Genomic DNA, 72,089 nt, shown 5'->3' with positions numbered 1-72,089 from the left:
CGCAAACTTAATATAGCCTCGTGCCACAAGCGATGAAAAGATAGAGGAAAAAATGCCAAGAAAACAAATAGATAGGCAGAGCAAAACCGACTTAGGTTTGAACCTTAGGATGAATAAATAACTAGTTTATCATTTCGAAAAAATGCCTTAAATGCTCCTTCAACGAAGAATTAAGGAAAGTACCAGCAAAGCGTCACACAAAATAAAAGAGATTTTTAGTTCTAAAGGTCATACTCATTATTAAATATTTATTTAATCTCTAGTGAATTCTACTTGAAGGGTACTAAGTGATCAAACATGCCCTATAATTTCTTTGGGACACCGGCGAAGGTTAAAAGCCTTGCTTGCTATTATCACTTTTCGACCGATATGGGGACGAGTGCCCAGTAAAAGTAGACATAGAAACTTTCCTCTGGAGTTAACAAATATCATATCGATCATCAAATAGAATTTTATAATTCCAATCTAAAATCTTCTATTGAACATCAAGAATTATGAAGACAAGCTCAGGAGATTTAAAACCATAATTGATAAACTACGATTTGAACGATTTATATAAGGCCTACGAACGATTATTTAAAGCCTTAACACTTTGGACTTTGAATATTTAGTAATATTAAATAGTCCAAGAAGTTAATGTTGACGAACTCGGGGATGGCTGTCGAAGACGGAAAAGTTCTTTAAAAAGTTGAAATGCTAAGCAAATCTTAAAATCGATCTAGAATTTTTCTGATCCACCTAATCGTATAACAGAGTTATGTTAAAGACTTAAACTACTAGCGTTCAACAAGCCCAACGAACATAGTTCGATTAATTTTTACCAGCGACGCGACGGCACTTCTCACGTAATCGAGACTTGAAGCGTCTCGTTACTAAAGATACTCATGTGTGGTAACCGCACAGACCTAGAAGACAAGGCATGTCTGGAACAAGTCTTTAGTTCATCGGTTGAAAGGACCCTCACACTTTCTCCTGGGCAACATAATCCCGTAGGGAATTAGGGAAGAGTACGCTTGATATTTTCACTGATTACCTTATCGCGCACGTATAACTCATATTCGTGTAATTCTATTTCTAATATCTATTTTTTGCCTTTCTTATCCACAAATCTCTCCAAGTGATCCTTCTTCAATTTTCTTTTCGGTCTTTTTCTTCACACATGTTCGCATATTTTATACAACTCAAGGTAAAAAAAGGTAAAAAGAAATTCGAAGTAAGCTTTTAATTCATATCAAAGAAGACAAACAGGATCAAGCAAGCATCCTTTTTTGCTCTTCCGATATTATATTGTATTCCGCGTTAAAATCTTTATGGAAGATTAGAAACGATTCCATTAAAATAATATTTGAAGCATTATCCCTTCTTAGGCTTGCGCGCCACTGCTCAATACTGAAGATATCTCTTTACATTCAAAGTATTCCTAATAGTTTATTTCACTGAAAGTACTGTCATTGTGGTGTTGGAAGTTTTCTAAAATTACTCGGACTGGATGTCGAAGAAGGAGGCATCTTCTGATTTTTAATTCATAAGCTTTTTTTTTTCTTGTTTAACATGACCAGTCACACAGACAACATTTATTATTCCTGTAGGAAAGGGACAGAAAGTTGGGCGCACCTTAGTGGGAATGTTCCCTTATCGGGCAAATGCCTAATGAGCAACCTCTCAGGATAGCTACGAGCAAAGTAAATGAGACCACGCTGAGATTGGAACCAGCGTAGAATGACTGAGTAGTCGCGTCTCGTCTAGTTAATTCATGACTTGCACGCTCCCTACAACCTTAGTAGAGAGCTAAATATTTCATATAAGATAAGTATTTCATTCTCAAACTATATTATCTATGCAAACCTACTAATCATATTAAACTCCTGGCAAAACATCTTTTAATTATATAAAAATAAATTCAAAGACTAAAGTGTTAAAGCACTAAGCATCTAAGGCTAACGACTTTATTGAGAAAAAACTATGACGGACTTGAGAACTGGACCCGCGACTATTATGTTGTTAGTCGAGACCCTTTGCCCCTAGAAATTAAATCGTCTTAAATATGTGGTAATGTTGAAATAGAATCTATTGATTATTTAATTCAATATCAGTTAACGTGTTCCACACTAATCATTTTATATATTTTTCTTAGAAAATTAAAATGATATAACATACACTCACAGATGCTTGCACACAACGTATTCCTTACGATTCTTGATTTATTAAATGTTAAGCATGTCTTTTAATTATACCCTAAACAACTTAAGGTAAAAGGTATATTAGCTTTATGTGGATGTGTGTAACACGCAGAAAGTCTTAAGATAGACCCACACGGCGAACGATTGAGAAAATGATTCTAGGCCTGTTCGTTCGTCTTGTTTGCCCTTTTGATGTCTGTCCGTGCAATTTGTGTTCAAGCTATAACTATGTGTTTCACCCCAAGCACAGCTGGTGGTAACGATTCTGACTGGATTACTTTTTGACCGGCTTCACCATGTAACGCCTCATTTTGATAAGGCGTTATCCGAGTAAGTGTATTAAGGGAAAAGTTGTAGAGTATTTAATGGCGAACCACGGCCAGCTATAATGCTGGTATTCGTTTCATTATGAGATCGACATGAATTTGCAAAAGTTAAATTACTAAGTTATAGAGAATAATTTGCAAAAAATTAAAATTACAATTATATATATGATCATTATAGTCCCCTACATTTCAATTAATCAAGTGTTTCGGGAGAAATTGCTTCCTAATGCTTATTGATTTACTTATTATATTTACACGTGAAATTCAGCCAAAACAAATTAACCGTATTACACTGATTCTTATAAAATTCATGTGTGAATAAGGAAGGAAAAAATGAGTCAGAACATTATAGTCGGGCAAGGCGAAGCAATACATACCCTACATCACTTCGACTAGGACAGTTGTTCGTCGCATTATTTTGAAAGAAACACTTTTCATGAAAGCCCTAATAGTACAAGAATCCTTATATGTGCTAGCATCCAAAAAATAGATCTACATGGTCCAAATTCGATAAGATCGATTTCTATGTCAATTTACTGTTGCGTACTCACTTTCACCATAACATATTAAAAACTGGTACTTTTTTACTATATAAAGATTCAGGTTCCACAGGAGCGATTATATAGAGAGAGGATTTAAAAAATTGCCCCAGCCAAGCTAAGTTTTTCAAATAGAGTTGAATGTTCAAATACTATTACAGAGTGAGTTCTGTCGGAAAATTTTGAAATTGACCATTTTTTTCGTATACTGGTTTTACAAAATATTGCGTTATGTGGCGAGTGCTCAAAAAAGTGAATCGATCTAAATTATTTTCTATATCGTTCATGCCTAATCCAAAACACGCTTGCAGTTTGAATATAAATTTGTATGGACCGATCGCAGACACACAGACAGACAGGCGGACAAACGGACAGACATGCTCTTTTAAGCTCTTCTGTTTGTTACATACATCCGCACAATTTTAACTTAAGTGGCGTAGAGTACGAAAGGAAAAAAAACCAGGTTGATATTTAGCGCAGAGGCAGACTCGCAGGCGATATAGATGCGAATGTCAGTGAACCCCTAAACCGTTGCTTTACAAGAATAGAGACCGTTGTGTGATTTTCGATATCAAGTAGATTCCTTCGAAATTTGAATATATTACCCGGCACGAATTTTACGATGGCAAAAATTTTCTTTGTCTCCATTCGTTACATTAAGAATGCAATGCATAATCGATCGAAAACCATTTGCAAACCAGATCTTTGTGCACAAAACGGCTAGCAACACTATTCATAACTAAAAGCCGAATGGACTCATGAGATCTCTTAACAACCAGGGTCATCTTTATTAAGCTTAAATAACAATTTTTCACCATATTGTACCGCAGACAGTCTTCGACTTTAAAACTTTAGCTGAACCTATTAAAATGCTACCCATCTACGTCAAGGCCGAATAAACGGAATTCTTGAAAATATGCAATTACCGGTCCTTAGTAAAAATAATGTATGCATATATTAAACAATACATTATAGATATAAAATGCAATATACTTTACATTATACCGTTATAGATATAAATATATATAATAATAGGTTAACGTATTACAATTTTACAACCTACTAATTAAAAATTTCATTATTTCCGACAACATTTTGTAACATCGTCCGCATAAAACACACACACACACACGCATGCACACACAATTTAATAAATTCAATCGCATGCCGAAAATAACAGTCACGCGAAAAAAAAAGTTTCTTTTATTGTTCAGATAATTTTTTCAATAAACTTTCGCCCATTTATCCACACAACCATATATGTATATGTATGTATCATGAATCATAATATTTGATTTAATTCATCTCCATTGGGTATTTGGAAAAACTATTTCAATATCAAGAATAAATTGAAAGGCTCGATGATGAAAGTGTTTAGTGTTTTGTTGTTATATTAATTCAATGGCTCTGCCTTCATGTCATGTCAGCTAAATGAAAATGTTTTGAGTGAAATGTTAATTGAAAAAGTAAACAACCAAACAAATCAATTTAAGTCACACACACACACATACACACATATAGTTGATATCTTTAAACAACAACGAAGAGATTTTTCAAAGCGGAAATCTTAACCGGTTCATAATCAAATTTAGAGTGAACTTGTTTTGCCTATTTTCAGATTTTAAATAATTATCTCTTCCAAAACTATTAGCAAAATGAATAAGCAAATTGATGATTTTGTGAGTTCATTCCCCATACAGTGTCGTAACACATTGTGTAATGCTTGTAATGACGACATATAATTAAATGAACATTACCTACATACTGTTAGTTTACTTGTTTAACAAAAATTCCTAATTGAATTGTGTTTAAAAACCAAGTAAGGGAGTGGTAAAAAGGATGGAACAGACCAATAAGAAGCCATTGACAAAAAGTATAATCGACTTAATTAAACAATAAAGCGAAAGGTGATAAGATTCTGATTTATGTTTGCAGAAAAGATCCCAAGAAACCGCAGCCTATTTTTGATCCAGAAATCTTCAGCTATTCACCTACTCATTAACCTAAAATGTGAACGTCATTAAAGCGATCGATTAGAAATACTATTTAATAGATAGCACTTAGGAATACCTTTGAGTAAATGTAATATTGAAAAAAAATATTGTGCTATTGTGTACAGCTATGGATGGGGAGACTATTTAAGTCTTTTTGGTTTCTCTTGACCCAAATTGGCATATGCGGAAAAATGAATTAAAGATCATACACTTTTGATCGGTGTAAAACTCCATAATTGTTCTGAAATAGATGGCCGACCACACTTCTATCTTTCTTTGAATTTTATGTCTTTCAGGATAATATAGTCAGCAGGAAGTAGACTCTTATGCTAATAATTGATTGCTAGAGCCAGTCTTTACAAATGTAATTTGAGTATCCAATATTGCCTTAAAAGCCTTTTGAGTGCACTGAAAACACTCAGAGATGCATACCAAAGACCTAATGACAATCTCTTAGCACGAATGTGACGAAATTAGCTAAGAAGTTTACTTTCAATGCTTAGATTTGTAAACATTCTCGTGACACGTATAAATATGCTTACAAGATTCTGTATCCTTCTAGTGGGCCATTGTCCAATATTAAATACCCTACATCACTTCGCTTGATACGATTAATCATATAACTTATTTGCAAAATAATGCGTTATATGGGAAGTGATCGAAAAAGTGATCAGATCTAAATTATTTTCAAGTACATTTGTCCTTGGGCCGAAATCCATCTGTATATCAAATTTGTTTAAAATATATCAAAACTTGTGAACCCTCGGTTGAAAGCCAGAAAACGAAAGGATGGGTGGACGGACAGACAGACAAGCTTAAGTCGATTCAGAAAGATGTAATAATAGGTGAATGCATCCGCACTAGCTTAATATGAGCTAGTACCATAAGTAGCGCAGGGTATAAAAATAGGGATGAAAGGCCATCCGTCAAAAGAGACGTTCTAGTTGGGTAAAAAACTGTCATCTGAAATTTAGAGCATGTTACACTTAAACATACCCATCGAAGATTTCGTATTCTCGCGCAGCATAAGATTTTGACTATCGCTGCAGCTAAGATAGCCGCCTATCAGGGTCCTTCAGAAACTAAAGAGGAGCAACCTTTAGCTTATAATGTATGGCACGTAATAATACCTATCAAAGGTACCGTATTTCCGATCAGTATAAGACATTGTATCGCGCTTGCGCGGCTCAATATACGAAGAAGAGCTAGAAGTAAGACGTTGCAGTTTGGCACAAATCAATCGTACGTCGAGATTTCTAACTTAACGCAAGACACATTTGAGAGATCGATGCGAAAACGGTTAAACCCGACAATTAAGTCGTCCTTCATAAGTAAAATTATATAATTTGCCAGAGCTACCTACGAATGAAACGCTATTAAGAATTCCCTCTGAAAGAATAATTATGTTGTCTTCTTTTCCTACTTGTTTACCAAGATTCAATACGAACTTGCTCGTGGGTAATTTTTTTACCCCATTCTACTTATAGTACAAGGGTATATTAAGTTAATGCGGATGTATATGACGCCCAGAGGAACTTGAGAGAGACTGACCTTTTATTTTACTGATGAATTGAGAATTACTTTCTGAAGCTATCTAGGCTTGTCTATCCGTTTGTCCATCATGTTTTCTCTCGTCCAACCTACACGTTGAAATTTTAGAGATTTTTTGACGATATTCGGAACACTTTGACGTGTTTTGGAGCAAGCACGAATGTCATTAAAGGTGAATTTGCTCGGGCCGCATTCCGTGTCATGCCTTATTTTGGAAAGTTGTAACACGAATAAGTGTAGAGTGATGTAGGGTAATTGACATGGAGTCGTGGCTCGCGGTAATGTTTTATTTGTTTCGCTTAAGACATTTCGTAACGAAATAGACAGCCAGCTAGCTTAGAAAGCCTACAACAAACAAGACTTTACTTGATCGAGCAATTTTAATGCTCCAAGTATTTCGTTTTTGCAGCCATTCCTTTAAAATGGAATAAATGAAGAGCATGAAATACTATCACCCTTTCTTTATATCCCAGCCTCTAGGTAACCACATTCTTTGTTTTATTGTGATGGCCCCATCCTAGTGCATGTCTGATCATTTCTCTAGAATAAATAAGTTAACCAGTGCGACTAAATGTATGTTCAGTCAGTTTAACAGATTCTAAGCGGTACGTGGGGCATTCCGTAATCATCTTTCTTATCTAACGTAAACACTTATTACTTTTAACTTTGAATATTAATTAGACACGATTCAAAACCCATTTGAAATGCAAACGTATTCACTTTGTCATTGCGCTTGTAACAAACAACGAATATTCAGATGAGACTTTAATAACGAAATAATGAGACTAAAAAAAAAAAAAAAAAAAAAAAAAAAAAAAAATTTAAATACTTTTGCTTTTCCTTAAACAAAGGTAAAATTATAAATAGCGTGAAATTTTTAAGTTTTCCGAATATCGAATGAAATCTATTGCTGTGAAAATGCGTTACACTGCATTAATTAGTAAACCAAATTCAAGAACGCAAATGCTTAATGAACTTAATCTGCACAATGTATTGACGACAGGTACTTAAGCCGTGTCCTAATGCGCATTATTATTTCTTATTTGTTAGTCGCGGATTTTGTAAACACCTCGTAAGAATGATTTCATCATTCTGCCAAGATTACATTAGAGATTTTCCTTTGAAAATTGTTTTGAACATCTATCAAAAAATAAACAAGTCATATTTTAAATAATAAAAAGTTACGAACACTAGGAAATAATATCAAGTAACTAACAGACAATTCATTATGTTAACTAATAAGAAGAAAAAAAGTTATTTTACTATGTGTAGATTGAATGACAGTTGTGTGTGTGTGTGTGTGTGTGCGTGCACCGCCTACAGGGGAAAATATTATTATAACTAAACAAGGGTGTTCTCGAACAACTTTGTTTATCTCATTCTTGTGCAGATACTTGCAAGTGAACACCTGCATTAGGTCAAAACATTTATTAAAAAAATGGGTAAATGGGTAAAGTCGTGTCATTAATCACTTTTCCCATTACCTGGACAATAACTTAATGAGAATGGCCTGCAAACTAAATACCGACATACGATAGTGAAAGTCAACATTCATTCATAAAACTATCTCCAAATGGCATTTTTACTTCAACTAAAGTAGATGTCCTCTCAGGGCAGTTGAAAGAAGGACAACGTCCAAATAGGATTACCCAAAGGTTATTGAGAGCTATTGGGGAGTGGAGGCCTGGGGAAGAATTCCAAAACGTCCTTTAGACTAATATGCCAGACAGCGTTAGTATTTGTTTGACTTGAGAAAGACCTCGGCATAACCGGCTTCGCCCATGCAACCATGGACAAAAAAGAAGAAAAGTTATGCTGATTCTTTATCGATTGTAGGCAAGTACAAGGCTACAGCTGCTCTCTATCTCTTTCTTGTTTACCTCTTCTTCTTTCGAACCACGATCACGTTGTATGTCCCTATCATATGCAAGAAAGAAAGAAAAATACAGCGGAAGCTCGAATAATTTTCCGGAGAAATGTTTCTACCATTTCACCGCTAATTCCTGCCGGGGATCCTTAACTCCACATTGCTCGATGCTACACTGTATGAGCTTACGTTTGTCACCAACACCGGGATTTATCAGTTCCCAAGTACCAGATGGACGTACATTATATGAAGGCGTCCCGAATGTTCTGGTAAAGGAAAGGTCTATCTAACGCCTTCGCTTTTCTCCAAGTTAAACATCCAACTGCTAAGCATCTCCACATGGAGCAAGACCTTTTCCAAGATAAGCATAGCTACAACGAAAATTCCTTTGTACAAGTGTCCATAAAACTTGAATCTTCTGCAAATCAGGCCGATTTCGAAAGACAACCTTCGGGAACTTCCTGGCTCTGACCGGCCGTACGCTGTACGTCTTAACAAAATCCTAAATAAGGCTTTGAAATTTGACCTAGGATAACTATTTTAGACTTAACTTTATGCTGACAAAAATCAGAAATTTTCTTAATCGCTCTAAAAGAATTAAAGTAACGAATTATATAACTTAGATTTAGCATAAGAATACCATAAAACAATGCAGTCTTAACTAGAGTGAAATTCTAAATCAATTTAATCATGTCCATCCATTTATCCATTATATTAGGTCATAGGTCGCTGATTTTTCCGTGACATGTCGTTAATGCCTACATATTGGGTAACACTAAACCGATTATCTCAAGCGAGCATGTGCTCAAAGAGTAACATGCCCGCTAACATTTTTTGTGGAGGTAGTTATCCAATTCTTTGCTCGTGTAAAAAGTTATATTGATTTGAAAATGAGTGAAACTTCTAAAGAAATACGCTATGAGGTACTTTTTTACTATAAAAAAGGTAAAAACGGTGCAAAAAACAAAAAAAAAAATTTGTGAAGTGTACGGTGAAAATGCTTTGAGTGGACCAAGGACCCAGGAGTGATGGTGGTCTACGTCGCAGTCACTGGAAAATTCGACAAAATTTTGCAACTGGTGGAGAAAATCTGACTCCCAAACTGTCAGGAAATATCGCAAGCACTGGAATCATTTAAAAAAAAGCAGACTACAAAAAGAAAAAGCTCGAAACTGACCCAATATATTGTTCGCACTAGAGTTGCAAAAGTGGAAATAAATAGTTAAAAGTTGATGTATCAATGTTGGAATGAACGCAATTCACCCACCATACCCAACCCAACACTAATTACTCTACCACCACACGTTTATTCATATAACAACTTTCCAATATAAGCCGTTACAGAAGAAGCGGTCGCAAAAGTGGCTATAACCGAAACGTTTGCCATATGTCCTTGAGCTAAAAGACGTCAGTGCAACAAATGTAGTGAAAATATCTCAAAAATTACAACTTGAAGATTGAACAAAAGAAAACAATGCGAACAAAAGGACACACAATAAATATATAATAAAAGGAAGATATATCTCAGTTCCTATTCCTAATACGAGTACAAATTTAATATGCTCAAGTGCATGGCATGGCTTAAGAGCACGATATACAACAAACACATTGTAGCGAATTTGAAGAAACAAATTGCGCTAAATAGTTTCGATTAACTAAGTTACATGCCTATAATTGACAGAATGCTTGGCAATTTTTATTTATTGATTTGATGTATCGGGCATCAAAGATTTCTACCAGTTTCTTACATTATTTGTTATGCATGGAAAAAAGACTTTCGCATTCCAAGCAAAATATTGCTAAGGAAAATTAGTTCCGTTTTCCTTATTTAATTAGTTGCATCTTATTAATGACTTTTAAGAAATCATAGCTAAAAGCGATTTACAAAAACCACAAAATATTTTGCAAATAAGATAAGAAACTTAAATAGTAAAACATTCTATCTATCACGCTACGTTACACTATTATCAATAGTGTTGATTTCTGTAAATTATACCAGCTAGTCAAGTGTCGCTTTAAGTCGTAAATTTCATAGGTATAGTTAATATAAACTATTACGAGTAATTATTTCAATCTATTTGTAACATCGCACCACCACGTAGGTATTTAAATTCAAAAGCATAAGCAAAACAGTAGCGTGTTACAATTTATCAGCGTATTTGATTAAATGGCGTATATATTGGTTGAAGGTCGGTTATGGCTAACCTATAAGGAAAAACATTTTAATTGTCACGCTGTTAAAATTTCATAGTTTACAATAAACAATATGCCGCAAAATTAACGGAAATTTTTTTTTAAATTAAAAAAAAAAAAAAACAAAAACAATTAGTTATTTAGTTAAGAGCAATACTTTTTATTTAAAACACACACCTTTTTAGGAAAGGAAAAAAACAAACAAACCACAACAACAACAACACTAAAAGAATTGAGGAAAACAAAAAACAAATTTGTTTATTTTCAAGTATATTCGATGTTATTAACTTTTAAATAGCCTGTGCTGCTAGTGCTCAACGTCTTCTTTTTTTTTTTAGTCTAAGAATTTATTTCGTTAGTCTAAAATTGTAATAATAATAATAATAATAACTTCTAAATATAACATCATTCGAACTGACACCGCGACTGCTCCGAGCTGCTTCGAGCACTTCCAGTAAATCTGCTCTAGTTGGACCAATAACGTGAATACGTGAATAATTCGTTAAATTCACGACTTTAAGGAGTAATTCAATGCTGTTCAATTACACCTTCTCATGAGCCATTTGGTAATATTACACCAGACACCCTGATAAACGTGATAAACAAATTGTTGAACATGTTGAGTTGCACCTAGTCCCGCCTCCTTACAACCAGATGTTAGATTTAGATCATAAAAAAATTCTTTAACATCAATCTCTGGGGCTCTCCATTCACGCTAGCGGGATGACCCACTCTCATTCCGAAAAAGATAAGAGCCAATGATGGCACGATTTCAAAAAGCTCGCGAAAATATCGCTTACACGAAACATAAAATTTTCTCATGAATAATTTGGGATGAAAATGAACTTCCCCTAAGAACGTGAGCTACCTAAGAAACTGCCGGAAAACTTAAAAAACGACAACAATTATTTTCTAAAAAAATTTGAATAATTTTCCAACGCTTTTAAAGCGTACACCTTTTCACGATAAAATTGCAAACTTTACTGAAACACAGCTAACGAGAGAAAAATGAATTTTATATACAAGATATGCCCGCAATGTCAAAAGACTTAAAACATGTCAGCTGAAAAACCCTATACATATTTTGTGAAGCTGCATGCGGCAGGCTGCATTCAATCAATGCTGCTATAAATTTTGTTATATCATCTTTGGAAATCGCCTCAGTAGAGCTCTTCAGGAAGCGTTCTCATCAGAAACTCCTTTTACAGCAAGTTCGAGGCATGCAGACAAGAAACACTAATGCGGAGATAAATCAAATGAATACGGAGGACATTGAAGCGCCCAATTTGACATTTGCAGCCTTAGGAGGTTCATTACGAATAAATTGTTGGTCGGTAGGTCGATATCAGTTTGTTTCAATACTTTGGCCATGTTTAATACCGTCGCTATCTAGCTGGCATCGTATAAGCAATCGTTTCCAAAAATCATTTTGGGTCGTTTGGCGTTTATTATTTTTTGGTCCGCTTTCTACAAAAGAATTCTTTTGGTGACTGCAATAACAGTTTGGAAAATTAAAACACAAATTAAGCAATTTTGATATTAAAACAAGTAAAACGACTATAGCAGGCCGCAGCCCAACTTTAGATTTCGTACCACACTCTACCGTTACTCATGTGACGACTTTTCAAAGTAAGGCGTTGTATCCGATCCGAACTATTTTCTTTAGACCAAAACTCATTTCATCAAAACACATCGAAAATTGCGGTTTGTGGGTTGAAGAAAACAAACCGGACAGACGGACGGACATGCTGAAACCAACTCAGAAAGTGCTTCTGACTCGATCGATATAATAACAATGGTATGCCTATCTCAAACGTTCTCGATATTGCATACATCCGAACAAACCTAATATACCACATTTAATGTAGTGTATAAAAGAAATTAAGTTTACACTCAACTTATACGTTGACCGTTAGCTCCTTGCAAGTGATCAATAATTCAACCTTTCGATATAAACATATTTTCATGCTTTATTAATACGTAATCGAATTTCTTATATAAGAAAAAGCGCTAAATTGAAAAAAAATAAAAGAAAAAATTTTTTTAATTAAACCTTTTAAACACATATATAAAAAGAGAAAAAAAACGTAAAAAACATTTAAAATAAATATTTACACAAATTCATGATGAGGCGCTATTAAGAATGTAATAAAAAGCGCCATAAACTTTAAGTATATGTACTATAACGTACTATAAAACTACTACGAAATAAAAGTATTCGTATTGCAAAGCAATTAACGGGAGAGACAAGGATAGCTTATAAAAATTCTAATCAATAACAATAAAAGCAAAGCTACGCTTAAGACAATTAACGGACAGAAGATGAAAAACAGGTTTTTCGGTTAAAAAAGATTTCCTCTTCCTCTTCTAGCTATAAACAAAAAAAAAAAAACAATTACAAAATTCAAGAAAATTGAGAATATTGCATGAGATAAAAAAAGCAGGCAAACTGAAACAGAGAGAGAGAGTGAGAGAAAAATGCAATTAGTTGTTGAGATATTAAGCTATTGGATAACAAGTAGCAACAAGATCAGTAGAAAATTACTTGCGACCTCTTCACTAAAATGCAATCAAAAGTTATCAGTTTTCGATAAAAAATCTTTCCGAAAAACTGTAAGCCAAGATACGATAATATTTGTTTTCATTATCATTGCATTGATTGAAGGTTATGAAGTGTGTTGAACAATTTTACAATAATATGTAACGCATTTACTGATAGAACGTTCGTAAGACGTCTGTCATATAGTTGTCGAGAAGGTTCTCATGAACTTTGTTACATATATTGAAGTTTTTTTTTTTTTAATTTTTATAAACATTGATAGTCCTTTGGAGAGATGTTAGGATACTGGACTTATTCCTTCGTTTGTAAGCGTTACGAGTCCACATTTGTAAAATTTTTAGTAGACTTGACTATGATCCATGTGTTCGTCCCCCTGTTTAACTGCTCGCATTATTGAAATTCCAATGTCAAGATGACAAGTTAAAATTTATCATTTTTACACCTATTAAATGGCCACAGGTGGACATAAAAGAGTCAGTGTTATTCGTTCGCAATTTCGCTCATAAAAAAATATGAAGTAAAATTTTTAGGAAAAATTAGTCATATCGGCCAGGTAAAAATTTAAATAGAAGAATATGAATCGTTCTCCTACAAATAGATCCACAGAGAGAGTAAAGTTATCAAGCTGGACATTTATATCCTAAGTCCTGCTAATAGGCCGGCTAGAAATACTCCCCATCGATCTGAATAGCATGGCCACATTTAAAAACCATTTCTTTCTTGTATGGCAATGCATTGGTCTTTTCTAATCTAATAAAAGAATTTTTCTGAAAGCTATGCGTTCCTTTGTTGTAAACTTTTAATCAATTTATAACCTCCGTTTAAAGTAATTTTACATACAACATAATAGGATACTGAAAACTACTCGTAAGCCCTGTCCATACAGAAAAAAAGAAAGGAAGATGCCGAAAGTGTCTCTAGGGGGGCTATTAAATATTCATCATCCTGCTGAGGACAGATTATGTTAATTTTATGTACCATTTTCCAGATTTTATTTCAACTCCTTAGCTGGCTTTATGGCTGCATTGAAGGATGGACATACATTATTTTATTCGAAACACCAGGAATACGAATCAAGAATCCTCTACTGACCTTTTGAATCGATTCTGTTATGCTCATCTGTCGACGAGCGTCTCCACTCTCTTCTATTAACCAAAAAAATTTTCTTCATTAACAAAAACTCTATTCTATGCCTATACAAATGAGAGAATATTCGAACTTTCAGTTTGCAAAAGATATTAACTTATAATGCATTATGTACTTTCTCCTAAGACATTGGAAAATATCAATTTAGAAATAAATGTACCTGATCGAATAAGTGCTACGACTAAGATTAACGAAACATACTTCGAAGTTTACACATTGGCTTAAAGGGATTGGCAACGAGACTATTCAAAAAGTCCTGGTCATTTATAGAAAATAGATAAGCGACTGCACGGAACGACTATCTCATCTAATTTCCAAGACCCAGCAATCTGCAAAATTTCATAGATCCGTGGGCGACGACCTCCATCACTTTAGTTGATGATATTTTAATAAATCGGTGACTATCGTTTACAGTAGACATCTAGATTTAAAAACTTTTAGATATAAAGTTACGTTTCTTTTTGATATTTAAAATTAACGATTTTATTTTTAAATATTTAAAATTTGTTTTTTTGTTTTTTTTTGTAAAAAGCTGTGGAAACCCTATCCACTTATTAATACTTGATTAATGAAGAGCTTACAAAAACTTGATTAATAAAAAGCATGAAACAAAAAAAAAAGATAGCGAGAGAGAGAGAGAGAGAGAGAGAGAAAGAAGGAGAGAGTATCTTGGGAGAAATGACGATCGTTACTTATTGTTATTTTCTTGGGATTTTTTAAAGCTCAACCGTTGCAGTAAAACAGGCTCAGTTTTTAATTGCTAATCATCTAAAGCACATGTCACTCGGTAGTGAAATTTTTTAAATGAAAAAAAAGCGCTTCATTTTTCTATACTTTTTATATTAAATGACAAAAAAAAGCAAAAAAAAAAACAAAAAAAGGAAACAAAATAAATTAAACGTATTCACAAGTACTCAAAAGGCTGGTTCAATAACAGTGAAAAAAAAAGAAGAAAAAAATTACTTTTTATTTATTTATATACTTATATTGATCACAATAACAATAACTACAAACAATCGGGGAGACAATCATTTTAAAAAGTGAGTATTTTTATTTTAAAAAAGGCAAACAGCCAATAGTAAAAATAAAAAATAAAAAAATTCATGCAAACACATCATGGAAGGGGCGATCGATCATGAATGAAGAAAGTTTGTTAAACAAAAATTATGTTGGAAAAAAAAAAAGACAAAAAAGTCAATAAACAAATATAATAAAAAATTAAAATATTTAGAGAAACCGTGATTATTTAGCAAATACGCGTATAAATTGCATGTACGTACATGCATGTGTATAGCATTTTTTCACTTTTTGTGCATATTTGCATTTATAAATATATATATATATATATATAAAGCTTTTTGCATTTAAATTTTTATTTTTTTTTTTTTTTTTTTGTTTGTTTCTTTTTTTTCCTGCCGTTATTATCATCATCATTCAATACAATATTGAATTGAAGCGCGCGCGTAAAGAAATTGTTGTCAAGGCCAACAAACGGTGAAGCACAACAAATCACATTAATAAAATACATAAACGTACGACTAAAATGCACATATGAACAATTCCTTTTAAAATGAAAAGAAGTTTTTTTTTTCTTTTTTTCTCAAATTCCTATTCCTATTAGGAAAATAAATGCTTCATTTCAATCATGAAATTTTCAAAAGTCTATCGCATTCCATCAATATTGCAAGAAAATGAGGAAAACTTTACCCAAACTTGGAGGACGAACTTGGACGTGTGTATGTGTTGTTTTCTGTTTTTATAATAAGAGGGGGTGGGGGGCAAGCAGTAGATCAGTATTAGACTTTCACCCCCTGCACATCTAACGGAAATCAACGTACGTATCTGTACATATACGCACTGGGTCCAAAAAGTTTTTCATCTTTTCAATCTTCTCCGGCCTGCTTTTTGCGAATAACTTCACACAAATAAGGCAAGACACTTAAATAATTTTCCTTCTAACGTGTATGCGTGCGTGTGTGTGTGTGCGCGTTTGTTTGTACGCAGACAGATAATTATATGTAAGTGTCTATATCTACTTTATATGATCGTCGTTTTTCAAAATGTATCCATCTCCCGCACGTGAGAGCGTACTACGTTGTCGAAAAAGTAAGGCCATCTCAAAGTAATACTCAAACTTGCTTGTGAACAGTTTAAGCAGGCAGAAGAAATTCATTGTGCGCAACACTATGATAAAGACTTTGGAGTCGCAGTTCTTTCACTCTTAGCTCGCCTTTTACCCGATGTTCCACTGATTGATCAGTTGTTGACGGGTCGTATGCTTGTCATTTGCAGTAATAAACCGTTTCATAATGCATTGATAGTCAGAAATCATCTCTTTACACATATTGTAAAAATCGGAAAAAATACTTTTTATATCGTACAAAACGAAGCGCAGCTGAAATACTAATTAACGCGTGTGACGTGAAATTTGACGCTAATGTCTGTTACAATGCTATCAATTTCAACACAAAATATTTCTAATATTCGATATTCGGTTTTACTTTTTGGGCATAGTATTAGTATGTTTCTGTGTGTGCGTGTGGGTGTATGCGCACTTACCTCTTGATACCTCGAATTGACGAGAATACTTGTTTTGCTTAAATCTCCTTTAAAAGCTGAACGGCAAAGGTCTCAAGGCTACCAGGTTACTTAAATTCTAGTCCAATGTCAGTTGGCGTTGGTTTTCCAGCTAAGCCTTGCTTGCAGGTGGATCAAGTTCATTTAAAAGATCTATCTCTGAAATGGACTAAGAAATCTGCTAAATTCTAAGCCAAAACGATTGGAAAAAAACTGATAGGGAGAGGGTAACGAGTATAAATTTCTAAAACGATAGAGAGATTACATCAATCGAGAACATACACAGCCGTGGACACATGAATACGTAGTGCACTCAACAATAAGTATATTTTTATTATTATTCAAGTTTCTATCATCTATGTGTCTATGATTGTGTACGCACACACTGTAGATACTATGTTGATAAGTACTTTTTTGTAAGTATTTTAGGAATTACAAGCGAGAGGTGAGAAAGGTGATTGATCGTTGAATGCGAAACTTTGCTACACTATTGATAGTAGACTTATTCGCCTACACAGACTAAAGTAGAAGCTTTCAGATGTGAGTGTAGGACGTAACTCAAGTAAATAAAATAGAAAATGTTCAACAAAAAGCAGAAGCACTTTAAGTTTCATCTGAGTATGAGAAAACATAGAATTTGGCAACATAAGTTAAAAGAAGTATATACATAATATACGAAAGTTATATAACGGGTAACCCGACTCTTTTGTAAGCTTGTTAATATTTCTAAGAGTAGTTTAGTTAAGCCCTTTAAGATCATCAAAGAATTCTTTCTATACTGGCCTAGTCGGTTGCTATCAGTAGTTTTCCCTAATGGCTTTACAAGGTATTCGAAGCAAATTTAGCTTTTCGTAGCTTCTTCTCTCTCTCGCTCTCTCTCTCCGTGATTTAAAGTCAATATGTAGACATTGTTTGAAACTGGTTCCCTATATTTAACAGTTCTTAACAATAAACAAAAGTATAGATCTTTTTACTGTTGTAATTGCCATCAAATGGAATCACTTATGTCATATCATGTCGCCAAGTTTGTTTCGTCGACCTCTACGACGTCTTCCAAGTGTCGCTGCAATCGCTGAAAAAAAGGGAAGAACTTCAACTATAAATACCTCGTGCAATCTTGTTGAAAGTTCAGCTTTCCCGCACCTTTACCGATAGCGTAAGAGCAGTTCACAATTCGCACTTTCGATCTTATTATAAGCCTGAAAAGATATTTTATGTTATATTAGCTTTGTTTGAGTTGACCTTGATAAATAGCTCACGCAAAGTTTACTTGGCTAGAAAACCTCCCTTTCCTCGATACATTAAAACTAAGCATTTAGTATTGTACGCCAAATTTCTTACGTTGTTTTTTTTTTTTAAAAATTAATTTTAAAATTATATTAAAGTACTTTATATTTGCTCCTAAAATCAGCAAAAAGTCTGTGTGTCAATGTGTCACCGTAAATACTTTTTATTTAAATAATATTAAAATTTTTATATAAAATCATTAAATTTTTAAATACAATCTCCGTTTTAAAAAATGATTCGCCAAGCATTCAATCTAAAAAAGCTTAAGTAAACATTTCAATAAAAAATTGAAACAAAAACGTAAATCGATTTGAAAATAATTTACATTTAATTTCAAATATTTTTTTTCAATTTATCATCTCCATGCTATTACAGAGCATATAAAATTGCATTAAAAAATTTTTTCACAAAAATAAAAGAAAACAAGTAAGAAGTAGCCGGGTAACACCGATCATTACACCACTTCGCGTGGTACACCAACAAGTCCACATTATTGTCATGCAAAGCCATAATTTTCATGAAAGCCCGCATATGGGAAGGTTAGATTTTACCCTCCTTCTAAGAGTTTGCGTTTCGTGATAACGCCTATATAAGGGGGGGCCAAAAAGATAGACATTTGTGATCCAAATTCCCTAGTAATAATTTTTTTTACTGAAACACTTCTGTGAATTATTAAGGTATCATGAGATATTTTTTATGGAGCAAGGGGAGAAATAGACCCATGTGGTTCAAATTAGATACACTTCATTGCTTTATTTATTTTTTTTGACATAAAAGTTTTTACGTTTCATGAGAATCCTGATATGCGGTGGCATCCAACTTATAGACCTACTTGGTCCAAATTCCGTAAGGTATATTTCTTTGGCAATTTACTATTACGAGCCAATTTTCATCATTAAATATTGGAAATTCGACCTTTTTACCATATAAAGCTTTAGTTTCCACAGGAATGTATGTATGAGAGGAGGTGCAACAACTTGCCCTAGCCGGTCCAAAGTTTTCACACCAATTTAGAATGGCGAAGAATTTTGAAAATTGCAATTTTTTTCCACATTACGGGTTTTCAGAATAGGGCGTTAAGTGAGGAGTGGTCGAAAAAGTGGACCGATCCGAAACATTTTCAATAGCGCTACATCTTCAGTCAAGCCACATCAGTGTATCAAAATTCATCAAAATATTTCAAAAATGGCGGTTTGCAACTTAAACACAAATTTACATGGCCCGACATCAGACGGACAGACAGGCTTAGATTGATTTAGAAAGTGATTCTAAATCGATCGGTATAATAAAAGGTGGGTCCATCTAAAAACCTTTTCGATGTTACAAACGACCGAACTGACTTCATATGCTCTACACCACAAGTGATGTAGGGTGTAAATAGTATAGAATACTTTAAAATTATTCAAAAATAAAAACAAACACATTTCCCTTTGGGGTATAATTAGATAAGTCAATCATAATTTTATGCCTATCTACGGATTTATTTATTTTTGTTTCCTTTCTTTCGTATCATTCACAATCTTTTTTTCTAAAAATCTTTAATTAGTATCGACAGTTTCCGACAACAATAATAACTTCGAGTGTCAGTGACAGGGGAAAAAATTGCTTTCGCTACATTAGTTATGAAAAAGTGTACAAAACAATTCTTTCTTCTTCACTTATAAATTCTTGTAGAAAAATATCAATACAGCGTTAGCTTTAAGGAACCGAAACGCAGACCAATACCATCACACTAATGATAATGAAATACCTTACCTGACCTTACCTTACTTTGCTGCCATGGGATTCGATTAACTTGGGTGCATTAACTTTTTCAAGTATAATAGGTTTGTAGGCAGTTGTTCTCTCCTATTACGTATTATGAATAGGGCAATTCTCTTCTTCTTCTCCAAATGATAAATGGATGGTTGCAAGTGTATGTCAAGGCAATGGGCAATGCGTGCAACATCCGGAAGAACTTGAGGTGGATTCACATGTTATGTATACTATTATTATATATATCAAGATTGCGGGAATGCATGCAACACCCAGAAGAACTTTAGATATATACTTGTGATTAAACTTGTCTGTCCTTCTGTCTGGTTTTTTTTTTTTTTTTTGCTTAGTCAACGTAAATGCCTTTATTTTTGAAATATCCTAATGAAATTCGGTCGATCGACATATTTTCTTCCATTTTTGAATTAAAATTTAATCAACAAAATCAGAAATTTATGGAAAGAAGCGTAAAGCCCTGCTTCTGTTAACTCACGTCTCTCTTCGTTAACTCGGATAATATCATTACTTGCGCGGTGTTTTTTTATAGGCTCCTCCAGTGAAGCCCGCCACACAACACACATTCTCCAACTGATTGCCACAACTCTGTTTAGTATTCATTAACGGAAGGATAATCCGATTGAGACGAGAAATTTCGCAATAATTTCAATTTTTTTGTCATCACTTTGTCCTTGATATATATTTGCCGCGTAAAAGTATTATGGTAGGTCACGGCCCACTATTAAATATCCTGTAGCGCTTCCGTTATTGCAAGTACTTAAATAAAAACTTTTCAAAATAAGGCGTCACAGAGAAAGGAGTCGAAGGAGTGCTCAGATCCGAGCGATTTTCCATATCGTGCGGCGTAGGGCCAAAACACGTTGGTTGGCCATGTATTATCAAAATGTCTCCATAATGGCGGTCTGTAAGTGAAACACTACGAACTGAGACGGACAGACGGACCGATAAATTGATGCAGAAAGTGATTGTCATTCGCTTGTTATATTAAAAAATGGGTGTATCACGAGACATTCTGGGCGTTGGATACATCCGCACAAACTTTATAAACATTTATACCATAAGCGGTGTAGGACATAAAAAGCCATAATAGGAATTCTAAGAGCTTTAAAGATTAGATTTTTTCCTTCTAAACAACGTTCCGATCATAGTTTAAGGTTAATAGACAAAAAAAAAGCTAATATTTATTTACGCTCGCTATTCAAAGTCAAAGCAGAAAAGTTCATCATACTCTAAAGCCTAATCTACATACATTTCCACTTTTATGGAAAATAATGAAAGTAATTATTAAGCAATTACTAAAATTGTCTTATAATTTTTTTCCGAGAATTTATTAAACCACAACTATCTAAATAAAATAAATAATTTTCATAATTAAAGCAATCAGTTGTAATTATCTTTGCATTTTATAATCCAGTTGATATCGTGTCAATATAATTGAAACGCATGTTACTTTTTAGAGAAATTTATGTGTAATCAAAAAAAAAAAAAAAAAACACAAAAAGTTTAAAAAAAAAACTCTCCCGCTCGATTCACGTGAAATTTTAAAAATACATTAATTTGAATAAGTTTAGATACATATTTGCAGATAGTCCGCCTCATCTATTTGCAAAACAGCTATAAATAGATTTTTTTTTTTTTTTTTTTTGTAATTATATAAATTACAATACGGAAGATAACGAGCAGCTTATTATTATTAAAACGTATCTATTCAACGTTGAGATAAGCAGCTGGAGCAATAAAAAAGAAAAAACAAAAAAAAAAAAAAAAAAAAACAAAGCTAAAGAGAAGAAAATTTATTAATTTTGTTTCACACAAGTAAATAGTAACAGATTCAATTTCTACTTTGCTATTGTAGTTTCATTTGTCAAAAAAAAGCGCACGAAAAAACATTTCTTTGGATTAGAATAAATTAAAGTCCAAGCCTTTTAATCCCAGTTGTGTTATATAAATCGTAGAAGAAAAGATAATTCAAAAATGTTTCCTTTTCATATCCTAAACCATTTGTGGGAACGGGTATATTAAGTTAGTGCGGACGTAGAAGGGCTTAAGATAGACCCACCTTTTATTGCATCGATAATCTGAATTGATCTAAGCCTGTCTGTCCATCTGTCCATTTGATCTTTGTCCTTGTAAACGAACCTAACATCTGAAGCTTTATCGGCTTTATTGAAAAACTCTATCGGATTGAGATTTGAACCCGCGACTATTAAGTTGTTAGTGGAGACCCTTTGCCCTTAGAAATTAAATCGCCTTAAATATGTGATAATGTTGAAATAGAATCTATTGATTATTTAATTTAATATCAATTAACATGTTCCACACTAATAATTTTTATTTATTTTTTTTAGAAAAATAAAATGCTACAACATACTCTCACAAATGCTTGCACACCATACCATGTATTCTTTACGTATCTTAATTCATTAAATGTCAAACATGTTTTTTAATTATATCCTACACAACTTACGGTACAGGGCACATTAAGTTTGTCCGGACTTATGTAACACGTAACAAATGTTCAGATAGACCCACATTGCGTGAAATGATTCTAATTCTATCTGTCCATCCGTCCGTCTGATGCTTATCCATGTATATTTCTGTTCAAGCTACAATTAAAAATTTTTGGGATGTTTTGATGAAAGTTCGTGCAGGAGTGTGTTTTGAATCAAGGACGAACTCTATTGAAAGTGCTTCGGATCGGTCCATAGTACAACAATTTTTAACACTGTTGAGCACAACCAATCCAATGGGAAGCAAGACTTCATTTACAAAGAGTTCTAAGTTCTAATATACAGTCCCATAATAGTAGGTTCCTATAAAAAAAGGGTATAATTTCTCTTTTCTATGACAAAAATAGACAATATGCTCTAGGGTATTTAATAGTCAGCTTAGGCCGACTATAATGTTTTCATTTGTTTTTGTTTTTATTGTCTTGTTGCAGACAAGTTCTTAGTGTAATTAATAATCAATGAATCAATGTTCGATAAAACTTTTTTTTACAACATAAATACAAAGCAATAAAAAACTAATGTTATTTCTCGACTTTACATCCATATAACTATAGCTTATAACTTTAGATTAGACTAGAAGACTAGAAAAGTAAATAAATCTTTTCAGAGCTACTCAATATCAGAATTTATTTACATATATATATATATCACTTTTGAGCTAGATTTAGAATTGTGAATAGATTTAAAAAAGAAACAATTAAATTGGTCTTACTTTTTGGACACAATAGTATACATGGGCTGTGCAATATCGGAATTTATATAATCACTTTTGTCCACCAAAATAATTTTCCAGCAACTTTTGCCGCTCACATGTACATACATACACATGTGTAGCTTCGCGGGTATTATCAAACAAACAAACTTTTATGTTTTCTAATATAAATTACACGCAAATCTACGTGTGTGTATGTGTTCGTATGAGCATTTCTTAAAGGCGTCAATCTCCTGCACGTCAGAGACTATTATAAAAAAATTCCTATTGAAGAAAATGTATCTTTATAGCAGCTAGCTAAACTTCCACTTCTTCTAGCAAGTTTAAAAAAAAAAAAACAAATAAGAAAATTAGATTCGGTCTGAATCGAAACTTTTATACCCGTCACCGTTCATCCCAAAAAAAGCAAAAAGAAATAAAAGAAAGAAATCCTCATGCTCTATAATATGGAGCGGGCGCAGTTAATTTCTTTTATTTTCAAAATAAAAGTTTTTGTTGTAGAGGCATTTGGGCGTTATAGGCGTGTCCTTTGAAAAGTTTCGATCAAATCCAAATCATTTTGCAAATTTGTATGCGATATCTTCATTCCCGCTAACGGGACAGATGAACAAACGAACAGGCGGTCCTGTTCAGGTGCATTCAGGAGTGGTAACTGGCCAAGAATTTGTATACTTTATGAGGTTTTTGAAACTTGTTTCTGCGTGTTATGAAGATATTGAAAAAATAACTAAATTTTGATACACTATAATATTGGGTAGGAGTGGTCAATTTTTTCTATTTTTGAACAGGTGCTACAGCATCGCCCCTAGAATGTGAATTCAAATTTTTGTACATTTACTTGCTATAGTTTACGAGTAATGGGCAAAAAACCAATTTTTCATTTCTTTTGAAAAACAGAGGTGTTCTCAGCTTAGGTAGTGCTGTGTGCGTGTTCGTCGACCGTTTTGGCCTATTTTTAATATCAAGCTGCGTGCAAGCACTTCCAATGTTTCTGCCAAATTTGAAGTCATATTTGCGGCCAGGAGAATATTTACAACAGACATTACACAGATGGACAGACGGTCGTGCGGGCAGACGAACACACAGATATGCTTAAATCGATTTAGAAATTGATGCTGGTCAAGAATACATATACTTTGTAGGGTCTCTGATGCTTCTTTCTGGGACGTTTTGACAAAATCAATATGTCGCTGTTCCTGCGGCGATAGGTATAAAAATGTAACTCATACAACCACGTGCTGCAGATATTCCCAGATATTGTAAATAGTAGCCGCTAGCTGGCATTAAAAAGCAGTTGCAAATTCTCGTTCACTTAAACTAGTTTGATGAGGGATTAGTCGTTTTATTAGCATTAGCATTAGCATCTACAAAATGCCAAGATCACCAGTCAACTTAAAAAGAATTACATATAGAAACACTTTGCATTTTACTGAATTAAATCAATAAAATGTGATGATAATAGCAGCCCCTTCACTCTTTTAGTTTACTGTAATCGAAATTAGAAATAATAATTTTCACCTCTCTCGCGATCGAACGGCTGACTGTAAGGCTGACAGCGGCTTCTGCTGTCAAATCTTTTCAAATTGATTTCAAATTGTAGATTGACATTAGCAAAGTTTGTCTTGGCTTAACGTCAACATGTCTAACCACAATCTAACCGACAAGTATAAAAAAAAAAAAAAAAATTAACAGAACAGTAGCAAAAAAACATTTGCTTCCTATTTGTTTCTATGCACAAACAGTTTGATATTTCTTCTTAGTCCTCTCTCTAGCCTTCAGTTCTCTTAGCATTTGAAATAATTGTTTAAAGTGAAAAGCATACATTTTTTTATGCTAATACTTAAGTCAATTTATTATTTAAACAACATACAAATCCTTAATAACTTCATATATTAAATACAAAAGGGACTTAGACCCCACTTTCAAAGAAAGCGGCTCAATTAGTGTAAAAAGCTGGCAATTAATAATATTTTCAAGTAACCCTTAAAATATACTATCTTTAAATTTGTCGGCCGTATATCCAAGCTTTAAACCCTAATATCTATTTAAATCTGATATTTTCAAGTATTACGAAACCGGCGTACACATATACATGCACATTGTTTTGTTTTTTTAATACGATCAATTATTCCAGAGATGTCAGCTGAACGTATAACACGGGGATGGTCAGGAAAAACTGAGGAAAGAGAAAGAGATAGGGAGGCAGTGGCCCGAATCTAGCGGGTGTATGCCCATATGATAAAGGTCGTGCTTTTGTGTACGCAGTCGAAGTTCTTAATGACACAGCCACTTATGCGGATAAAACAGTTAGAAAATATATAGAAAATTTTTTCAGAAATTTCACTTATTTTCGTTTTCTTATAACTGTCAACATATCTGCAGGAAAATTGTAGACTTAAGTGACATCTTTCAAGTTGGCGCCAATATGACAGAAAATGATTATTTTTATCCGATAGATGACAACAAACGTCAATTACTCTAACAAAAATCTCTCAAAGCAAATTTTCTCGTAAAACTAATATATACAACAACAAAAATATTAAGATATTTTAAAGCAAATCAAAGTTTATACATATATATATATGTATATAATTCATATATATAAAAAATATTCATTGCTCAAGGGACATATCTTGTAGCCTAACTTATATACTTCAAATTTGCAAGTAACGGTCCTTAATTTACTTAAACAATTAACAGTATATGACGAATGTACACCTCATGATCCGTCCATGCGTCCACCTATTGTTGTCGGATTTCCTCATCAAATTTTGTAATTATTTTTATAATTTTCTGAACTTCTGTTCGATCAGTATACGCGTAAATTGCTCAAGAGGTCAAGACGGTTAAGTGATTAAGTCAATGCGTAGATCGATGTCATTATACACTGTTATATACTGTTTTGCAAAACGTATCGATTAGTAATACACTAGGAGCATTATACACCTAACTCAATGAACTCTTGAGCTTAAAAAAAAAAAAAAAAAAAAACAAAATTTTTTGCTTATCAAAGTTGTTACAAATAGCTGACGTCAGTTTTCATTAACGAAAAGACGTAATAATGTCCAAAGGTTGCTCGCGATAAGAGTAACAGCTGTAGGCGACCTGCCTTCTAAGTAAAACTGTTGTTGTTGTAGAGAAGTAGACATTAACAATTAAAAAAAAAAAAACGTTACGTATTTTACGCCTTCGTTAAATCTTATATATGATCGACGGTTATTTGTCGTCATTCATCAATTTCATAGATATTTCTTAATGGTAATGAGATTAAACTTTAAATATGATATTACACGTGGTGGTGCGTAAGCGGGTCCAAGATTATTTTTATTTTGGTTTTACTTTACATGTCAATGAACTTCACGATTACATCATTTATCTTAATCCTATTACAAGTCTCTCGCTGACGTCACTCTAGTAAAAGTAAATATAAAGAAAATGGTTTTTAAACAAATAACGTTTTCGGTAAATATTTAAACAAAAAAATATATATATATTTTTATTATATTATTGCTGCTATTATTATGTGAAAACAACGAAATACTTAATAATTGACGTAAAATAAACCATAAAAAAATGAAAAAAAACATTTTTGTAACAAATGTTGTTTTATCTTTAAATGGCAAAAGAAAGAAAATATAACTGTAAAGAAACAACATTTTTCACCTTAAATAGACTTGAACAAGTTTTTATTTTCTACCTTTTCTTTTTTTTTTTTTTTTTTTGTGATTTTATATCACCACCCCGAAGGAAGGATAACATGGTATACGAGATTAATCATTGCGATGGTGACAATCAGAAATAAGGCACATTTACGCTATAGTGGACATGTAATTATGTCTGTCCCTCCGTCTACAATTTACTTTTGTAAACTCCTTCGTTGGAAATTGAGATAACAATCTTTACTAATGTGGACCACATTCACATGGAGAACAACTAAAACGGCTATAGCGAGTCAAGCCATCCAACCCTCTTCCCTCCAATAAACACCCTACACCGCTCTACAATTATTCATATAACGGCTTTTCAAAATGAGGCATTATACAGGAAGTGTTCGAAAAAGTGGTCCGATCTGGACCATTCCCATTGACGTTTGTCTTTGGTCCAAAACATGTTAGTGTTCCAAATATCATAGAAACATCTCTAAAATTTCATCCTACAGATTGAACAAAAGGAAATTAGATGGACAGACATGCTTAGATTGATTCAAAAAGTGATTCTGATGGTGAGATTCAGAAGTGCAGTAGGGTAGGGTATAATAAATAATGGGTTTATCTAAAGCCCTTTTGTGTGTTGCATACACTCGCACAGATTTACCATTAAAACTACTGGCAACTAGAGGTATACCTATTTCTATCAAAAGGGATCATTTTGCCATAGCCTAATTGGCTGAAGACTAATCGGGAGATTAATTAAAGATAAATGGGAACTAAAATTTCATCCCAAATTGTAGCCACATTAATAAGAGCATTGGGGCTACTCCCTGACTGAGGATGGTGGAGGTGATTTTGATGAATATCAAGATTTCCGAAATATCTTCACGGAAAGGAAAGTTAAAGGAAAAGTCTTGAAAACGATGATTGCCTCTTTCCGAGGTTGCTCCAATTTCTTCTATGTGACGGAACTCATGCTTAATCGATCACGTTCCTGTCTTCTTTTCTGCAACTATGGCAATGAGATCAAAATGATCTCTTTTGGTAGAAATGCGTATATGTCGTCGTTATCTTGAAAACTAGACTTCGTAGCAAAAAAAAAACGATTGAAGATGTTTTCATCTCAATAAAAGTCACCAAAAGATTTTGGAGCGTTACATGCTTTATAATCATTTTTTTGAGAATCTAAATGAAATATTCGATAGTTCATCCCTTTACCACAAGTAGTGTAGGGCATAAATAGTATGATCTTTCAATCACATTTGCAAGATATATGTATATATAAATCTATATACTTTATATATACGTAAGAAAGAGTGAAAAGTTTCAATTGTTATGCTCTTAATTCAGACAAGACTTTACAATTTGCATATATAAGCTCGAAGCGTGTAATGCCGTTACATTCACACCATCGTCGGATATTATTTCTTATTATTCTTTCTTTTGCTTTGCACGATGGGCTAAGAAGGAAACAGGCGAGTATAAGAGAGTTTACTTCGAGTTCAATAACGAATTAAAAAAAAAAAAAAACTTAAAAATTAAATCCGAATGTAATTGAAAAAGTGACTTTTCTATATATAAAATGTAAATCAATTATAATACTAAAGGAAAACGTTTTATTTAATTTTGAAAAGAAAAAAAAAAAAAAAAAAGAATATAAAAAAATTCCCCTATAGTAAGAAAAACAAAGCTCTCATATATTTACTTACAATCACATATACATGCATATATGTAATATATGTAATACACTTGTATACTAAAAGATACATAAAATTAACTAAACTTGAACTTGTACATTGTTTCTATACATCAAAGGTAACGGTATATTAAGTTTGTCATATCATTTTCAAATGTGCGAAAAAAAAGCTATAGTGAATACAAATAGTTTCAAACTGAGTAACATTCTATAGAATTTAAATGTCCATCTGTCCGTTTATTGCCTGCCTTCTCAAAATCGGATAAACGAAATGCATACTTTCCTGGTTTTGTTGTACACTCCAAGTTGAAAAATGTACTTTTAACAATAATCTTAGCAACGAATAAATTGACACAACTTGGGGATAATGGTACACATCTCATCTATAACCTCTTAATCAAATGCTCTGTAATGTTAAACTCAGCGATCACATATCTTCCTTTGTTCATATGCTTTTTTAAAATTCTCCTTCCTCGACTACCTAATGATTACTTTGGCAATCTGTCTCTACAAAATCATTTGGTCCCAATCGTTCGGCTTTTTAATAGAGTGCTAGGAATACTTTTATCCTTTTATATTAACAACACCTATTTCTAACTTCTTGAAGGAATGATTTCTTATTGTCCTCACAGCTCAGTGTTAGAAGACTTTGAAATCGTTTAATGATACCTTAAATACGTTTAAAAGAAAGTTGATCGACCAAATACCTAAACACAAAAATTCCTCTTGTTGCTGACAGGAAATGATTACTACAGCTACCAGCGAGCAAACTGATCACATCAGTAGCCCATCGTTTGAGTATTATAACCTTTCGATAATTGCAGACCTTGTAGTTATACACATTGGCCATATATAGTGACATAAAGAAAAGAGAATACAGGATTGTATTCTGTCATTCCATATACCATTTTGTCTGTTTGTTGCTGCTGTTGGCCTTCTCCCAATTGTATTGCTACTGTTCTTGTTTCAATTAAGCAGGGCAAGTTTGAAAACAAGTGTGATACGATCGAAAAGGCAAGCTTACCTAAAAAGTTTTTTTGGGAATAAACTGAAAATTTTCTCACATATTTGAGTAATGAATTATTACCAATCGCAGATTAATGCAGCATGCCATTGTATATGCCCATCAATTGTCATAAAATTTAGTATAAGACTCTGATACTTTACTTATGTATGCCTAATTTAAGCAAGCGGGCCAAGTTTGAAAGACTCTCAATAGCCTATCAACCAAAACCGAAACAAAGTGAAGGAGAAAACAAAAATATCGTCATGTCCTGTCTGTGTGATTGCCTAAACAATTAAGATGCACAGCTACCAAGTCACTGTTCGCTGGTTCAAACCTTAGCACAATAGGGTTTACGTAGTCTCGTAGCTATAGTAAGTCATGAGTTGCTAAAAACATAACACCCACCGATTAACGGCCACACTCCCATTAAGCTGCCGGCACTCCCTATCCTTTCCTCACTTCTTTTTGGCCGTCAACGTTTTGCTCGTGTAGGTGACATTCTTCCGATTGATCACATTAACAAGACAACAAGACTATATTTATATCGTTTCGAGTTTTCATCGAAAGTGCTAAAAGCATTACAACCTTATTCTATATGCAGAGGTGCAATCGCTCAAATTCGCAGTGGTAGAGTTAATAAATCTCTTATTAATGAATTGATTGCTGAATAGCAAATCTTCAGTATTTCTTTGTCAACCTAACATTTAGGGTAGGGTATCCAAGATTTGCATTAAAGTTGAAAAAAAAACCTTTTTAATTGTTTTCTTTTGTTGTTGAAAGTCGTTTTATTGTCGTATTGCATTACATGATATTAACAAATAAATTTAAATGTTGCTTAGTGTTAGCAATAAAAAGTTAATTAAAATTCCTTCTAAGTTAACAACGACAAATAAATAAGTTACCATACAATTTCAGTAGTCTTTTTATTACACACAAAAGTCATCTTATAATGTCGAACATTGCAACAAACCTATAGTCCCACTGTAAAAAAGCAAGGATTAGCTTTTAGAGTACTTTTCCTTTAAGTACTTTATAATGCTACTTAAGTTGAAAACCTTAAGTTACGCGGCAGCCGTTCGCATAATTAGCTCTTGTGTGTATACAGTAACGAAACAAAGAAATTCCTTAAGGTAGTTTTATTAGTGTTTCTGGAAAGGGAAGAATTTCTACGATGATAACATAAAATGCCTTTGAATGAATATTTTTTTATAAATCTTCTTTGCAGATCTGTTTTTCTATTTTCTATCTCATCTAAATTCATTTTATTCAACTTTATAAAGGAATTCCTTATGGTAGATTTAATAGCCGTTTTGAGCGTTACTTTCTTAAATACGTTCAATGCAAGAATACAAATTTAATGGTAAAAATAATTTTACTTAAGAGGGAAATTCTTCATTTGATATCGTATAAAATTTGCAAAAAACCTTCATATTCGCTTCATAATTTACTGTAAGCCCCGTTGACATTTTTCAAAAACTCTGTTGACTTTTTTCAAAAACTCTGTTGACCTTTTTCAAAGACTCTGTTGACTTTTTTCATTAGCTTTATAGTATTGATAAAAATTTTAATCTTCTAAAGATATAGAGGGAAAAAAATGGTAGCACTTTTAAAACGATTATTCTGAAAATTGAATAAATTTCATTACTTTCAGTTTTTATCATAAAATTTAGGTCTTCCACTGAACATGAAATATCCTAACCAAATGATAGTTGATTATTTGAATCATTCATGTTTTGCCTTAACGTTTCTTTGAAGTGCCATTAAACTCAAAAGATCTCTTCCCTTAAGCTTGACATACGTGTGGCTCTTTTATGATAAGATTAAAGAGAATCAGTGCTGATTAGGGTCTAGTAAATGAAACTGGACCTGATTACTTGAATGACTGCTTGATCTATAAATCAAATAATAATTGCTGCTTGATCCATAAATCAAGTAGTAATTAATTGTTTTCAAATTTTATTGAATTGAAGAGAAAAGCATCTTAGTCTTGCACTTCCTTTTTAAATTTGATGAAAAACTTAACATACCCTCTTCTCAAATAGGGCACAATTTCGTTTAAGTAATTTAAGTAACCGTGAAAAATATACAAAAAGTTTTTGTCACTTAATACACTTAAAATAGCAAATATAGAAAACAAAGATGTTTCTGTAAAATTAAAATCGAAAAAAAAAATTCGCAAATGTTAATTAAAAAAGTATTAAAGCAAACTTTAAATTTAACTGCAATCATTCGATGTGAAAATTCTTATACAATTTTCGTATAACTAAAAAATGTTGGGTTGAATCACTTCCATGATGTCGCTGTGCAAAATGAAAATTTAAAAAAAAAAAATTCTTCTTCATTTCATAAAAATTTTTTTAAAAATTTTATTTTAGTATTCTGAAAATCCCTATAAGTGAAAAAGGACAACATATACCTCTACAATGGAACGCTCACAAAGCTGTTTCAATTTTAATTACTCCAAGCACGCTAATCCCCTAGTCTGTGCCTTATCTGCCTATAGCAGTGCTTCAAGTGGAAATTTAAGGAAACTACCGGATAACAAACAAGAATTGAAAATAAAACAATTTTTACAGCAACTTCAACATGGCGATAGTACAGATAGTGTTAAGTCTAATACGCCCCAAATAACTACTGCCGCGTCTACTACCAATGTACGAAGAAAACGTTTACAGCGTCAAAAGTCAACTAATGTTTATAGCGGAGATGAAGCTGAATATGCTGCCGATTTGGAGGAAGACGGCGATGATGATTTAGCGGATAAAACATTTTGTTCGGCGACAAGAGATCAAGCTGTACTACCATTTACTGCGCACTTAAGCGCTCACAAAAAGAAACAAGTACGCTTTCGTAGTAAACAACAAAGCGATAGCAGTCTACTGGTCAGCAATAAATCATCCAGTTCGGCCGTTATGTCGCCACCAGAAAAGACCGGTTCAACTTCCTCTTTAACATCAAATTGCACTTCAAGTTCAACACATGATCGCCGCTTAAAATCAGACGGTTCCTTCGATTCTATACAAGAAAATAATTTACCCTTGCGGAGAACTCATATGCCGGGAGTTTTGAAGCGTGACGCTTCTGTACAATCCGATTCGAGTCGTTATTCCAGTGTTGATAGTTTATTAGAGGCCCGTAAACCGGATCCGGAAGCGATTTTAATTAACTTGGGCTTTGGACCATTAGGCTCCGAAGATATATTATCACGCATACCAAAACGATTTCTGAAACCATCACAAGTGAAAGGCATAGATACAAATGCGTTTATCAAGCGATTACAACTTGCGAATAGTATAGGCGATCATAGTGTTCTCGGCTATCGTGGACTTACCGGCAATCCAGATATACCTCCCTCTCATATTGTGGCAAAAATAATGCAACGTTTCGAAGTAAATGAACGCAAAAAATCGCTTACTTCCATGGAGCTGAAATTGCGTTAAATTATAAAAATAAGTTTATTGTTATTATGTTTGTGCGAATGGAAAGATTCATGTTTTTCTAAGCGTGATTATGTGAGTGAATGAGACCTGATTTTTTTTTTTTTTTTTTTAATGTAAATGTATTTAGGAATTTAGTTTCTAAGCGAACCGTTGTACTTATGTTTTTTTTTAAATTTTTAATATATTGTTACTTAATTTTTGATTAAAAAAAAATAAAATACTTTTTTTAAAAAGCATAGATGTTTTCATATTCAATTGATGCACTTGCGGAATGAGATGGTTATCTTGACAATCAAAAGTCAATACAAGATGATCTGCGCAATCTTGTTAATGTAGTCTTCGTTACATAATGTAACGCAAGAATCAATTAGGCACAGTAAAGACACTTCTCAACGATGTAAGTCGCACTTTAAATATCCTATCACATAAAGGATGATGGTTTCTTCTTACATCAAAATTCGAACGCCCAGTACTCAGTAGCAGTTTCTACTTACACAATAACGATATTACATGTCAGCGAAGAGGTAAATAGACAGAGAAGATAGTTTAGATGAAATACATTTAAAAGGCGTTCCTACAATGCCTAAGATGAATTAGGTTTGTATTTTCCTTAAGAAGAAAGCTTTTTTTTGTACCCATCAATGAAGGATAAGGGGTATATTAATTTTGTCGAAACGTTTGTAACAACCAGAAGGAAGCATCGGAGAATCCACAAAGTATTCTATACTCTTAATCAGGATCAAGTTTTAAATCGATTTAGGAATATTCGTCTGTCCGTCTATGTAATGTCTGTTGTAAACGTTCTCCTGGCCGCAAATATGAAGCTATCGACTTTAAGTTTGACAAAAACATTGAAAGTTCTTGCACTCAGCCTGGTATTGCAAATAGTCCAAATCGGTCGAAGGACACACCCGAAGCACTGCGTAACTTGAAAGCACCTCTGGTTGTCAAAAGAAATAAAAAATTTGCTCATTGCTCATAAAGCATAGCAGATATATATACAAAAATTTTAATTCATATTCTTGGGGCGATGCTGTAGCACTTATTCAAAATTGAAAACCATTATTGTACCGCATGAAAATTTGATTTCTTTCCAAAACTCTTACAACGCCCAGAAATAAGATTCAAAAGCCCCGTAAAACATATAAATTCTTGATTAATTTCAAATTTCCGTCTGTTCGTCAACACATCTGTCTGTCTGCGCAACTGTATAGTATTTGTGGTGAACGTTCTCCTCGTTGGCGAAAATCGCCTACAAATTGATAAGTAACTTAAACTTTTTGAAGGACACGCCTAAAACGCCTACAAAAACTTTTATTTTGAAAATATAAAAAATCAGCCGCGATCTCCTTTTATTGTAGAGCATAAAAATGTAGTTGTGATAAGTACAAACGATTCGATCACGATAGAATATAATTTTCTTACTTATTTAAATATGAGATTAGAAAAGTAGATGATCAAGAGGATAAGAAGACTGCGTTAAGCACAAAGCTTATTAAAAAATGTTATTAAAACATTGAAATCATTCAAGCCACGGCCAGATTGTTCTTTAAAAAAGATTTTCTTTAATTTTTCACCAAACATATATAGGGATTATTGCTATTCGATCAAAATAAGCCAAAACTCAAAAAACAAAAACATAAAAACTAAACAAAAACAAACAAATTGGTTCAAGGATTGGAAAACACGTTGGCATAAATGCATAGTATCTGACGGGAACACTTTGAAGGTGACGAAGTTGATCTGCAATAATAAATAGTTTTAAAAGAGATAAGATTCAATTGGTCGTACTTTTTGAACACAGTAGCACTCTCTCGCGGGTGCGGGCAGACAACCGTGTAAAGCATACAAATACACAGTATATGTTCTTGATTATATCAAAACTCTCAACCGATTCCATTTCTTAACTTGGTTCGATCGCTCTATCTGGTGTTAAGATTTCTAATGACATAAAATAAAGATAAAAACTGAGAATTGACGCAGTTGACCTGTTTAAAGATATTGTGTGTCTTCGCACTCATAGTGGACGTTCGAAACTATCTGCAGCTATGATTATCAAAATCATGAAAACATCATTTTTTAATCTCTAAGTGAAATGTGGTTTACTTCCGTTGTTCTCTGCTTTATTATAATCATTCGTATTCAATATCACACACAAATGTTTCTTTAATCTTTTTCTTATGTGAATAATAAAATACATTAGATTTGTCCTTGGGTTTGTAACAACCACGAAAATAACATATCACTGAAAAGCCCCTAAACCAACATTAACTTCCTAATGAATTTAAGCTTCCGCCCTGAGATTTCTTGTCGAATGACAAAATTATTTGCTTTAGTCTCGTGAGCTGTTCGTCAAAAGGAAAGAGAAAGAAAATTATATCTGGTCGTGGCCGAATCTTTTGTACCCATCACCGTTATCCCCAAAAAGACAAAAACAGGATAAGAACTGTATTTCCACGCTCCGTAATATGGAGTGGACGCGGTTGATTTTTTCGATTTTCAAAAGAAAAGTTTTTGCCGCGCAGGCATGTGATTATTGTGGGCATGTCCTATGAAAAAATTAGTTCCCTCCACAATTCTTTTGCGAGCTTGTAGGCGACATCTTCATTTTTGCTAACAAGCGAATGTTTACCACAAACACAACACAGTTACACTGACAGACAGACGAACAGACGACCATATTTTGGCGCTTTCCAAATTTCAAATTTATATACTTTATGGGGTGTCTGAAGCCTGCTTCTGCCCTTTGCAAAAGTATTGAAAAAAAATTGAATTTTAATGCACAACAATATTAAGTACACGTGGCATATTTTTTCCATTTTTGTAAACGTCCTACTCTATCGCCCGTAGAAGAGGCAGTCAACTTTTTGTACATTTATCTGCCACACTTTATGAGTGATGAACGAAAGACTAATTTTTCATTCCTTTTAAAAAACGGAGGTGTTCTGAGTTTACGTGGCGATGTGGGCGTGCCCTTCAACCGATTTAACTCCCTTTCAATACCAACCTGCTTGCAAGAACTTCCAATGTTTCTGCCAAATTTGAAGTCGAAGTCGATTCATTTTTGCGGCCATGAGAACGTTTACAACAGGCGTTAGATAGACGGACAGACAAACGAATTTTAAAATTTGATGCTCTTCGAATATATATATAAACGTTGTGTGGGGTCCCTGACGTTCCTTCGGCGCGTTGCAAACGTTTTGACAAAATTAATATACCCTTCATCCGTTACTAGTAGATATAAAAAACAAAAGTTATAAACTTCAAAAGATCCCCTATAATCCGCATATAATTTTAAATTTCTTTTGTTTTTTTTTTTTTTTTTGTTTTCTTGTTATTTGTTTCATCAATTTAAGAGTCGTTCTCCAAAAACAATGACTTGAACAATTTCGAACGGTGTTGTTCACTTAATTACTACGCAAAGCATATATTACGTCGTCAATTTAAAGCAATAACTGTAACTGTGCTTTTTTTTTTTTTTTTTTTTTGATTTTCAATTCCATCTTTGATTATTATTATAAATTCAAGCTCTGTTCGAATTCTTCGAAATCTTGATTGTTGTTACAAGTGATTCGGGCAAAACAAAAACAAAACTTAAATAATTTCAGCGAAATTAAATTAAATTTTCAGAAGTTTCAAATGATTCCTTTGATATAAACATATATACCGAAGATTTATCTTAAGGTACAGGTGGAAACTAAACAGAGGAAAAGAAAACGGATTAATTAAATTTAAATAAAAACAAATAGTTCTAAAAATATTTTCTATCGGTTGGCAAACATAAGTTTTTTTCCTTTTATTTTTTTTATTTTTTTTTTGTTGCTTTTTATGCATACATGTGTGTCTCGTAGAAAACAAAATCATTTCGCAATTGTTGTGTGAGTATGCATTTGAGACAAAATAATATTGTAAAAGAAAACCAAATTAAAAGTTTGTGATCGGGCATAGCGTTTATCAAATAACCTACAGCACCTCATCTAATACAATTCTTCTTAGGCAGAGGATGGACAAAGTAATATGATTATCATAAGACGATGCAACTTCACAATAAAATATTAAAAATTAAACATTTTTGCGTCATAAAGGATTACATTTTGTAAGAAAGATCCGTAAAGTCGATCTGTCGACGCCAGGTTTACTTTTATTTATATATTTATATCACAAAATGAGGCCCGATGAGGCCTGATGATGCTTATGCTGCACTTTCAGAAAATGTTATTTTTCAACAATTGCTTGTGAGAAACATTTAAAGTGACAATTTTTTTTTTTTTTCATTTTTAATGTCTTTTTCAAAATAGTATTTACATTATTACACGAACCATGACCGTAAGAACAAACAAACTTGCGTATCCAATTGTATTAAGATATTTCGAAAACAGCGAACTACGTGGTCGACATAAAAAATGGCGGACATAGCTACAGCCGTATAAAATATGACTCGGAATCGATGGCTACAACAAAAAGTGAATTCTATACCAAGTCATCTGAGTATTGCATATGTCCGCATAATTTTAGTATACCCTTACTTCAAACGATCTAAAGCATACAAATAAAACAACAAAAAAAAGTTCATATTCCTTCCTTCCTACTTTTTTGATTGTTTATGTACATCTTTATAGGACACATAAATAAAAATATATAATTATATATAGTTATATATATTGGTGTATACAGGTATATATAGACCTTATTATAATAGGCATTACTACGAAGAAAATTATAATAAAACCATGGTTTCTTTCCATTATACTATAAATTAATTAAAAAAAAGAAAAAAAAAATATATATATACTTGTATATATCTATGTATAACTTTATGTATATATATATATGTATATATATATATATATAAAGGTATGTCTGTATATACAGAAGTATATATGTATATATATACATATATTTATTTGGTCATTAAGGATGAAATTAACCATATAATAATATATAATGAATTATGTACACATATATATATATATATATTTATGTATTGATGTAGTTATAACACCTTTAGCAAAAAAGGATTGATTTGACATTTTATAAGTTTTTGTTATACCCCACAACGATATGTTAGGATTGTTCGGATGTATATCACACTTACAAAGTCGTCTTTTCTTATACCGATCGATTTAGAATGAAAATTCAAAATTTACTGGTCCATTAGTCCGTTTGCCTTCCATCTTTTCTCGTGGTTAGCCTACAGCCCGCAATTTTTGAGATATATTGATAATGTATAACGACCTGACATATTTATGCGCAAGCGCGAATGCTATTAAAAATAGTTCGGACGAGACTAATTTTTCAATCACTGTCCACATAACACTTGATTTTGAAAACTTGTAATCAGAATAACTCCAAGGATGTGTCGAGTATCTAATGGTTACGGAGTTTAATGACCCACTGCAGGTTTTTTCCTTATTAACACATAAGGAAGCGTTCGCCTATAGTAATGAAAGAGCTATCGGAAAAAAAAAGAAAAATACAGACATTCCGGAAAACAATTGGATTTTCTTCACTGTCGCTTATATCATAATTAATCTTAGACTCCTGGAGTTTAAAAATGGACTTCATCCAAAATTTTATATGAAAAATGACAAACGAAATGTTAGAAAAGGTCCATGATATCGGAGGTTTATTAAAAACAAAAAAAATATGAGCTTGAAGATCATGCAAAATAAGTAAAGAACTTTATCTTTCCGTTCGGGTATCAATGCGATTCAATTTGCAATATCTATATACAAGCAATTAGAAGTAATGATATTGCAAAATCATTATTTTAACAGTTAACTGCGTCGACATCTTTAACGACATACTCGTGCCCTTGCCAAACACATAGTATGTGTAAAGTGAAATTTGATCGTAATGAAATGATATGAGAAAATAAAAAAAATATATTCTTAAAATACACTATTATATGATAAAATTTTATGAGAAAATCTAAAAATTACGGATGAACAGACAGTTAACTTAGATAGCTTAATAAAGACGGCCAGCGTTCAAACATTTCATTCATTGGTTTTCACTGTAAGGACACTTCACAATTCATCCTCATCTAAGGGAACTTTATTCATATATCTTTCTGATCAAAAACAACTCCAATATCATCAATCAAATCAGATAATAATATTTCGCATAAGACAAATGCCGAAACTCTTACCTTTCTCCAATTGCTCCTTTATAAGATGGGAACTCAAAGCAAAAGCAAAGAGCGATCTCAGAAAGTGCTCAATAAAGCAAAGCATCGACGATTGGCATGAGAGATGGGCGCAACAAGGTCGATTGGTCGATTACTTTATTCACACTGATGCAAAATTAATTGACAAAAATAAAAAGCAAAAATTTAAAACAAAAATCACTATTCTAAGCTAACTCTTAAAAGGTCAAATATATTTAAGTCGATAATGATATACGTAGTCCATAGTTGCTTAGCACTTTGCATACTCCTGACTGCTCAATTGTGTGACAAGTTTATTAATCTTTTCAATAATAAGTATAAGAACAAATCTCAATTGAAGATTTTCTACTTATTTACTGTTCTTATGTATTTTGTTTGATAAGCCGAAAGCAAATCAAATCGTTTCGCTTCTTGTTTGCTTCTTACTATTTGTGTACATTTGTTTAGATACTTAACAATTAAAATCAATTGAGTGCAATGAAATCAAAGCATTGTCACAGCCGGTATACATCAATGGCCCTTCTTGGTGCCCTCCCTGCTCCCAATTTAAATAAGTTGGAAAAATTACTTGAAGAAAATTGTTATTAATCACTTTTCTTGCTTAAACAATTGAATTTCTAACTAAATGTTATCCAAAGACATTTAAAAATATGAAAAATTAGCTCAGCAAAAGTAATTAAAATAATTATTATATACACATATATATATATATATATATATGTATATATATATTTAATAATTCAATTAAAGTTTTTTACTTTCCTTAAAATGTTAAAAATATAAAATCGTGCCTTTTTATTTAAGTTTTGCTTTCTCTAGCATATTTATTATCTTGAGCAAAGATTTCCACCTTTTAATATTCAGCACTTAATTATGCTACTACTCAAATATGCAGCCCTGTTCATATAAACATCTGTTTTGCTAAAGACCAAACACTAACAAATGTAAGGCATTGGTGCTTGCTGGCTCACTTTTTTTTAACTTGAGCTGTTTGTTAAGTATTTATTCTCAATTCATTTGTTGTTTGAATCGCATTAAATATTAAAAGCCAAGCAAAACGCGTACATTTTGTGTTTAACATTAAAATTTTCGTTTTGGCAAATTATTTAGTTAGCGGCTCTGCTCTCTCTGTTTCTCTTCATACTTTGCATGTAGACTCTTGCTCTCTCTCTCTTCCTCTCTCTTTCGCGTGCTGTGCTTGTGTAATATTGTTTTTCCGTCGCGTGTGCTTATAATAAAAATTTTTCGGTTAATAATTACAACTAAATATAAATATGAAATTAAAATACTTCAATACAACAACAACAACAAATATCGCTTTTATATAAAACTTTGATTAAAAAAGTGCCTACGAATAAAAAGATAATGAAGAAGAGTTTTTGCCTTTTTTAAATGATTGTAGTGCGAAACCTAAATAAAAAGAAAAAAGAAAAACAAGTGTTCAACTAACTGTTTGGTTTTCTTGGCTTTTTTGGCTGACTTTTGAACAGTTTTACGTGTTTACGTTTACCTTATATTTCATTTTATATACATACATATAAATATATATATATTCTTTTTTGTCGTCACCAAATTTGATATCTCTTATTAACAAAATGTCATCATTAGTGGCTTACAGTTGCGACAGTTCACCGGGAGTTGCGTGTACGATTGAAACAAACTTACCGCAAACATGTCAATTTGGACAACAGCCACCACTGGCTTAGAAAATGCTCTGGCCGCCATAAAATCACAGAAGCAAACTCAACAACAGCAGCAGCAACAACAACAACAACAACAACTACAACAACAACACAGTAATACATGCGTTGGTGATAGGCCTACCAACAATTTTAGCCAAAGTAGCGGCCAAAGGAACTTAATTAACAGTTCAGCAGGCAGTTTAAGCAGCTATTTTAATAATTCTTCGCTAATTAACAGCGGCAATAACTATAATAGTCTACACAATCTTAGTGTTAAACAAAAAAATCCATCAGCAACGAATGGTGGGACTAGTAATACTAGCAGTCCCTCATCAAGTACACCAACACATTCCACTAGTGGTCTACATATCGGTGCCGCGGTAGGAGCAGCTTCGGCTTTAGCTTCTACGATTATAGCCCATTGTCCCAATAATAGTAGTATTAGTAATTGCAGTAACAATAATCAAAACGGCAATAACGGTACTTACCAGCGTCATACTTTAACGCAATCACAGTTGCTTAGCTACACACCACCAAATCCCCACAAGGTAAGTCGATATTTGATTATTTTTTTTTTTCTCTCTCTTTATATTTTCTTTATTTGTATAAAAGCGAGTAAAGCTGTGTGTTTTAGTTTTAGACTTTTTTTTTTTTATATTTTATTTATTTGTATATATAATATATGTTTTTCTTATTTTTTTTTTTTTTTTTTTGTTTATTCATTGCTTTTTTTTCCTATAAAAACTACTTTTCTTTTTTTCAAGTTCATAATTCTTCTCTTTTCTGCTTTTTAAATTTATAAAATAGCAACAACAACAATGCAACAACAACTATTATACGCATGCTAACATTTATATACAATAGCTTGCTTCCATTATTTTAAGTTGACTCTGACTTTCTTCAACATAACTCGTTTGAAAATTCTACGATACAAGTCTATGATGATATTTCGATATCTCTGTAGAAAAGATGAGTCATTTCGTAGTATTCCAGTTTGGCATAATTTCAAAATTTTTAAATCACTATTTATGGTATAAAAAAAAAATAAATATATAATAATAATAATAACTTAATTCTCTTTATCACTTCTATAAAACACTTAAAACATTAACTTTTATTATGTACTTTAATTACAGTAATTTATTTACAGTTTAATTGTTGTTTATAGAGATTTGCCTTAAGGGCTTTCCTCGCTTTATTCGGTTCTTTTGCCGGTTATGCAAAAAGGTAAAGATATATAATTGTTCCAATTTGTCCGTAAACTAAGCTTCGAACCGTAGAAAAATATACTTAGCATTTGAAAACAGTACCGAAATAAAAAGTTATTGTGATTACTAACGGTCTCACCTACAGGTCGCTATATTCTCTTCACTTTTTGCAATAAAGTTTTTATGATTTAAAGTGAAAATTCTATTTATTTATTTTTTTTTAAATTATAACAACCGTAGATCCGCAGAATGTTAAAATGAAGCCCCGATATGTGAGAGACAAAAGTCAACTATAACAATTGAAAGGAAAACAAGTAAGGCAATTATATTCGGTCGTAAACGAATCTTTTACCATTATCGTCATTCTAAAAAAAAAAAGGGAAAGAACTAAATTTTTATACTCTTTCACATTGGGTGGGTGCTATGGATTTTTCCAATTTTTAGAATAAAACTGGAACTTTATAAGGAAAACAAAGTGGTTCGCAGCTTTTGTTGGATACACGCGCAGAGTTTGTAGGCGTGTTCTTTGAAAAGTTTTAGTCATTTTCGAAGTCTTTCGAAAATTTGTAGGCGATAGCTTCATTTTTGTTTGTGAACGAGAGAATCCTTACCAAGGAGTTGGGCAAACAGATAGATGGACAGACGGCCATGCTTAAATGCATTCCGAAACTGATACCGCTCATGAATCTATAAACTTTTTGAAATTTATTTTCGAGGTATTGAAAAAAAAAAATTTAATTTTGATACACTATGATGTTAGAGAGACGTGGTCAATTTTTATACATGGGCATCGTCCACAGAATATATGTTCAAATTTTTGTAGATTTATCTGCTGTAGTGTGTCTGAGTAATGGGCAGCAACTTTCGAAAGACACACATGTTTTCACTTTACATAATACTGTAGGCGTGTCCTTCGACGGATTTGACCCATTTTCAATAGCGACCGTGCGTGCAAGAAGTTCTTATGTTCCTGCTAAATTTGAAGTTGATAGCTTCATTTTTGCAACCAGAAGAGCAGATATTGCGCGCATGGACAGACGGATATAGTTAAATCGATTCACAATTTGATGCTGATCAGGAATATAAAGACCTTGTGGGTTCTTTATAGATGCATTCTGGGCGATGCAAACATTTTGACAAAATGATTATACCCTTCATCCTTGGGTGATGCGCATTCTCCTGACGATAAGACTTTATGTGTAGAATGAGATGGGTACGGCTTGCTTGTTTAGGCGAAAAGTTCGATGGGAAGTTTCTTCAATGTTCCTTTTACTCTGTTTATAAAGATTTACAAATTTGCCATTGCCACGTGTAGACGATATGAGCTTTTATATAACTTGGCAACAATGTGTGACTGCTGCAATGAGAGTCGACCTGAACTAATGCATAGCTCATCCACAATCTGAAAAGAAAAGCTAAAAGTCATGATCTACTTATATAGGATAAAAAAAGCATTACTTAGATAAATCAAAGCTCTGCCGATTCCTACTGTACCTTTCCCTAACTAACGACACTAGCATAGCGAAGCAGAAAGAGAAAAGTTACAGCTCCAAGGAGACTCATTTAAAAATAAAGAGATTTCTGAAAATTAATGTTACTTGAATGTCATCATTTAAATTTTTATAGTTTTTATTAAATGTTGAAAGGTTTTATGAATCTTGCTTGTATTTAAAATTAAAAATAACTCATCTAACGTCATTTTTTTTTTTTTTTTTCTTTTGAAGAAGATCTCGATTCTTTTCTTACTCATAAAAAACTATGATAAAAATAGAATTAAAAACTTGTGCGTACATTGTTCAGAGGACGATAGCAAGCAAAAAAAATTTGGGTAAAATAGCGATAAGACATAAAATTTATTCTCGGTGTCTTTTGTTGGAAAATATATGCGAAATAATGCTCGCATGTTTGCATAACTTTCGTAGATAACAATAAACATTGCAGTAAAACGAACATAAAATTGAAAGTCTCGATCTGTAGGTAAGCCTTGGTTTCACTTTAGGACTCAAACCAAGCCTCAGTGAAGATCTATTTTTCATCAACAGCAGACATATGGACGGCCTTTGTTGTTTTTTTTTTTCTAAATAAATAAAAAATACGAAAATTATTTTCGGCTACGATCGCTTATCTTATACTTATCGTCTTTATCTTAAAAGAAGCAAAGATAGTGAGGTACGGCCCACCATTAAATAGCATACACCTTTGATTATCCTTTGATCAAAACAACACGGTAGACCAAATTTCATCGAAATATCTCAATAATCGTGACCTGCAGGTTGAACACAAGGATATAAAGCGGGCAGGCGGACAGACAAGCGAGTCATTCTGTATACATTGACATAATAAAAGATGTGTATCTCAAGTCCTTCTGAATGTTTTCTATATGTTCGCAAAGTCTATATACTCTGGTACAGCGTTTGGCGTAGGGTATGAAAAAGAAAGAACTAAATTTTCGTAGTCTATAATACTGGAATTTGTATCGTGTACCTGTTGTAGTTTATGAGTAAACAGCAAAAACCTTGAAAACAGCTTTCTCAGTACATGTTGCACCGTTAGTATATTCGTTGGCTGGAACGGCCCATTTCCAATACCAATCTGCGTGCAAGATTTTTCAATGTTTTTGCTAAACTTGAACCTAATCGAAAAATTATGTGAGGAACTGGGAAAAGTCGCTCTTTCTTGTGGAAGTATCAAAATTTGATTTAAAATTCTGACTTCATGACGACACAACCTTTGAAACCAATACCATAGTACCATAGCGTTTAGCCAGTTGTAGGCGCATCAGGCATATCAAATGATCGAGGAGAACATTTGCAGTAATATTGTAAAGCAATGATTGTTACCATTGGTAATCTACAGTTTTTACCCATCGTGGACTTATTTTTTACTGAAATACATCCATTTTTATATTGAAACTGTAGATATTTTTACTAAATTTTTCTCAATTACAGCAAAACTCCCCTTCCGCCCTTTTATACTCACCACCATTAAAGAAAGCTACTTTGATCCCACTAAATATATATATTTTTGATCAGCAGAAACATTGAAAGTTCATGCACGCAGGTTGGCATTGAAAGTGGGGCCAAATCCGTTGAAAGATACGACCTCGACACCACGTAAGCTGACAACTTCTCCGTTTTCCAAAAGATATGAAAATGTAATTTTTTGCTCATTACTCAGCAGTAAGTTTACTAATTGCTATAGCCCCTATACAAAAATGAAAAAACCGACCACGCCCTTCCCAATATTATAATATTTTGAAATTCAATTCTTTTGTCCAAACCTTTATAACGCACAGAAGTAAGCTTCAAAAACACTATAAACTTACCTCCTATAGCCTGTCGGTCTGTCCATCTGCCCGTCAGCTCAACCATGTAGTATCAGTTATGAAGATTCTCCCGCTTGAAAAAACGAATTTGAAAATGACCGAAACCGATTAAGGAACACGCCTACAACGCCTAGACGCCTATAAAATAAAAACTGAGAACATCCTTGTTTTCTGTGTTTTTTGCACATTACTCATAAGCTACAGCAGATACACGATATAAAATCAACTTTTGTTCTAATAAACAAACAAAAACAGCCAACCCACTCCCAAAATTTTAGGATAGAGTAGAGGAATGCTGATGAATATAACAGATCCAATCGCAAGCGAATATAATTTGCTTACTTGTTTAATAAATATTTGATATTAGTACAAGACTTACTTGAGGTTTTTTCGTTTTGCCTACATATCTGCGAATGACTTTATTAGGGCGGCTTGACGTCTTTATTGTTTAGCTGATGATCCTCTTTAATGTTTAGCTCATAAAACAACTTCTGTTACGAGTGTAAGTATTGCTGATGGAGACTAATCACGATAAGTAAGTAAGTATAGCTAAACCAACAAATATCTTTATTGCTGCGATAAAAAGAATTTCAAGAACAGACAATAGACTAATGGCCGAATAAATGGAAAAAGCTCACATTGACTCAGTGAGTTTTACCATTCAAAGACTTGAGTGCTGACTTACCTCGGAAGGGTACTACGACGCTTATTTTACACCTGGAAAAACAAATCTAGTGCGTTTTTATCCTTCTATGATGGGTATGACAAAAGTAACCAATTTCTACAAAAGTACATTTCGTGGCACGTATTTGATCAATTTTTTTAATATTTTATAAAAAACATCTTTCCAAACTATGTAGTACATAGTATATAAAAAAATTTTTTATGAAAATTTTAATAAAATTTCTACCCGTAAACGCTTTAAAGAAAATTCGCACTAAAAAATTGTTCAACTATAACCTAAACTGATCATTAGATGAGAAATATTTGCGGTTTTGTTTATTCTTCCAAAAAAAAAAAAAAAAAAATGAATTTCTTAGGTGAATATCTTTAATCTATTGTGATTTATTATCTCAATCTTTGATCTTTTCTCATATCTATTTGATTTATTTTCCCTACGTGCACTTTCTTTCGCAAAAAGTTGATTATCTCATACTTAACACAAAGAAGAACAAAACCTATCGTTGTTCAAGATCCATGTTTATATTAAATGCGTTTCGAGTTTTTCTCATCAAAGTAAAATTATATATAACCGTCCGTAACATTTAGAAATATGGATCTAAAGTCATTGATAGATGATGCATTGGCTTAAAACGCGAAAAGATTTCGAAAAATTTGAAAATCTCGACTTATTTTCTGCCGTAAGCTTACATATTGATCGAAAGAAACATTTATTGATTTTCATAAGATTAAACATTAAGGGGGATCTTTAAGTACCCTAGACTCTTAATATAATCGTATATACACACACACACATATATATATATACGACTTGTAACGGGACTTCTAATACGAGATAGGCTCATGGCTTTCCGGGAAGTTCCTTTCCAAGAAATTTATGTCGATAAAAGCCCTTCGTATATTCTTCCAATTTATCTTTTTATTATTTACAGCGAATCCGATTGGTATTTTCTTATTATTTATCTTATTTACAATTGGGATATATCGTATGCTATAAGTGTTTTTGGAAGTTGGAAAGAAAGATATACACATTTTCATATAAATATTTTTCGTGGGCATTCTCGTGTGGGAAGATGTTCGAAAAATACACCTATGTAGTGGAACCGGCAAACATATAATCAATACGGAAAATTTGTGTGCCAGACCGGAATCCATAAAACATTAAAAATTTGGTCTTGTTTCTCTATCAAAGATAATTTTTTATAAGAAGTTTTATGTGAGTGAAGCTTGAAAGATCGTTCCACGCTATCCAAATTTTTTCTACTGTTTTCGACCGATTTTTGCCGAGTAACAAACATTAGAAATCAAAAATATCATTGTGCTATATGCAGAATTATTCCAAAAATGGCTCTAGTTTAACAGCATCCTTGAGACAAAACGAGCTATTGTAGCGAATTGCATTTAAATTGCTCAACTATTGTGACCTCTACATAGGCCACGAGAACATGTGAACGGACAGACAGACGAACATTATCTGAATTAGTTGGCACACTAACGGATGACTTGTGACTTGGATGATCGCGACTGCCGCCACATTTTATTCGTCTCTCCGTACTTCCTTCTCTCCGACCATCATCATTTTATGCATACAAAGCGGAAAAAAAAGTAAATAAAAATAAAAACGGAATTAAAATCACATTAAATATCTACATGTGCGAGGGTAGTCTCACGACTACGTGACCTGGCAAAGAAAATACTATTACTATGCTGGCCTGCCTTGACCTTGGTACAAGCGAATTTCGTCGGATTGAAAAGCCTTGATAAAAACCTTTAACGATCTACCTTCACGGTAGGATGAAACCCAGTTAACACTAAAGCAGGCCTCAGCGACAAAATTTCTATAATCATTTCCATTCATTGTATGTAGTTTACTCTGGTGAAGGTGTACAAATTAACAGTGAATGTTTTTTGATGAACATTAATAGCCGGAATATTTACCATCATTATCCAGAATCTTTTGCCATTTATCTAGCTGGTGATCAACGCCCTCGCAATAAAACCTTCACAGTTTCGGCACGAAATACCAATCGAGCCATTTTCGAACGTTTTCAAATGTCAGAGACCATTGGTATTTTGGATATGACCTAAATAATACGCGCCAAGTTTAGAGTATACGTCGCAGGCTATAGTCTATGCAGAAGATAAGTTACAGGGTTGCTTTTAGTGGAGACAAACGTAGGTAAGCGAATATTCATCGTCCCCAAGATGAAAATGCTTGTCACAAAGTTCTCCAAAGTGCTTTCTAATTGTTTCTTCGATTAACTATTTTTCACTCCAAGCCGACTTCGTCATTTCCGTAGCTTCGGCTGAACTTTTTTCCACTTTCAAACATCCATCACTGTATACTTTAATATACGCTAAACAAAAGCTTCTAAATAATTGAAACTGATACCGTCCAAGCGTCAATTTCCAACTTATCTATAAGCGAAATTTCGGAAAAATTTAACGCGCGTTGTACCTTTTTTCAAGCAATCAATTTTGGCGGAAAGCATTGATTGGTACACCTAATGCCCGAACTTTCGAGAAAAATGAACGACCAACTTCACTTTACAGAATTTATTTGTACACCTAATACAAACGCTTTAAATCACTTATGAGTGTAGAGTTTTCATTTCAAGCAAATACCTGGAATAAGCTATGTGCGTGGTTAGAGGGAAATAAAAGCATTTAACATGCCATACATACTCGATTAGTCAGGCTAAGTAAAAATGTGAACCATTTACATAAATAAAGTAACGTTGCAGTTAACTTGTGGTAGGACTATAATTAAACATAATTATAAATGTCGACAGAGGGAGTCCGTACTGGCTTTCTTTTTCTTTTCTTTTTTTTTTTTTGTTGTATGCGTAAAGATTTTATTTAAATTTGTTGCTTAGATTTATAGCTCCTTGCACATCCGTGCAAGTGTTCTTGAAGCATCCTCTACTTACTAGCATAACTGATGGATGTCGAAGTGTTCCATATCTTATGAACAGTTAAGAAAAAAAGAATAAATAAAAACAGGTATCCTGTAAATAATTAAAACAAAAAATAGTCATTCGGTCTTTATTTAATTTAAAAAACAGAAAAGATCCGAGGAATTCATTTTAGTGGAAGCGAAAAAATTACGACCAACGACAACTTCAGCATTAATTAATTAAATAACTGTATTAACGTGCAAACGGATTCACGTGTTCACGTGTTAAGCCCTTTTTACGCAACACAGCGAATCTTCGGCTAATGATTTGCACGGTTGCAAAAGCGGAAGAAATGAGGAAATAATTTGTTAAAAAATTAAATCGATCGCCACAAAACTGCAAGTCAAAACATCGTATAAACAAATAATAAAAATAGTCTATGCTCGTTAAAGGAAACCAATATCTCAAGAAAACAAGTGAAAAAATTATGTCCGGTCGCGACCGAATCTTTTATACCCATCACCGTTATCATAAAAAAGATAAAAAAAAAGCAAAAGAACAAAATTCTCATGCTCTACAATATGGAGCGGGGGCACTTCATTTCCTCTGTTTGCAAAATAAAAGTTTCCGTCGTATAGGCATGTAGACGTTATAGGCATGTCCTTGGCAAAATTTAAGTCACTTCCAAATTCTTTTGCAAATTTGTAAGCGATATCTATATTTTCGCTAACGGGAGAATATTATATAGTTGCGCAGCCGAATAGACAGACATATTTATGTGCATTCCAAACTCAAAACTGCCCAAAAATTTATATACTTTATCGGGTTTTCGAAGCTTATTTCTGCGCCTTACAGAGGTATTATATAAAAAAATTAAACTTTGATGCAATGTAATATTGGGCAGGCGTGGTCAATTTTTGCTAGCTTCACCCATAGAATATTTTTGTACATTTATCTGCTATAGTTGATAAGCAATAAGCAAAAAATCAATTTTTCATTCCCCGTTGAAAAGCAGAGATGTGCGTAGTACGTAGTGCTGTGGGCGTGTCCTTTGAACGATTTGGCTTTGACTTTCAATAACGACCTGCATGCAAGAACTTCCAATGGTTCTGCCAAATTTGAAGTCGATAGCTTTACATAGTGCATTTAATAGTCGACCTAGCCCTGCTATAATGTATTCACTTGTTTTTAATTACTAATTGCTGTGAAATTTTAATGAACGAGCGAGAAGAACTTGATTAGTCGCTAATATGGCTTGTGCTCTCTGCCACGAGTGGATTCTGATTTTGTAAAGGTCAGCATCAGCTTGCTGCTAGTACCTTTTGTTCTTACCCTTGATTAAGTGGATACAAAGATCAGTCTTACCTTTACATAGCCCCTACTCTCTATAAAAGTACAGGGCGGATAAGGAAGAAATAACATAACCTGCTCATAATCAAATTCTGATGGAAAATATGGATTCAATATCCAGGGACGCAAATTACAAATACATTCCAAATAACAATCCGGTGCTACGAATAGATTATAACCCTTGCTTATGATTCTATTTAAGCCAACCTACATCAATAAACCATTTTGTCGAAGAGCTCTCTAATTTTTCGATCCTCTGCATTCACATAGGATTTAAATTTGAAAAAAACTGATGTTCTACCTTTTCATAATTTTCTACACGCTTGAGCTACATTGCCCGCTAGTATAACATTACAAAGGATTAAACGGAATGAATGTTGATCACTGCTTTTTACGCTCAAAAAAATGAAGTAAATAATTTCTCTTACGATTTCAAGTTTTCTTGACTGAAACAACTTTAAATTTTTTCTAGTAAGTTTTTAAGTTCCACTCTAATGCACGTATCGATTATTAATGAATGACAAAAGTCAATTATTGGGGTTGAATATTTTTCCATAATGCTATTTACGAAGCGAAAGTATATTAACTTTTTTTAAATGAATACAACACCATCTCGACGATGTACATTTGAATCGTTGTTCTTGGGAAGTGTTCCTCTTTATAGAGAAGTGGAAAAAACCCACATCCGGCGACATATTCTAAAACTAAATAAAATTTCAAATCCGTGTGAAAGGATAATATAAACGTCTACAAGGAATGTTCTTTGTTGCATAGCACAGAGATTACGACGTTCGATTGTAATATGTGCCGTCAAATATTTAAGCTTCCGCTCAGCGTAACATTACAAGTCGTTATACATCTAGTTAGCTATTAACATAGGGGAGGTACTCGCTCTTCGATTCAGAGGGAAAATATTGCAATAGAAGTTTGATGAAATTACCCAACTGGTTTTGCTAATAACTGCGTTGGGGAATTATCCGAGGAAAAGTGCAGTTAGTCGCTAGCTTTTAGAAAAACACTATATTTGATTGAATGTACTCGTTTCCTTATAAGCATTTCGTTTGGAACCATTAAAAACCCGTATATTTTGTTAACCATTAGAAGGAATTGTTGTTCAAATAGAAATAAACTTAATTGTATTCTAAACTTTCAATTAATTTGTCTACAAACACTATACTTTAAGCCTTGAAGAAGAAAAAAAAAAGTAAAGAAAAAGTGATCGGCAAGAATTAAACGTAATAGTGGTTTTGATTTTTTAATAGATTATATAAAAAACAAGAAATAATTCCAAAATAAAGTGATTTGAATTTTTAGTTAGTTATTAGCAAAAAGTTTAGTTAAAAGTAGTTTCGATTTTTGCTTTGATATATTTTGGAAAAAAATCATGTGAAATATTGTCTAAATTTTTATGTAGTTATTCAAAAAAAAAAAAAAATGAAGATAAAGTGCTTTGAGTTTCTAGTTGAGTTTAGCAACTGACAAAAGTGAGGTTAAAGACGATTCCGAGCCCAAATTGCAGTCTACTTCTCGGAAAGAAGTGAAATTAAAATTGGTTTAAATGTTCAATTGGGCTATCGAAAAGGAAGCAAGATGCGGTAGTAGTAAATTTTAAATCAGTTATCTGAATAAAATGTTTTCAATTTTTGGTTAGATATATATACATATATATATTAGATTGAAAACTACGAGGAGTCTTTCACTTTACTTATTATGTGAATTTTCCAATTTTCCGACTTTACTTATAGCAAGCGAAAATTTCAACACAGCTGTATAACTAGTTCCTAGTTTAGACCCAAGGGTTCAACTAGTTGTGTGTGGATCGAATTCCACAGTCGTCCTCAATTCTTCATTATCAATATGGGCCGGTGGTCTTCCTCGGGGCTCATTGACGATACTCAAATTGCCAGAACGAAATTTTTGGAACCAATATCGAGCTTTTTTTCATTGGTGGATCCATTTCCGAATGCCTGATTAATATTTCTTGAAGCTTGAGCTGAGATATATTTTAATTGAAACTCATACGAGGAGAGCAGATGTAAATTGCGTTTTATTTCCAACTGATTTAGGGCAAAAATAAAACAAAAATGAGATACAAACCCAAAAAAAATCTTACAAAATGAGTAAGAAGAATACCACTAGGCTTTATAAATAAAATTATCAAGCGCAGGTTACAATGTATTTCTCTCAGTCACAACTGAACACAGACTAAAGAAAAGACGCCCGTTTCATAGTTTCCAACCTAATGCAAATCGAAAAGTAATGAACTTAAAAAAGCTTCAAAGTTTCAGTTAGCTATCGGAAAGACATCAAGATCAAAGTGCAGTTAAAAGTGGTTTAGATTTTTTGTTTTTTTTTGTTACAGATGTATAGACATATATATCGGAAAGAAGTCAAATTACAAGCGGATCAAAGTTTCTGTCAGCTATCGGAAAGAAATGAAGATCATGTAGTTTAGATTTTAAATCGGTTATCTGCATAAAGTGTAGTTACAAGTCGATTTTTGGTTATATCGGAAAGAAGTGAAGTTAAAAAAGCCTCAAAGTTTCGATTAGCTATCGAAAAGAATTCAACATAAAACCATTTGGATTTTAAGTCGTTTGTCTGCAAAAAGTAAAGTTAAAAATGGTTCAAAATTTTGGTTGGTGTTGTGATCTGAATTTTCACTAAATTAGCGATAACAAGCTCTAGTCTAAATAAATAAACACAAAATAGGTTAAACGTAATAATAGCATTTTTCTGGTTGTCAGTTTTGAATCAAAATTTTTATTTCACTTTCATCAAAGAAATAAAGCCGACAGATCTATGCATATAATTAAAGATTAGTTGTTAAGGTAACGGAAAATATGTTTTCTTGGGTTTTTTATTTTGTAACCAACAAGAGTTTCAAATTTTGTTTTTAATTGTAATTCAATGAATAAGAAAAAAAAAAAAAAATGTAAAACGCAATTGCAAAAATAATAGTGTGAACAAAATGCTTAAAAAAATTTAATCAGCGTATGAATGAACAAATGAATGAAAAGATGAAACAATTGATATGATAATGGCTGAGAAAAATATGATTTCAATGAGGCGGCCAATGAAACAAAACAAAAAAAAAAAAGAGCAACACAACAACTTCCTCTGTGTGGCTCATCTGTCGTCTATGAATGTAGTGAAGGTATATAGTTAGTAGGTTAGATGAGGCATATCTTTTTATAAAGTTCACAGACAATAAATTGCAATTAAACGCGCGCCAAATAATCAATTGATCTTGCAAAAGCTATATATATATATATATATATATAATAGTAAGAGAAGAACATATAAATATCTATGGCACTATCAGCATTTTCACCAAATTTAATCAAATCAATCAAAAGATCATTCGAATGATCTACCAACGGAACCAAACAAACATGAAGTCAACTAAGCAAACAGGCCAGCAGCATGCATGCATGCTTGCAGGCAGGCAAACAGGCAGGCAGGCAATGAAGTAACCATGTCAGTGTGTGTTATTATATTTAAAAACGAGTCTCTGACCCAACAGTTTAATTTCAACCGTAGACAATTCAACACGTTGCCAACCGCGCCGTACCAACTAATCGCAATTTCTCTTTCCTTTTTTTTCTGTTTTTTTCTTCTTTTTTTTTGTTTTTTGTTTAATTTTTTTGCTTCCTTTTTTGTTTATTTCTAATGAAATTATATTAAATAAACAGAAAATCGCGATAATTACAAAACAAATTATAAATTGATTAAATAACGTTTTCAATACAAAACCTAAAGTATAATAAGAAAAAATAATGAATTCTTGCCGGTTAACAAAAAATCTAATGACTTTTATGCATACATATGCAAAACGCAAATGAAATTCTATTTTAAAATATTTTGTAAAAAAAGCAAAAAAAACATTTTTTTTTAATTCTAAGAACAACTGTAATAAAAGATCGTGCATTTAAAATTCTTGCAAAAAAAAAAAAAAAAAAAATTTTAAAAATTCATTCATGAATAGTTGACGAGTCTTAATATGCCAAACATGCGCTATATTCGTAGCTATTAAAATACTTTTATTACTGAAAGCAAGATAATCGTAAAACAAGACACATATGGTATAAAGAAGAACTTCTGAAAACAACAATAACAAGCAAGCTATTCTTTCGTGTTCTTAAGTACAGTATACAGTAACTGGAAACGTCTGGAACGTAAATGTCGGTATTATATCATTCTATTCAATCAAACAACTAAACGACTAAACGCTTACATATACATGATAAACACTTTAAATGCTTCGCTCGTTTTGTGAATTTTGTATTAATTTTAAGCAATTTTTTCCATTAAAAATAAGGTCTTCTTTTGTTGCGAACAATAAAAACAAAAAAAAAAAATTGTAACAAATCGATTATTATGCTTTTTCAACGTTCACTGTTTCCCTCCTTCAGCAGCTTGTAGCCTGTATTGCTTATCCACAGAGCAACTCATCTTCTACAGCTACCGCATAGAAAGAACTCGTTACTAACATAATAATGGAAAGGCTTCTCGCTCAGGCAATAAGCTGTCGAGTAAAACAAGTATTATTCAAACGAAAACAAGTCTGGCGTACAAAGTGGATGAACTGTTCTTTAGCTTTGCTTCCAACTTTTTCTTGGTAATGTTTACAATATATGGTCGAAGTTTGCCATATTGGTTATCAGATCAATACAGTTTGTATATATTTGGATTCTCATCTCGTTTATGCATTTGAAACTTATAAAGAGCGTAATTTTTCCTCGTTCCGGGAAAATTTGCACCTTAAAAGAAATAATGCCGGGGTAGCCTTCAGTCGTCCTTATCGGCTTTATTTATTTTCTCCTCCTAATACTATTATAAAACTCATAAGTCATACAGTCTTGGCTTATCGCCTCGATACGTCGGTATATAAAGAAAGTCAGTTTTCTCCATTCTGCCTCTTCGGCTCCTCTAAGTAAATCCAGCTTTCGGATATTGGCGGATTTTGTTCCGAACAGAGAGATGTTAGTCGCCTGACGGTTCAGTAAAGCGGAAAGAAAGGCAGTTATCATCCTCTTCTCTATACTTTCGTACGGTAATTTAATCACATTCCAAATATGTTAGCTGTCCTATCTCCTATTGGAAATGATATTCTCCGGTTCTTTCGTTCGACACTACATTGTCATGCATTGTTTAACAGTTACCGGAAATAAAGTGAAATAATCATCTAACTATACTTAATCAATCTAACGGTACATAATAATATAAAGTATGGACACGCATATGATAATCTTAACCTACGTATAAGAGGAAAACCAACTGCGTGATTGTGATCCTTACTTGTTCGAAGGTTTCCTTGCGTTTGGCATACATCGAACAATGCTTCTTCTTCTATGTGGCCTTCTTCTTCTACAAGAGGTTTGTCTTCTCGTATCGCCTCCCAATACAACGCAATCCATAATTGCGTCACTCTACCTACCCATACTTCTCTTGTGTCACCCAAAGGAAAAAAAACGCTTCCCAGAATCTCTGATTCTCTGATGATGAAATTCCCTTGGACACATAATTTGGAAAATTCAAGGTTCCAAACAATATGTTTTCTATACCTCATCAATATCACGTGTACCGCAACTTAAAAAGTGTACATTAATTTAGACCCACTAGGCTGTGAGCATCACTTTCTTATCTCTTTCTCTTCCCTCACTCTTTGTAATCGTCACAATTACATTACGCGAATAGACGACATCCGTTGATGGATGGATCGATTAGTAAAAAAAAAAAAATAAAATAAAATATTGAGTGCAGTTAACAATTTCGCTCGGTCTTGGAGTTTTAACTGCCTTTGCTTTATTCTCTATGCTCTAACGTTCTCTAGCACATAATGAAGCCTACATTTCTCTTTTAAAATCTCCAATCCGTATTGGATCGATCAAGAAAGCTACTTTATCTCCCTCACCAGTGTATGGACAAAACATTAAAAATTCTCGAAAATAAGAAAAAGAACTTTAAACGATCGATAACTAAGCAGCGAATCATTTACGTTCTTCATGAGAGACGATGTATAATCAACAATGGATAAGATGTTTTTACCATTATTTGTTCGAAAATTTGATCGGTTTCCATAACCAAAACTATAATAAATAATATTTTAATAAGAATGTATCAAGGAAAATTCAAAGCCCGGCTTAGATTGTATGATCCGTGAATCCATTTTGGTTACGTTTTTAATTTTCTAAATTTTCCATTAAGTGTATGAACTCGACTGTCGTTTCCGAAGAAACGACGAAAGTAGTATTGACTTCTTCTTCTTTAGAAAGGACTGCCCTTAAAGTTAAGCGCAGCTACATAAATTATTTCACTAAAGCTTACAAAACATAATTTCTTGTAGCTTGGAGTAGGTGTAGTTCTATGCCCAAAAAAAAAATATCTCATTATGAAATTTGGCTTTTCTTGCTTAACTCGGAGGATAGTGTTGCCAAAAATGAACAGCGACATCCGAAGTCCAAATAACTGCGACGCAGGCTAAGCGAACCATTAACATCGACAATGAAATTGGATACCCATGACTGATCCAATTTGCAGAAATCTGCTGGGGCTGTTCCCATCAAATAAAACCATCACCAGGGAGTCCTGTCAACAATAACAGATATGGTATTCAGTATGAAAAACTTAGGATCCATTCCAGGTTTGGAATTCTAATCTAAAATGGCCTCATCGACCACCGATTGCCAGCAGATTTGACACCTTCCGATTAATACGGATTTCAGAAGATCACTAATTGCTTGTTCGCTTTCATTCTTATGACTGTAACCAAATATGGATTCTTATGTGAGCTGCCTGGAAAGACCAGTTGTTCTGTTCACAGGGCATTGATATTATTTCTAAAAGATGGCAGAAGCAGCGGCCAAAGGTGGACAATATTTTGCATAGTAAATGTGCAATGAGTTTTTTTCAAATAAAAGCGCGACTGATGAGAAAAGGCGAAGAAATAAAGGTGCATATGTATATGTTCAGGTCACGAATTGAATTCTATTTTTTAGTAGCTTTTAGCGATTTCTTCTGGCAAAAAACAATTCCCTTACCACAGTCAACAGCGTATAGGTCTCGAAACACTCAAAGGCCGTCTCTGTAATCATTGAACATTGATTATATATCCTTAGTTTAGTCGGAATAATACATATAATCCCCCATGGTAAATGTCTTTACAGAAGTCAGTTTCTCTGTAAGTATCGTGTCGCTTTCGATCATCTTTTTCACATATGGCACTTCCTTCAATTCTTTCAGATTTTCGATGCATTTTGTTTTGAAAAAAAATACTGAAATATATTATATGGGAAATCCGTGAAAATACATGGAAAATCAAGTGCTACATAATTCAACTTCATATACGAATGGAATAATAGGTCCAGTTTTAAATAAATGTATTTGCAAGGTTTCTATACAAAAGGAATGTTATCTTATATAAAGTGTGGATGTCCAGTTCGCAAGCTATGCTAATATGCGAGACATATTTTCTAACCACTTGACTATGCGATATCGCAATGTCGAAGGATTGCAAACACCACACAGGATACATCCTCTTCCTTCCACACAACCGGCCGTAAGAAAATCCTTCAGCATACACTTGGGCTACACATCGCAAGTGAAGAATTAAGGGGTATTTCTACAGAAGACCATCTGTTCACCGACAATGCCTGTGATTTAGTTTGAAATTCTTCATTAGATTATTAATTACTATCTATCTACTATCTATTTTTTGTCCGATGGGCTCACTAATAAAATGGAACTTAATTTAAGATGTGGTAGAATCCTTTATTCAAGCAAAACATTTGACTACCGAAGTTAAGGACGCCTGTCGCAGCCGCTTAGGCAGGCCCTGACCAAAGCAACACCAATTCCTTCCAATCGAAAAAATGACAAACTTCGCAGAAGAAGTAATGACTTTTACTTAACGACTGGCTTGCCCCAATCCCCTGTAAATTTTTTTTTATTCTGCAAATCAATAACAGATGATTTACTGAGTTGAGTAAACAAAATTCAATGTGAAAACAAGTGAAAACGATATAGCCGGGCAACACCGATCGTTAAATACCCTAACACGATTCTGATTTTTGTATGAAAATTACTGTTATCCGTTAATTTTCATCACCACATATTAAAACTTTCTGCTCTACAAAGGATCAATTTTATTGGGATAATATCCAAAAAATAGACCGAGATGGTCCAAATTTGCTACAGTTAATTTTTTTATGTTAAATTACTTTTATGATATAATTCTTATCATGAAGCATTGAAAATTATAGCCTGTTGTCAGTTTTCGTTATATGAGAAAGAACGTGCCCCAGCCCGTCCACAGTTCACATACCAATTTAGAATAACGAAATACTACTACTTAGACACTTTTGACGAGAATTTTTGGAAATTGCAATTTTTTTTTTCATATAACGACTTTTCAGAATAAATCGTTTTATGGGGAGTTGTCGAAAAAGTGGACCGATCCGAATCATTTTCAATGGCATTCGTCCTTGGGTCAAAACGCATAACCAATTTTCTTCAGAATATCTCAAAAATTGCGAACTACACCTTGAACACAAACACACATGGACAGACGGACGGACAAGCTTAAATCAACTAAAATTATGATTCTGACTCGATCGGTATAATAAAAGGAGAGCCGATCTTAAGCCTATCTGCGTGTTACATATATCCGCACCCTGCACCACAAGCGGTGTAGAGTATAAAAAGTAAGTTCTTGCTATCAGTTCTTTACTTTTGCTTCCATCATCAACAGAAAGTCAGCTGTTACTAGACTTAATATACAAATTCTGTCAATACATTTTTAAATATCGAAAGCAAAAATTGTTGTTGTTGTTGTTGTTGTTACATTATTGTTGTTTATTTTTTCCTTTTTCTTTTGCGTCATTTTGAAACATTTTTATAAATTTCTTTTTAAACATTTTAGTGGCATTTAAAAGAAAAAGTCTTGATAAACACTTAGGAGGGATATTGAAATAAAATAAAATAAAATTGAAAAATCAACTAAAAAGTCAAAAATTTTATATATCAAAAAATTTGAATTTACGTGTCGAGAACAAAAAATTTCAAAATAAATTCATCCAATGTGAAAAGAAAGGCTGAGAAAGAAAGTGAAAGAGTTTAGAAACCTATCATTATTCAACGAGATACAAGCGAGAGATAAATGAATTAAAAAAAAAAAAAAAAAAAAAAAATAATAGAAAAAAAAGAAACTGTGAACAAGAGAACAAGAGATTCTTCCGAGCACTATGTGATAGCAGTGCCCAGCTACAACAGCATTAACAATTGAAATCGGCGAATAATTTTTGTAAATTAATGCAATAACAAAAAAACTCTTAAAATCAAATTTATGGTCTAATACAGGCGAAGGAGACGGCATTGAAGATTTTATTAAAATCAAGCATAACATAACAAAAGCAAAAAATTAAAAACAAAAAAAAAAAAAGGAAAAGAAAAAGAAAAAAAACTTATTTGTTGTTACGTGTTACGAGAAGAGAGTAACACTCAGTATGTTTCCCATAAACCTGCAACAACAATTTCATCATTTACATCTACAACATCAGCAGCAGCGTAAAGAGAAAACTGTAACGTTAACGTTACCATCGTTTAAGCAAAAAGAGCGTAAGGAGAAAAATCAACAGAGTCAGCATAATTATCGTACGTCAAAAACGATTAATCGTGACAGCCATGACAGCAGTACTGGGGACGTTGGCAACAAAATGCTCTCGCATCTGCCACATGAGCATATAAATCTCAGCCAAAGCAGTCTATTGCTCGATCATAATGTACTCGCCGATTGTCTTGGGACGGCAACCGAAGAAACGCCAGAAGAGGAAGACACAGACAATCAAGCACATCGACACTATAACGGCGACGAAGAGGAACCTATCATTATAGCTGGCATTGATGAGGCGACAGTGCCCTTAACAAATTCTTCGACATCGGGCTCGACAGTCACCCTTACAGCTAATATTCAATCATCGTCTGCCCTAAGACAAACAACACCGCATCGTTCGGCAGCGCGTGCCTCACAATCTCGCCGTTATTCACCGCAACTATATACGAATTCATTTTCAACGCCTCCACCACCACCAGTACCGTTAACTCTGCCTACAGAGCAGACTTCGTCGTCATCGTTTTTAACTCACGATTATAAGCTTTGTGATTCGTGTCGTCCGTTACGATTTCAAACACAATATCCGTCCAGTAATTTAACGCAAAAAAATTACGACACTTTACGTTATTTAAATACGAAACGACCAGCATCGTGTTCGGTAGGCCATAATTATATACCGCCTTCGCTAAACACACAGCTTCCGCCAAATCCGTTTTTTAATCCCTTACGTACATTTACACCATTCTCTCGTTTCCAGCCACGTCGTGCCGCTAGCAGTAATATGTCACAGTCCGGTGAAGATCTGCATTCGCCCAGCTATTTATCGTGGCGCAAATTGCAGCTGAGCCGAGCCAAACTGAAAGCGTCTAGCAAAACATCAGCATTATTATCCGGTTTCGCTATGGTAAGTGCGTTAACAATCGATCTGATATGACTGCAAAAATTTTGTGAAAATATTTTTTACGTTTTGTGCAAAAAAAAAAAAAATTTAGTTTATATTGAAAAGATTTTTAACGAAAATTTCGATATCTAACGCCAAGTTTTCTTAAGTGATTTTTGAAATTCTAAAATTTTCAATTAAGTTGCAAGAACTGCAGAAAAATAAGTTTAATTGGAAAGTGCGCGATAATCTTAACCGAAAGCTCGAATAAAAACGCGCTTGCCAGTGGCGTGAAAGAGTCGGTTAGTGACATAAATTTGATTGTGAACGTGATCATATTACATATGTAGTGAAGTAATCACTGAATCAAAGAATGCATGTGCCTGTAATCAGAATATATCGACATAGGTTCTAGCGCGTCTCGATGTAAAAGTTCATATTCTATGTGAAAAGTTCATATTCTAAGTTAAACAATCAGTAACCTAAGATAGCAAAGTATATAGCGATTATCGCTTTAAATCTCGATAAGTGCAGACAACTAAAGGGTGAAGTTTCAAAACCAGAAGGTTTCCAAAACACTAGAAAATGTAGCAATTATTGTCCAAGTCCCGTTAGACTATGTGCGAAAGTCAATTTCCTCTACGTGTAATAAAACTAGGCAGTGAATATTCACCAGGTTGTTATATCGAAAATATCAGAACAGATCACGATTATCGGTTCATGACATAGGCTCTCGCCAGTCCCGTATAAAAGTAAGGCTCCTAAAGGTGGGAAAAATTTATCAGCAAACTTTTCAATATATGTACAAGTATTGATGAGGCCTACCTTATATCAAAGTATTAGGTAAACTCGAACTAGTCTCGGCATAAAGACAGGTCTTCGATTAGTGTAGGCTTTTAATCAACAAAATTTTCCTATTAAGTCTAAAATATCAGATAACGTTGCGATTACCCTCGACTGAGGATAAAAGTGAGTGCTCGATATGTCCTAATCTAACTAATGAACTAGTGAACTTTATCTAAAATACAAGAGTGTCCTTAGGGAAGTGTTTGTATATCAAAAATATCAGAATATGTTGCCACTATTGCTTTACAAATTGGTCTTCAGCCACTCTTAGTCTCGGTGTAAAAGTGAATATCCCATAAGTGTAACTAGCGAGCTTTTCAATCTGTGTGCATATTTTTACCGTTATATTGGTATATAATAGAATTTTCGACTTAAGTGATAGGCTCCACTCAGTCTCGGTGTGAAAGTGAATGCTCTTCACGGGTAATCTAACTACACAGCGGAATTTTTCGCCGTGTGCCCATCGGCCCTAGGCAATCTCAAGAGTTTTGTCTACGTGTAATCTAAACGATGAGTGAATTTCCTAATGCAAGTAGCTGCCACCACGAGTAATTTTGACAAAAAAAAAAGCATATCAAAATATGTTATAATTAACGGCTTTAGAGGTTCGATTTTTAGCCCATCTCGATATGACATTTGTAGACGTGATTAATCAATGAAATTAATGTGTAATTGTAGGCATCCAAACTGTCAAAATACATTGTGGTTCCCGCTTAGAAAGTGAAATTCCCGTATTCTTATAATTTTTTGTTTTTTTTTTTTTTCGTTTTTGTTTATCATAATATATTATATTCAGTTATCTTTTACATTGAAAATAACCGGGACGTAGAAAAGACATTGGGACAATGAAATTATCATATCTTAAATCATTCTTTTATAAAATGTAATAAGAATTTTTCCGGCGATTAAAAAACGTGCTTAGATTTATGAGTCTTGAAAAACATTTGCACCTGTTTTTATTTTATTCTACTAAAGATACCTAAACATATACTAAAAAGATCGTATTGAACTTGTTTTTCATAAAAATCAAAAATACAACAAAATAAATCAGAGACGTAGTGGCTAAGAAAAAAAATAAATAAAATAAAATAAAAATCAATATTTTAAAATTATCCTTGAACTTGAAAACAGAAAAACTTCACTATGCACAAGCTAACGATAAAGGCAAAATTTTATATTGACTATGATGGGAAAACATTCATGACTCATTTTCTATACATTCTACGCAGACAAACATTTGGTTTAAGAGGTCATTACTTTTAGCAGCGCAGAAAAAGCGGAAGGCATTGATTTATAATCGCATTGAAGGCAACGAATACGCTAAAGCTCTACACTTTTGACTTTTTTGTGAAAAAAGATAGGCAATTCAAACCATGTCATCGTAGTGGTATAATGGTAAAAATTTAACAGACTTTCCGTTTGATCGTAAGGAACCTTTTTCCGGTTCTTTTTGGTAAATGCAAAGGGTTTGCGTGCGTGTGATTTACTCAACTTATCACCATTTGTCCTTTAACTTTCACTGGTAAACTTTTACAGAAATTAGGACTTAGCTTCCCTTGCCGTGAGAACTGCGGTTTAGGGCCTTTAAAGCTAATTGTCCTACTGGAAAAAACATTACTTTCACGCAACATTAGAATAAACTCTTTGTGAACATTTCCCAAACCCATTGCACCAAACCATCTCATCTTGAGGTAAAGGCCGAGCTTTCTTTTTCAAGTGAACGAAAGTTGGTTTTTTATACCTCTTTAGCTCAAATCGATGTTTGACTTAGCTTCAACTTTAATGCCTCCCACCAGAACATCTGCAGTGCACCGCATCTGCCAATCTCAAACCAAAAGCATTAATGTATATCAAAAAATAGCAATTTCGGGTAATTTATGTAGATTTTTGTCGCTACTTTTTTTTTTTTTTGTTTGTAACAAAAAGAAAAAAACAAGAAATGCTAAAAAAAAATATTCGCAAAATTATTTCGTAAATGTATAAATATTTTGCAGCATACACCCAGACGTCTCAGCTACCTTTATCACCTTACTCTATACTGAAGCAATATAAAATGATATATATATGCGCAGGCATCTATTCATCAAATTCCTCACAATTAAAGACTGTGCTAATTAAAAAATGCTCATTCAATAACATGAAAATGAGAAATTGAATGAACTCTTATATCATTATATTATCTCTTATTCTTTTCTTATTTGAAATCCCTGTCGAATTTATTTTATTTCAAATAATCTTAGCTCTCTTTCATTTCGATATTTAAAAGATATTTATTATACGCCACCTATCATCAAGTATTCATTAAATTTGTAACAAAGTTTATAGACTGTGAAGACCAAAAAAAAAGAAAAAAAAAAAAAAAATTGCCATAGATTAGCATAAGTTAATCCACAATAAGCTCGCAATTAATTAACAGCAAATTTTTGGTTACAAAAAATAATAAGAATCTTTTGCAAATTTGTAAATAATTTCTGAACATTCAGGGAAAGTCTTCCAACTGACCGACAAATGTGCAAATAGGTAGTTTATGAGAACTGAGAGGCAGGGGGCACAGCAACCCATACGGGTCTTTGGGATCCAAGACATTTATTTATTTATCAATTTACAATGCAGTAACAGCCGTAGACCCATCTTAAGCTAGACATTAACACTACAAAATAAAAAGCGAGAATAAACGAAAAAAAATTCATAAATAAACAAATTTGTCCATATCTAGCTCGCAGTCATCCCCGCAGCCAGTTCCGAGCTACGAGTGAAGCATTACATCGAAACACATTTTAGTTTATTATTATTTTCAATTTAGCCAAAGAAATAAATTCTAAAGCTAAAGTCTTAAAGCACTAGCATCTAAAGGCTAACGACTCTATTGAAAGCTCTACCGCAGTTTGAACCCAAAGCCTCATTTTCGATGGCATATTGTGTAATACATACATATATATAATGTATATATCCAAAAAAGGGGTCCATCACAATAAAATCCGCCAAACTGTATTTTAGGCGCACGCGCATGTTATTACATTATTTGAAGCCTGATTCCAATAACAATGTACTGTAGCCCATTGTCCGATTCATCTAAAATGTGACCGTATTAGTGTCTTCTTAATTTTCGAAAAGGCCATGGAGCGTAAAATGCTAATTATGACAGACTGGAAAGTAAACAAGGGAAAACTTTATAATTGGACATGGCCCACAATTGAATACCCTACACCACCCTACAGTTATTCGCATCAGGACTTTTGAAAAGAACGGAACAGGTAAACAGTCTAAAAGTTGGTGCGAGTCCAACCATATTTAACAGCGTTTACCTTGGATCAAAATACATCGGGAAATTCAAATCTTGGAAAAATTTTGGAGACCCCATATAAATCATCATTTTTCCTCCTTCTCGTTCATTAACATTCCCAATTTGGTACCTTTATCTCTAATTTCCTTACGCGTGAACTGAAATCATCCGTTAGTTTTGGTTATGCGAAACACTGCATAACCATTCCGTAAAATCTCAATCAAGCAACAGATTTCCCTTTAATTTTACATTCAACAATTATTACTATATTATTTGGACTAATTCTACACAAGAAAAGAGAAAAATAGCAATTTATGATGTAGTTCGACCAGATCTGCTCTACCAAGTGGACATATAAAAAAGCAATCAAATCGGGTCAACATAAAACTTAATACTATTTTAGCTTTCCATCATCAAACGGTTCAGCTTTCCATGATGATCAAACGCTTCTTAATAATAATGTCTTGGAAAAACTTTCTTCTAAATGAAGACATTTCGATCAGATGTGTTAAAAAGACTCCGGGCGAATGTGTTAATTACTTAAGAGCTGCAGAAACGGTTTAAAAGGTGAATCTCACTTGACATTTTTTTTTTTTTTTTTTTGGAATAGAAGAAACCCAATAGAAGAATTCGAACTTTAAAAATTTTATTTACTTTTGAAAAATATTGAGAGATGACAAGCTTGGAGCCATTCTCGCTCATATCATAGTCAGAAGAAGGAGATATGTGCCCATTTAGTAAGTGTTGTAACTTTGCCGACTGAGCATTCTCCATAGGTACGAAAAAGTTCGTGATGAAATTATTTAAGCCTGCGAGCAAGGACTTAGTACTCGTTAGTCTTATCTGCTCAATATGGAGTGCAAAGTGGCCAAAATTGGGATTTAGAAAAAAAAAAAAATCATATAATCTACATATCTATATATAGGAAAATTCGAAAAGGTGTAAATGTTTAAATATATATGTATATATATATACGTATGTGTACGTCTATGTATATACGTATATATATATATATATATATATGATCGGAAAGTAATGGAATAAAATGTTCAATTTTCGATCGAAAGAAAGGAAACATTTGTTATTAAATAACGTTTGATTTATTTCCATCACACACTTGGCACAAAATCTTTCTCCTCCTTGCGAATCGCTCTCATCTTCATTTCTGGTTAAGACTCGTCTCGATGAAGCTATACGAACGTGTTTTAGTTTGCGAAATCATCCCTTAGATGAACACGAACAATTCCTAAAACGATCTGTTAGTGTATTAGTGGAGTTATAAAGCACCAGGCAAGAGATTTAAATAAATGTTTTCACATATTCTCAAAAATGCAAGAGGAACTATTAAGCCAATTCAAAATTTATGTCTGAAATATTTAGAGTGGATTTCCTCTATAATAACATAGCAACTCATGCGGAAGACTTGAAACCAATAGAAATCAAATATTTTTCAGTGGTTGCTTATGAATGAGGTCAAGTGCAAGTTACGTATTATAGAGTGCAAATGAAGTGTACATTAAATTCAAACGAATAACTTAGTATAGTCTCTTATATTTAGCCATTTTTTCTTCGTATAATTAATAAAAAGGAAAGCCTTCGGAATTTTAAAAATATGGTTCTAACGAAATCGATGTCGATCAGATTTGGTATAACGAACGCCTATGAGTAACATAGTGTACTAGTAAGGAGCACCCTATTGTATGTTCGATGTATCGAATTATCCGAACTAACTAGATTTACTGCCGTCATATGTTAGGATCTACATGCTTCGTATTATCTTCACGGAAAATGTGCTTAAAAACCGGATAAAAATACAGCTTTCAAAATCGCATAAAGGGTCCGGTTTTAAAAATTGAAGACTTAAAGAGCGAATAACTTTCATTGTCGATGATTGAAAAGAAAAGGGGTACTTTATTAGCCTTTGGAAAACGGACCAACAGTTATTTCATCATTTGAGTACCAAGCAGCGCTTTCGCGCTGTTCAGATTTCATGTCGAGAAAACCCGGACAGTTTTGAAAAAAAGCTGTCGAAGAATCCCATGCAGCGCGATCGCGCTGTTCAGATTTCGTGTCGAGAAAACCCAGCATATTTCGAGCATTGTCGACAACTGACGGTGCATTACGTATTGTCGAAATCGAGCGCAATACAATTACTCTAGGTGAAACAGTACTACAGTACTACAGTATAGTAGTGCAATAATACAAATTACAAAATAAAAATTTCTATTTTGGTGTTGTTTTTTCTATATAATTTTTATGGAACAAACTTGAAATATTTATTAAAAAACAATTTAAATACATTGTGGTTTGTAACATTGGTGTTTATCAAAACCCACTGGATGAATTCCTTTTCTATATTGCGCGCAAATTAAATGCGATCTTTTTATTACATTTTTGGTGCTACAGACGATGCATTGTCGCAAATTACGGCCTGGCAGCTTTTTTCTAATCCAAATTGGTATTTCTCGACATAAAGTCTAAACAGCGCGATTGCGCTGCCTGGGATTCTTCGACAGTGTTTTTTCAAAACCTTGTGGGACTCAAACGGTTAAGTTCTCCAGGCGAATTGCTTCTATTAAGCCATGAAGTACTTTTAATGCCCCCCACACCCCCCTCCGCCCCTATGCTTTTTCTACCTTCAAGACACGAAAGCACTTCCAACGATAACGGAACATAATTCATTTCTATGCCTATGACTAAATATGAAATTTTCTCTTTCTTTACAGGTAGCGATGGTTGAAGTTCAACTAAATAATGATACTCAGGTGCCGGGCGGTATGTTAGTGGCATTCGCCATTTGCACTACACTTTTGGTGGCCGTTCATATGTTGGCTTTAATGATTAGCACGTGCATACTGCCCAATATTGAAACCGTTTGCAATCTCCACAGTATTTCTTTGGTGCATGAATCACCGCATGAACGCTTGCATTGGTATATTGAGACGGCGTGGGCTTTCTCTACATTACTGGGGCTAATTTTATTCTTACTCGAAATTGCCATTTTGTGTTGGGTAAAATTTTATGATCTTAGCCAGCCGGCTGCCTGGTCGGCGTGTATCGTCCTTATACCGGTTTTAGTAGTATTTTTGGCGTTCGCCATACATTTCTATCGTTCATTGGTGACACATAAATACGAAGTAACCGTATCCGGTATACGGGAATTGGAAATACTTAAAGAACAAATGGAACAAGATCATCATATCGATCATCATCATCAGCACCATCGCAATAACGGACTTAACTACGGAGCAAGCGGTGAAATTGTATGAAAAATGATTATTACGATGATAAAGAGACTTTAGCTGTTAAGTCATGAGTTTTTATACTTACGTACATACATGCATATACATGATATTTAAGATCTTTTTTTTTTTTTTTGTTTTGTTTCCTTTTCCATTTTTCTTTCTATTCATAGAAAGTCATAGATAATAATAGTTTTTTTTTTTTTGTGTTATGATCTGAAAAAGACATCGATCAAGTTAAAAAGAAAAAAAAAAAAAAAAAAAGTAGAAAATAAATTTAAGATGAAACTTAAGCAACAACAGGAAACAGTAACTACTGCACTTTTTATTGTGATAAAAAAAAAAGGATTTTATTTCGTTTTTTAAATTTGTTTTCTTATTTTTTTTTTTTACACATATTTTATATGTCTTTGAATTTGTACGCTTGAAAAACAAGCAAGCAAATATAAAACCAAATTCTGTTAAAAAGAATATAAATTTATCATTTTTTTGAAAAATACTATTATTTTTTTATTAATGTTCCGGCAACACTGCAGATTTGAGGAATTTGTTAATTAAAATCAAAAGCAATATTTTCGGAAATTACATAAGAAATATCCATAGGTAATGACTGCTAAATAAAAAAAAAAATTATATATATTTTGATATTATTAACGTGTTATTTAAGATCATTTAAGATTCCTTGGCCAACTTTTATTTAATCAAAATAAAATATTTTTATAAAAAAAAACAAAAAATTAGTAAAAGTAAAAATTCTCTTAAACGTTTCCTCTCTGAAATACAATTGTTCGGTTCTTCTCAGCACATCTTGCTTTACTCTCTCATGAGAAAATCACAAAACTTATTTGTGGGAAAAAATGTTCGATTTTTTCTGTTTTCCTCAAGAATACTGTGCTTTTTGATCTTTTTCAAAGAATTTCTAGGATATGATAACCATCTTATGAAAAAGTTGTTCAAAAATATCAAAGCGAACTTCGAAAATGCTCTTCTGTCGCCTGTAACCTTACCGCAGCTCTTCTTAGAAGCTTGAAGTTGAAAATTTTGTTATTTTGTTTTGCAGAATGAAAAATTACTCGGCACAAGGTGAAGATGGAGTTTTCCATGGCTTGCAAGGTAACGACGTGAATTCCCAATTCGGGATCACCAAAAATATTTAGTCTAGAAGACTGTTCGGCATTCCCCGTAGAGATTGTCCAAGTCCTTCGGAAATATTTTCCTGAAAACCCTAAGAAATGTCAAGAAAGACATATCATATGAGCCTTCTAACGCCATTTTAGTGTTGTTTTCACAATAACCCGACCTCGGGTCTCACTTAGAACTGTTTAAATGTATCTTAGTGGCTTTTTTGCTATTGTTACCTTGTAGGATTCGCCACAAATACGACAGGCGTGCTTTTTAAAAAATTAAGATCGTATACTGGGCTGCCTAAGAATTTCTGCATCTCAAAGAACATCATAAAGATGAATCCATTCGTCAAGCAGCGATCTCTTATAAATATTAGTGGTCAACGCAGCAGGTCCAATCGATGATTTAAATACCATAACGTCGTAAAGTTTGTGCAAAAGAAAAATAAATTCATTGGTAAAAATGTTCACCGGAAAATGGCAGCTAAAATGGTGCAAAATTAATATAGTGAATGTACGGACATTAAAAAAAAAACCAAACCAAATGTTTCAAGTTACTTGAACTAAAACCCTTTTTATACCCTACACCACCAGCGGTATATATTAACATTTTGCGGAGGTATGCAGCAACCGCACGGACTTGAGGTAGGTTATTATATGGATCGGTTTAGAGTCACTTTCTGAATCGGTCTAAGCTTTTCTGCCCTTCTGCCAGTCATGTTTCATTGCGATCAATCCACAGACCATAATTTTTGGGATATTTTCACGACATTTGATACACGACGTGCTTTGGGCCCAAGGATGAATACTATTGAAAATGGTTTTAGTCACTTCCCATATAACATATTATTTTGAGAAGTCGTGAAATGTATAATCATAAGGTGGTGTAGAATGTTAATGGTTGGCCATGGTGCACAATACTGTTTTTACTTTTCCTTTTCTAAGAGAATAGAAAAAAATTCCGTAAGTGTTTTCCTAGTTCCTTGTCATACTAGCTGAACTATTCCTCAATTATGACTCAAATAGAGTAAGTGGCAAATCGGGCAGTGTTATGTCTTTAAAAGAAAAAGTTTAGCAAAACATAACACACGTATAACATATTCCAATAGATCCTCCAAGCTGCGGCTGAAACCTATCCATCTTTTTCCATTCCTTTCTCACTATTCTTTACCTTATTTATGCACCTATGCAAGAGGATATCTCCTGAGCGACTGGTCATAAAAAAAAAAAAAAAAAAATACCTAAAAATAAAAAGCTCTCTTTTAATCGACAGTGAAACAAATAAATCGGTGGTCACCTACTTATCATAAAGCAAATATTTAAATTATATAATGGATACTCAGGTATGTCATGCACGGGCTAGGTAAATCAACATTGTTCCAGGATGAGTGTGATAAATCATTACGTCTTCAATCTAAAATCACACTATTTATTATTTATTCATTAATACTAACTGCAAATATTTTAAATATTTTACGCTTTGAAATACGTAGCTATGTAAATATGAAACCGGAATTTTTGTATAAAAAATGCGCAATATTGTATTAAACATGATAAAAAATATTTTATTCGAAGTTTTGCCTACCGCTGACCACGCGTTCTTCTAACCTGTTTAACAGTTTGGCGATGCCATCCTTTAAAAAACTTTCCTTCGAGTCCCATTCAATACTTTTTTTAAACATTTCCGCATCAAACAAAGCTTTGCTTAACAAGTATGTAACTCATCGACGTAAATGAGTGAACGGAAGGATTCGAGCCTGGTGTGTAAGCCGAATGGACTAGTACTTCCAACTTGAGTGCTTTCAAAATATTGCGAACCGGTTTTCCAATACGGATGATTCGACAGATGCTGCATAATAAAAGTGACATTCCCTTAATTAATTGTTGCTAGAAGCGCTTGGCATTGATCGTTTTACCAGATTTCCCATCAAACAAATCGGTCTTCCGATACATGAGTATGATACAACTCAAATTACATGCAATTTTGATCTTGACGGTAATAACGGTACGATAGAAGAGCGAATCCATTTTTTATCGTTCAAGCAACAAGTTATGTGAGCCACGAATGCGCTTTTTTTGGCCCAAAAGTTGACATGTTCCAAACTATTACAAGCCCGTTGTATGAAGCTTGTGATATTTTAAGCCGAAAATCTTTGCCGATTGTCAATAAGAAAAACTGACGCCGATCATGTGATAAGAGTTCTTAAAAAGGTAAGCCGTTATATGGAAACTAGGTTTAATTTTAAGTATTATATGGGTGAAAATGGAGGAAGAATGAGTAATGAGCTCTTTAAGAAGAAATTCATCTTAAAAAAATTTGGGTCAAGTCGACTTTAGACCATTTCCCGCAATATAATGTGTTCTTATGAACACCAACTCTGGCAATGGGATATAATTTTTGATATTTTCTTATAAAGATAGGTGAAAAATCATATCGAGTAAAGTAGCGAAGGGATTTAATCATTACTATCAACAGCGTACGACATTTTAAGTTACTACGCCGCACTCCGTTTGTGGGTACAAAGGTATATTAAAATTGTCCCATGCAACACTCGGAGGATCTTGAGGTAGATCCACTTTTTGTATTATACCAAGCGGTATAGAATCGCTCTCTGTACCGACCTGTCCGTCTGTCTGTCTTGTTTTCTGTGTTGTAATTTTTGGTATATTTTGATGAAGTTTGGTGCACTAACCTCTTTTGGCCCAAAGGCAAACACAATTGGAAATGATTCGGACCGAGGCAAATTTTTTGGACCTCTTTCGTTATAGCGCCTTATTTTGA

At 33.2% G+C, this 72,089-nt stretch overlaps 2 protein-coding genes across 10 annotated transcripts; both read left to right on the top strand.

Moving 5' to 3' along the window:
- Nucleotides 1-15,356: 15,356 nt before the first annotated feature.
- LOC119638626 lies at nucleotides 15,357-33,221 on the top strand. Its single transcript, XM_038035515.1, has 2 exons — nucleotides 15,357-15,396; nucleotides 31,943-33,221. The coding sequence occupies exon 2, from the start codon at nucleotides 31,991-31,993 to the stop codon at nucleotides 33,005-33,007; it is 1,017 nt and encodes a 338-aa protein (XP_037891443.1). The 5' UTR covers nucleotides 15,357-15,396; nucleotides 31,943-31,990; the 3' UTR covers nucleotides 33,008-33,221.
- Nucleotides 33,222-36,190: 2,969 nt separating this feature from the next.
- On the top strand, nucleotides 36,191-70,528 carry LOC119638625 (calcium release-activated calcium channel protein 1). 9 transcript variants are annotated; one of them, XM_038035507.1, is made up of 5 exons: nucleotides 36,191-36,691; nucleotides 36,859-36,885; nucleotides 40,785-41,406; nucleotides 60,690-60,836; nucleotides 67,668-70,482. In XM_038035507.1, exons 3-5 carry the CDS (start codon nucleotides 40,849-40,851, stop codon nucleotides 68,208-68,210), a joined length of 1,248 nt encoding a protein of 415 aa, XP_037891435.1. In that variant the 5' UTR covers nucleotides 36,191-36,691; nucleotides 36,859-36,885; nucleotides 40,785-40,848; the 3' UTR covers nucleotides 68,211-70,482. The 9 variants fall into 9 exon arrangements, with proteins under 9 accessions (XP_037891435.1, XP_037891436.1, XP_037891440.1 ...); XM_038035510.1 differs by lacking the exons at nucleotides 36,191-36,691; nucleotides 36,859-36,885 and adding exons at nucleotides 37,031-37,242; nucleotides 37,306-37,470; XM_038035508.1 differs by lacking the exon at nucleotides 36,859-36,885.
- Nucleotides 70,529-72,089: the final 1,561 nt, after the last annotated feature.

The sequence above is a fragment of the Glossina fuscipes genome, unplaced genomic scaffold (assembly GCF_014805625.2).
Source record: "Glossina fuscipes isolate IAEA_lab_2018 unplaced genomic scaffold, Yale_Gfus_2 91, whole genome shotgun sequence".
NCBI lineage: Eukaryota > Metazoa > Arthropoda > Insecta > Diptera > Glossinidae > Glossina > Glossina fuscipes.
The sequence above is the reverse complement of the archived record's forward strand: the minus strand, read 5'-3'. Positions and strand labels throughout refer to the sequence as shown.

What these genes read in the sequence shown, in the direction of transcription:
- LOC119638626 (XM_038035515.1), top strand. Translation starts at nt 31,991, where the DNA reads ATGGAACGCTCACAAAGCTGTTTCAATTTTAATTACTCCAAGCACGCT.
- LOC119638625 (XM_038035505.1), top strand. Translation starts at nt 59,826, where the DNA reads ATGTTTCCCATAAACCTGCAACAACAATTTCATCATTTACATCTACAA. An exon ending in AACGACCAGCATCGTGTTCG is followed by an intron (nt 60,591 to 60,689) that starts GTAGGCCATAAT and finishes TCTCGTTTCCAG; the next exon opens with CCACGTCGTGCCGCTAGCAG. An exon ending in TATTATCCGGTTTCGCTATG is followed by an intron (nt 60,837 to 67,667) that starts GTAAGTGCGTTA and finishes CTTTCTTTACAG; the next exon opens with GTAGCGATGGTTGAAGTTCA.